At 41.6% G+C, this 69,107-nt stretch overlaps 7 protein-coding genes across 10 annotated transcripts in view; 4 read left to right on the plus strand and 3 right to left on the minus strand.

Moving 5' to 3' along the window:
- Positions 1-2,167: 2,167 nt before the first annotated feature.
- Positions 2,168-6,374, plus strand: kcnj12b (potassium inwardly rectifying channel subfamily J member 12b). The gene is made up of 2 exons (XM_015945891.3): positions 2,168-2,401; positions 4,784-6,374. Exon 2 carries the CDS (start codon positions 4,889-4,891, stop codon positions 6,143-6,145), a length of 1,257 nt encoding a protein of 418 aa, XP_015801377.3. The 5' UTR covers positions 2,168-2,401; positions 4,784-4,888; the 3' UTR covers positions 6,146-6,374.
- Positions 6,375-21,055: 14,681 nt separating this feature from the next.
- Positions 21,056-31,856, minus strand: tufm (Tu translation elongation factor, mitochondrial). The gene is made up of 10 exons (XM_015945890.3): positions 31,773-31,856; positions 30,954-31,000; positions 30,730-30,868; positions 30,481-30,647; positions 30,134-30,403; positions 29,884-30,016; positions 29,695-29,799; positions 21,918-22,069; positions 21,558-21,677; positions 21,056-21,456 (listed from the first exon to the last, which is right to left on the minus strand). Exons 1-10 carry the CDS (start codon positions 31,807-31,809, stop codon positions 21,286-21,288), a joined length of 1,341 nt encoding a protein of 446 aa, XP_015801376.3. The 5' UTR covers positions 31,810-31,856; the 3' UTR covers positions 21,056-21,285.
- A 582-nt stretch (positions 31,857-32,438) lies between these two features.
- On the plus strand, positions 32,439-35,402 carry hspbp1 (HSPA (heat shock 70kDa) binding protein, cytoplasmic cochaperone 1). Of its 2 annotated transcripts, none has more exons than XM_015945888.3 (8): positions 32,439-32,584; positions 32,844-32,974; positions 33,320-33,521; positions 33,615-33,839; positions 33,945-34,100; positions 34,526-34,622; positions 34,702-34,813; positions 34,973-35,402. In XM_015945888.3, exons 2-8 carry the CDS (start codon positions 32,855-32,857, stop codon positions 35,051-35,053), a joined length of 993 nt encoding a protein of 330 aa, XP_015801374.1. In that variant the 5' UTR covers positions 32,439-32,584; positions 32,844-32,854; the 3' UTR covers positions 35,054-35,402. The 2 variants fall into 2 exon arrangements, with proteins under 2 accessions (XP_015801374.1, XP_054606464.1); XM_054750489.2 differs by having other exon boundaries at positions 32,497-32,584; positions 32,852-32,974.
- A 4-nt stretch (positions 35,403-35,406) lies between these two features.
- tmem86b (transmembrane protein 86B) lies at positions 35,407-36,858 on the minus strand. Its single transcript, XM_015945889.3, has 3 exons — positions 36,655-36,858; positions 36,274-36,517; positions 35,407-36,162 (listed from the first exon to the last, which is right to left on the minus strand). Exons 1-3 carry the CDS (start codon positions 36,703-36,705, stop codon positions 35,711-35,713), a joined length of 747 nt encoding a protein of 248 aa, XP_015801375.1. The 5' UTR covers positions 36,706-36,858; the 3' UTR covers positions 35,407-35,710.
- A 699-nt stretch (positions 36,859-37,557) lies between these two features.
- On the plus strand, positions 37,558-40,516 carry aspdh (aspartate dehydrogenase domain containing). 2 transcript variants are annotated; one of them, XM_015945887.3, is made up of 8 exons: positions 37,558-37,666; positions 37,752-37,809; positions 37,887-38,031; positions 38,139-38,223; positions 39,463-39,612; positions 39,749-39,966; positions 40,052-40,191; positions 40,336-40,516. In XM_015945887.3, the coding sequence occupies exons 2-8, from the start codon at positions 37,755-37,757 to the stop codon at positions 40,371-40,373; spliced, it is 831 nt and encodes a 276-aa protein (XP_015801373.1). In that variant the 5' UTR covers positions 37,558-37,666; positions 37,752-37,754; the 3' UTR covers positions 40,374-40,516. The 2 variants fall into 2 exon arrangements, with proteins under 2 accessions (XP_015801373.1, XP_070398766.1); XM_070542665.1 differs by lacking the exon at positions 37,558-37,666 and having other exon boundaries at positions 37,675-37,809.
- A 211-nt stretch (positions 40,517-40,727) lies between these two features.
- gys1 (glycogen synthase 1 (muscle)) lies at positions 40,728-54,260 on the minus strand. 2 transcript variants are annotated; one of them, XM_015945883.3, is made up of 16 exons: positions 54,049-54,260; positions 52,545-52,663; positions 52,263-52,444; positions 50,743-50,934; positions 50,342-50,527; positions 50,069-50,213; positions 47,414-47,531; positions 47,200-47,320; positions 47,010-47,116; positions 46,858-46,917; positions 46,453-46,645; positions 46,190-46,316; positions 46,021-46,116; positions 43,528-43,691; positions 43,370-43,450; positions 40,728-41,804 (listed from the first exon to the last, which is right to left on the minus strand). In XM_015945883.3, exons 2-16 carry the CDS (start codon positions 52,660-52,662, stop codon positions 41,523-41,525), a joined length of 2,172 nt encoding a protein of 723 aa, XP_015801369.1. In that variant the 5' UTR covers position 52,663; positions 54,049-54,260; the 3' UTR covers positions 40,728-41,522. The 2 variants fall into 2 exon arrangements, with proteins under 2 accessions (XP_015801369.1, XP_015801370.1); XM_015945884.3 differs by lacking the exon at positions 54,049-54,260 and adding an exon at positions 53,896-54,017.
- Positions 54,261-66,305: 12,045 nt separating this feature from the next.
- The window catches only part of pold1 (polymerase (DNA directed), delta 1, catalytic subunit), a 14,315-nt gene continuing 11,513 nt past the window's right edge, over positions 66,306-69,107 (plus strand). The window contains exons 1-6 of the mRNA XM_015945878.3: positions 66,306-66,429; positions 67,187-67,375; positions 67,541-67,654; positions 67,784-67,924; positions 68,378-68,503; positions 68,737-68,905. Coding sequence (XP_015801364.3) covers positions 66,321-66,429; positions 67,187-67,375; positions 67,541-67,654; positions 67,784-67,924; positions 68,378-68,503; positions 68,737-68,905 — 848 coding nt within the window. The 5' untranslated portion in view covers positions 66,306-66,320. The remainder of the gene's footprint in view (positions 66,430-67,186; positions 67,376-67,540; positions 67,655-67,783; positions 67,925-68,377; positions 68,504-68,736; positions 68,906-69,107) is intronic.

The raw sequence follows: 69,107 nt of genomic DNA on the forward strand, positions 1-69,107 counted from the left end.
GAGCCTTTTACTTTTAAAATTGTGTATATATTTGTTAAATTAAAAATGTAAGCGAGTCACCACCTGCTAGCCAGCGAAGCTGCAACTACTAAGCAACTAACCAACCATAACTTCTTTGCATCTGAAAAAATATTTCATGTCAACCCGATAGCTAATTAGTTGACTTATATTTAAACTTGAAATTTGCCCTCGAAGTAGCTGCCAGCTTCTGATCCGCCATCCTTTTGAAAATACCGCAGTGTATTCTGGGAAATTTTTGACCAAGGCTAGGCTACAAGACACCTCCCGTGTATCCTTGTTCAGCTAGCTAAACGGCTAGCAAACGGAGACACCTTGGTAGAACATGAACATTGGAATGCGCCTTGGAGGTTCCTGATGACGTATCTCCTAGGCAACCGAGGCGGGGCCAAGACATCAAGGCAAGGTTCCTTGGCATTGAGAAGCACCCGCCAAGTCTCTGGGCAATGCCATGTTTCCTTCTACGGGAGCCTGTGAGAACAAAAAGCATTTACTGATTTGTAACAAATGGTAACAAAACATTTGCCATTCATAAATGTTGTTATTCCACAGTAATTCTTCGCTCATTTCTGGTGATGAAAGTGAGTCTGATGTGCTTTCCTCCTGCTGGAGGCTGCGCTTCCAGGGATTTTTGACCCTAATGGGCATCTGTTGGTAAGGTTTTACTCAAACACAAATATACCGCTTGCTTGCAATGATTATATACTGCCCTCTATCAACAGGAAAAATACATATCCACTTTAACATGAGTCTTTTTTTTATTTTGGATCTGGTTTCATTCTTTAGACAAGACTGATATAAGTAACACAATATGTCCATTTATATGTTTATGTTTACCTAAAAGGTCTAAGTCATATATAGGCAATTTGAGCAAAACAAACAGCTTTAATTAAAAGAAATTTAATTAAACCTGCTCAATGTGGTGGAATAAAGCCAGAAAATAAATTTAAAATGTTATTTTCCAGACAGGTTTGGAAAATGTCTCAAGCTTTTCTTTCACACATGCCATTCAGAGCAAGTTTCAAATTAAATGTTAAAAACACAAAATTTCCCCCAATTTTTATTAATCGAACTGCCCAAATAATTAAGTAACAAAAACCTTAAATAAACACCATCAGGCAACCAGAATGTATCAGCAAACATTGATTCATGCGCCCGATAAATCAAAATTTAAGTGATAAATTAATGCTTTTAAAGACATTAATTTAGCATAGATTCAACGTGCATTCATGGTTTTCACACAAAAACCCTGAAAGAGGATCAGGAAACAAACAGAGCCCCTTCTTTTAATTTTGAATTAATGTTTTCATTTATTTATTTCTTTGTTTGTTGATTGTTTCACGCACATTGTGAAAGAAGAGATGCTCTTTAGGAAACTGTGGGTGAATTTATGTTCAACAGGTTTCCTGAGTGGGTCAAATGGAAAGCAGCATTATGTAAGGATTTAGTTTGAAATAAAAACAGCATCATGGAGAAAGTTTTTAATAAGATCCATAAATGACAAAACATCAAGTAGCTTTTATCAGCCGACAGAAACACATGTTAAAGCATGTATGTGTGCATGAAACTGGCACCTGAATATTTAAAATGATGCTCTCACAGAATAAATAAAATTGTTTTGTGGACACACACACACACACACACACACACACACACACACACACACACACACACACACACACACACACACACACACACACACACACAAAAAAGAAATCCGTATGTTCTGGTCAGGCTGGTCCACATCAATCATGAAAAAACCAGTTGGTCCTTTCAGCGCCGTCGATCACCAGCTAACTATTAACACTTCACAGAGGAAGAGCATGTAGTCTCCAAATGCCAAGTATCTACAGTGACACTGAAGGAGAGAGGGAGAGGGAGGGGGAGGAATGGAGCTGAGCAGTGAGCAATAGTGCGCTGGATGTGGGATATCGAGTGGGTTCTGCAGCAGAACCAGATCAGATGGCAGATTCACTGAGAAGTGAGAGACATGTGGAAGAGGACAGACCAAAGTGAAGATCTACATTTTAGAGGGATCTGGACTGACTGCCTCTGAATTCTCCTAGTTCTGGATGGCTGCCCTCATTTTGTTTTGAGGGCCCAAATTCATCTCCAGAGCTTCACCGAAGTGCTTCTGATCCACTGGACACCAGCTGAGTGATAACGTTTGCAACGTTTGACAGAAGCCAGTGTGAATGAATCAGGCGGAGAGATGAAGATCCTCTCCAGTGGTTTCCTTTCCTGCCTCAGGAGGATAGAGTGGTTCTACCCTTAGCAGGAGAGAAGAAGTGGACCAAGGATCAAGAATAAAAATGCAACAGTTTGGCTAAAAAGGAACAGAAAAGTTGTGAATCTACATTTAATGGGAGCAAATGCACAAACGGTAAGCTGCTTTTGACTTTAGATTACAAGAATAACACTCTGCTTCAATAAATGATAGACCGAGTTATATTTGTACTTTCTACCCAACGCCAGGAGGGATCGGGTCTAATCACTGCTTTTGTGTTAATGTCTCAGCTCAGCAGGCAGAGTGTGACTTGTGTAACAGCAGACGAGCGGTCACACAAAATACTAGATATTATTATCTCCTCCGACACGCAGACGGCTTCCTAGCAACTAGGAAACTGGAGGGAAAGAAATTATGTAAAACAAGCAAACCCGCTCATGTGCTCCAGGAACTCCAGACTTAAAAAAACATACTTCAAATGATCAATTTAGCTAAAATTATTTAATAAATTAATCCTGTTCCTACTTTTGATTGCTGTTAAAAACAGGGATAGTGCATAAGACATTGAAGTTTTATTGAAAAGGAAGGAAAACTGTACTCAGCAAATATTTCTTATGTTGGAAAAGATTTCATCTACATTAATATAAAGCATGATACCTCCCAGTCTTGTTGTTCTTCGTTTACTATTTAAAGGTGTTTAAACACTTAAAGTGAGTAAAGATGTGATTATTGGATGTGCAGGAAGCATGCTGCAAATGTCCTTCTTGTCTCGATTAAAATGGCTGCATAATTCTTGCATAAAATATGAATTATTTTACCTTGTTTTTTATTTCCTCCATAAAATTGTTTTCTAGGCTGGTGCATGAATAAAAAACACGTAAAAGACCAAACCAAATCAACCCCTCGCAGCAGCTGCTGCTAACAGATTAACAGTGGTGCTTTTGTTTTTAAAGAATAAATCTCCTAAAATAACATTTTACCTGAAACCCAGTAATTTACTGATGTTTCATAGAGCTTCGTAATTATAACATCTGAGAAAGATGTAATGCTGAACCCAGATTCTGACAGTGAGTGCATAATAATAAATATAATTATTATATTTAGACTTACAGGAGGTTTCTGCATTTATGCTGATAAAAACTGCTGTAACCAGACAACACCATCAGTTTAGTTTGCCGTAAATTTTAAATAGAAATAAAATATTTAGAAATGCAGAAAAATTCTTGTTTGTATCTTAGTTTGGACAGAATTTATTAAAACTCATCGAGATCCTACAGCTGGAGTTGATTTCTTAGCCTTTGAGCATGACTTTATTGAACTTGATAGTTATTTTTATTAATAATAAAGTCCAGCCATCACATTTTTCTCACATGTAGACGCCCTCTTGAACCATTTCAGACCTTTTTCAATGACGCCTTCAATGATGATGTCATCAACCCGTCTGTATCCAACGCTATCCCCTCTATGAGACCAAGTTTTCTGCCCCATCTGTTTTTTATAGCCCATAATACTTTCCACTTGAGTCCCGCAAGGGGACCTCGCAGCCGCATCACAGCCCTCCAGTGGCTCTCATATTGGTGCCAGCTGGAGGAAAAACAAGATACGTCACAAAAAAAGCGGCAGGACATTAGATTAGCTGGCTATTTATGTGCCTTGTTGATCAGTGAAATGTGATTTCTATAGACCACAGTATTTCCCGCGGTGCCTAAAGTTATAGGAATAGATTGAGACAGACTTGATTTAGGTCTTTTTATCCAGAAAGTGCAAGAGGAAGGTTGGATTAATCAATAAAGAGTGCTGAAACAGGGGGATTTAAAGTGTCAGAATGAATGAGGCCAGCTGTAATCTTGGCAAAAATCTTTAAAACATTATATTTTATCCATTTCAACGTTGAATTTGTTTTTACTCTTCTCAGTGGACTAGTGGTAGAGTGTCCGCCCTGGGACTGGGAGATCGGAGTTCAATTCTCAGTCAGGTCATACCTAATACCTTAAAAATGGGACCTAATGCCTCCCTGCTTGCCAGTCATCTTTGAGAGGTTGGTAGTAGTTATAGATCCCGAGCACAGCCGCCGCTGCAGCTCGTCGGGTCAAATGCTGTAATGAATTTCACCAGTGTGTAATGACTAATCTAGACTTTATAGTTTGTAGAATAAATGCATCAAGTGTTGAAAACAGCTGACCTTTAGGGGGCAGATGTTGGTTGCAGCCATGACGCTGATATTGAAGCTGTTTTGCAACAAGCTTCGGTCATAAGTTTATTTTTGGTTAAGGAGCCTGGTGAGGGTTGATGTGTGGACAGCAGAAGTTGCAGTGAGAAGGAGAAATGGATTCCCCTGTAAATAGTAATGAAGAAATAAAATACTACAGGGCAAAAAGCCATTGTCCTCATAGGCGAGCGTCACTTTTTATGAGGTTAAAATGGCCAAAATGTGCTTAACTGTTGAAAATTCACAAAGTTAATTGTGCTTTTCTTTTGTTTTTTCTCTTCAATCCATATTCTTGGTGATAATGACATCCTTCCCATCTTTATTTCCAGGAGTTGACTGTAAATTCTGGGTTTGAGCTGGACTGAGGGGTAAACTTCAGTGGGCCTGGTCCGTTTGTGGTGGCGAGAAGCCCTGTGGCTGTGTTACACTCAGAGATGAGTGTGGGAAGGGCTCACCAACACAGCTTCTTGTCCTGTGAAGAAGAAGGAGGACTCAGGCTGAGTACCATGCCTGCTGTGGGCAGCTTTGGCAACGGCAAGATCCACACGAGGCGCAAATGCCACAGCCGCTTTGTCAGCAAGGCCGGTCAGTGCAACGTCCACTTCTCAAACATGGACGAGAAGTCCATGAGGTACATATCCGACATTTTCACAACTTGCGTGGACATCCGCTGGCGATACATGTTCCTGCTGTTCAGCCTGGCATTTGTGGTGTCCTGGCTGTCGTTTGGGTTGGCCTTCTGGATCATTGGCCTTCTGCATGGAGACATGGACAGCCAAGGAATGGACAATGACAGTTTTGTTCCGTGTGTCAAGCAGGTCCACACTTTCGTGGCAGCTTTCCTCTTTTCTGTCGAGACCCAGACAACCATAGGGTATGGAGCACGCTATGTGACAGAGGAATGTCCAACAGCTGTCTTCATGGTTGTCTTTCAGTCCATTATGGGCTGCATCATTGACGCCTTTATGATCGGCGCCATCATGGCCAAGATGGCGAGACCTAAGAAGCGAGCTGAGACTCTGTTGTTCAGCCACAACGCGGTGATCGCCATGAGGGACGGGAAGCTGTGCCTCATGTTCAGGGTTGCTAACCTGAGGAAGAGCCACATTGTGGAGGCTCATGTGCGGGCCCAGCTGGTAAAGCCCCGTTACACAGAAGAAGGTGAGTACATCCCCATGGATCAGATCGACATGAATGTGGGATACGACAAAGGCACAGATCGCCTGTTTCTGGTTGCACCCCTCACCATCATCCATGAGATTGACGAAGAGAGCCCATTGTTTGGCATCAGTAAGCAAGACCTGGAAACGTCTGACTTTGAGATCGTGATCATCCTTGAAGGGCTGGTGGAGGCCACGGCCATGACGACCCAAGCACGCAGCTCCTACCTGCCTTCTGAAATCCTGTGGGGTCACCGCTTTGAGCCCGTCATCTTTGAGGAGAGGAACCAGTACCGAGTGGATTATGCCTACTTTCACAAAACATTTGAGGTACCCTCCACCCCCAGGAGCAGCGCCAAGGACATGGAGGAGAGAAAGTTCCCCACATCTGGCGCCAACTCCTTCTGCTATGAGAACGAGCTGGCTTTCATAGGCAGGGACGAGGAGGGAGAAGGAGGAGAGACGGAGCAGTCTGAGCTGACCACCTCTGAACGAAATCAACCGTCCTCCCGACAGGAATCTGCTATTTGACTTTTATCTGCTACAGACACAGGAGGGTGCCTGCAGCAGATGGAAAAGACTATCTCCATCATACTTGGACAAAATCTAAACCTACACTGGAAGTACACTTTTCTTCTCCTGACTTGGATTTTGAGCTTTATTAGACTAGATTATACTGCAGATGATCCTGGTTACAGCGCATGACAACAATGTGGTTTTATACGAGTATTTTGAAAAAATTAAGGCTCCTGTAGATACCCTCACTTATGCAATTTATTATTAAAATACCTACCGTGATTTCCCTCAAAGCAAAGGGGCAGAATTTCCTCAAAGGCACAAATAAAATTAAACAGAAATACAAAGACAATTTTTGAGCACAGAAAATGGTGTTAAACACTCATTCACAAAGAAAAACTGATGTGATGTTGGATTTTAATTTAACCAATAGGACCCTTTTCATTCTGTTGTATGTTTGATTTTTCCAAGGAAAAAAACACAAAAATAAATTTGATCACTAACATCAATTTGTTTTTTTGCAAATATAAAACAGATTACTACATCAATGGAGGCAGATTTCACCAAAAAGTTGGTTAATGGTCTGTTTAACGTCTTTTTTAAAAACAGCTGTTTTTGTAAATAATTGTTCTCATATTTGTTCAATGAAATAGTTTGAAACGCAGAATTCCTGTTAGGCTAAAACTACAGCTAATGTGTATTTTAGAAGAGATTTCCCTGCTAAGTGAGTGATAAATTACCTGGCAATGGCCTGAAAGCAGCATCACACCCTGATGATGTGAAGATCAGTGTAAAAAAAATCTCTCAGAAAGGATCTACAGTATAAAGATTAGCTCTCAAATTCCTAAATAAAAATAGCAAAATCACATCTAGATTCCATTTTTGGTTCTTTTTTAAACACAGATAAGGTTTCTCTTTACCTTGCTGACGTTTCATTTGTGGCTGCAAACATCCTCAGAGCTCACGCTGATGGTGACGTCACTTCCTACTCCGTTTATCCGCGGGCAGCAGAGGACGCTGTCGCCCCCTGCTGCCCGCTCTCCCCTCTCCGATGATGCAGTCCCATGCGCGATCCAATAAGTAAACTCCATCATCTCTGTTCATGGTCCCACATCCATGTCTCCTTATCTCAATAGCTTCCTTTATCGTTCGGTGTTTATGATCCATCTAGATTATTTAATAAAACCAGTCATCAAGCTGCTTTATGTAATTTATCTTTTCTTAAAGAACAGGTTCAAATGGTTAAATATTATTCATTACTGCTGCCTTAAATAAAATAATACGAAATAATTAACATATGCAAACAATAATTAAATACACTTACTAACGATTTAGGCCAAATCAACAAAATTTTAACAGGAATGTAAACAAAAGAAGCAACTTGTGCTTTAGATCCTTCCTCTAATACAGTTGTACATATTTTCAAGAAAATATATATTTATACATTTCATATGGGTTTAATATAAAACAGCATCAAGTATTGTTTTTCTTGTAAAAGCTAGTAAGAGATACCAAAATGTAAAAAATCAGCACAGAGCCAGCAGTTTATATTCACCGTATTTTAAAGAATGAACACACGGATTATGAAAATGAGAGCATGTAAGAAATAAGATAGAAAATAAAACCCAGCCAAAAACAATAAAACACCAGAAGGTTTTATGATAAATGTAAAAAATGCTTTATTAGGATAAATGTGTCAAGTTGTGAAGAAAACAAAGGAGGCAGTTGTTCTTGGGGAAAGCATCAGTGCAAGTGTGTGTTGCATTTGTACGTTGAACTAATTTATTCTGGAATTATTCTGGATTAGAGTTTAAAAACTTTAGCATCTCAGGGTTTAGAGCATCAACATTCTCACAATCGCCCTGATTTTAAATGAGAAGAAAACATTTTTGCGAAATTAAAGGGGTTCTAGAACATGTACCTTGTTGTTGTTGAACATAGGCAGCTTGGGTTGTCTAATGTAGCGTACCAAACATCCATGTTGTCTCCAACCTGTTTTTTATCTAAACTGGTAATGTTGTAATGGCCATAGAGAAACAGTTTGTTCTGAGAAAAGCTGGTTCAAGCCCTGAGCTACTGCTAACGTTAGCCAGAGTTACTGCTAACATCCTTGTTGGACAAGAGGAAATAACACAGGAGAATGCTAGAGCTAGCATGTAACGTTCCAGGATGTACGGGGAATACCAAGCTTGCCTATTGAGTAAGCCAAATACTCTACACAGCTGTACACAAAGTAACTAGCTTCAGTCTTAGAGCCATCAGGGTAAACTGGTCAATCAGCATGCAGCTCATTTATTATTCATGTATCCTCCCAGTGGGCGGGGCAAACAAGTCTTATTATTATTATTATTATTATTATTATTATGGGTTTGAGTTTTGCCATTCCTCAGGGCTCCTGGGACATTTTGCCATAGAGGCTGAAACAGCAGTTTATTTTGTAATTAAACAACTCATATGTTAGGAATTCATCTCAACTTCCCAAACATCAAAGAAAAACACAAAACTAATCAAGATTATTATAACCAATTTCACTATAACTCCTCCTGAACCAGACTAGTCAGGGTGTCGGTGAAGTACTCGCTCCAGCATGACCTGTCTGACATGGTCCCTCTTCTTCACCTTCCTGTCACATCTCCGTTGTTAAATCAAATCTACCCAGTACACCATAGAGATACCTAAATCAACATCTGATTGCTCAAAACCACTTTTTTTTTTCAAATTATTTATAACCCTTGAACGATTCAAAAGGTTTTGGAAATTGTACAGAGAGATTTTATTCCAAATGAAACATGGATCTGAAGATCAAAACTCTCATTGTTTAGAAAACCCGTCACGTCTACTTGGAAATACGTCTACATAAATTGAACTTTACAATAAAAACAAAAAAGGTCAAATTTTGAGAATTAAAATCTGACTCATATAGACTTCGAGGTTCTGTGTAGTTTCACTCTGATCCAGTAGTTGTTGCTAAATGCTGATTTGTTTGTGAGTCACACACCAGCTAAAGTCTTAAATTCCAGGTTTAATGAAAGCAATGAGGTTTTGTCCCACGGGCGGGACACTGGAATGCTAAGGGGTTAAACCACCCAATGAAAGCACCTTAAGATGGCTTTGGCTCTAATACCGAACATCTCACTGTTGTTTAAACGTTCCTGTACTTTTCCACCCTCCTGCTGTAGTATGAATGTGTTTTTCTCACTGACAAGTCCTACAGATGTAGGTCAGAATGGGTACTAATGGTATTTCTCTCCAAGCTGAGATAAATGACATGTTCCTCCACGTTAGTCAAACTTAAAGCTCTATGTGGGTTAACTTAGTACACCTGACGACCGTTTCAGCAGCGTTCAACGCGTTTGTTTTTATTTTTTGCTGACCTGTGCTGAAAAGAACAGAACCAGCTCGCTCCAGAGGCCTAAACGATGGTTCTGATGAAAGCTCCTGTGGCTGATGGGTCTCACGATGTAAACTGGTTTGGATTTTTACCCGAGTGAAGAATTACCAATCACCGTACTTTTTTCAACTTTACTGAAATCAAACAGAGATGTGTGACTCTGATCTTTTCCTGCTGTCTTCCACCTGATCCTGATGCATTTAAAGCCATTCTAAATCTAATTTGCACCTTTTCTTTTTCCTTTGAGTTTGTTGTGTGATGCAACATTTTAAATAATACAAACAAACTAAAAAAAAACCTGCTGATGACTGCAATAAAATATGACAAAGCCAAAAGTCTTCCTTTCATTTCTTTATTGTAGTCAAATGCTGTAGGGATAGACACATGGCACTTAAAGTAGTTTCCCTGGTGATAGGGAGCACTTTGTAACTAAATCATTGCAAGCAAGTGAGTCGTTTTGTGTTTGAGTAAAACCTAATCAACGGAAGACCATTAGGGTCAAATTTTCGAACAAATACTTTGTGAGAGTGAGAGTTGGACTCTGCCAAGGCTGCCCTTTGTCACCGATTCTGTTCATAACCTTTATGGACAAGATTTCTAGGCGCAGCCAAGGTGTGGAGGGCATCCGTTTTGGTGGCCTGAGGATCAGGTCTCTGCTTTTTGCAGATGATGTGGTCCTGCTGGCTTCATCAGAACGTGATCTTCAGCTTTCGCTGGAGCAGTTCGCAGCCCAGTGTGAAGCAGCTGGGATGAGAATCAGCTCCTCTAAATCAGAGACCATGGTCTTGATTCGGAAAAGGGTAGAATGCCTTCTCCAGGTCAGGGACGAGGTCCTGCCCCAAGGGGAGGAGTTTAAGTATCTTGGGGTCTTGTTTACGAGTGAGGAAAAACTGCAGCGTGAGATAGATAGGCGGATTGGTGCTGTGTCTGCAGTGATGCGGGTGTTGTACCGGTCTGTCGTGGTGAAGAGAGAGCTGAGCTGGAAGGTGAAGTTCTCGATTTACCGGTTGATCTACGTTCCTACTCTCACCTATGGTCATGAGCTTTGGGTAGTGACCGAAAGAACGAGATTGCGGATACAAGTGGCCAAAATGAGTTTTCTCGAAAGAGTGGCTGGGCTTTCCCTTAGAGATAGGATGAGAAGCTCGGTCATTCGGGAGGGGCTCAGAGTAGACCCGCTGCCCCTCCACATCGAGAGGAGCCAGTTGAGGTGGCTCGGGCATCTGGTCAGGATGCCTCCTAGACGCCTCCCTGGTGAGGTTTTCCGGGCACGTCCAACCAGGAGGAGGTCTAAAGGTAGACCCAGGACACGGTGGAGGGACTATGTCTCTCACCTGGCCAGGGAACACCTTGGGATTTCCCTGGAGGAGCTGGCCCAAGTGGCTGGGGAGAGGGAAGTCTGGGTCTCTCGCCTTAGGCTACTGCCCCCGCGACCTGACTCCGGATAAGCGGATGAACATGGATGGATGGATGGATGGATGGATGGATGGATGGATGGATGGATGGATGGATGGATACTTTGTCAGATCGTTCAACCTCCAGCAAAATGAGAGTGACGTGCACATCAGACTCCCTTTCATCACTGGCAACGAGCAAAGAGGTAAATGTGTAAAACAACGTTTATGAGTGGCAAAAGTTCTGTAACCGTCTGTTACGAATCAGCAAATGCATTTTGTCCTCACGGGCTCCTGTAGAAGGAAACATTGTGTCTAATATGCCGTCGCCCAGAGACTCAGACCCGCTCTCGTGTTTTAGACCCGATTTGGTTATATGTTACGAAACCGCCAATATTTTTCAACAACTGGGCACCTTTTAATTGATTTTCAACAATGTTTCTATGGATATTTCCAGAGATTAAAACTAAACATTGTTAATTTAAAGTTGCAGCAAAATAAATAAGTTTTAACTTCTGGGTGACCATTTCATCAATGGAAACTAGTGATGCACCGATACGAAATTTTTGGGCCGTTGTCAATATCCAATATTAATATCACTGTTGTGGCCGATAACCGATATTTGCCGATACCTATATACTGACATTAATGCTTCTAAAATCAGCAATTTTGTACAAAATGAAAATTATTGAAGCCAAATTTACATTATTATGTGCATACCACACACATTTACGCTTCTGAGATGATTACAATCACTGTTCACATGGCTAAACAAATACACATCACCCCCTCACCCTCTGAAACAGGCAAACAAATGGAAACAAAATGGAAAAAAATATCGGTTGATAATATCAGCCCGGTTTTATTTATCGGATCGATACCGATATGTTAAAAAATTACTAACATCGGCCGATACCGAAATTGATGCAGATGTATTGTCCATCCCTAATGGAAAGCTAAAGAGAGCTTGTTATATTCCCTTATCCAACATCTGTGAGGCTAAATATTCATTAAACTCCTGCTAAGAGACAGATACTTTTAACTTTGCAGCCAAATGAAAGTATAATTTGTTACTTTTGTGTTACTCTGAGATGTGCTGTGGGATGGAAGGTGCACTGAGAACAAACTCAAGATGCTTCCCACCCACTCGGAGCTGGAGGAGGAGGAGTCCTGTAGGGTCAGGAACTGAGCATGCAGAGTGGGCTGCTGAGAGGAGCTTTCGCCTTTATTGCTGCAGCCCTTCAGCTGTATGAAAAGAGGCAGAGGGTGAAAAGACGAAGCACAAGGCTACAGATTCATTCGCTTCAGTAAAAAGTCTCTTGATGTTTCAGGCTCAGTAATTTTCACAAAGCTTTCTTTAATTCTAACTGAGAGTTGATCAGTTTGTCTGGTTTTGTCACAGGCTTTCAGATCACTGGTCTGAAAAATAAAAGTTGTATTTCAAAATATATTTTACCAGTAAAAACTACAGTTGCTAATGTTATATTTAGATTTTTTTCAAAATAACAGAAAAAATGTGAAGTGATGCTTCAGATGTTTCAAAGGGAGTTTCAATGAACTAGCGGACTGCTGATCTGAGCGAGGCTGGGAGGAACATAGAAACGTCCAATATCACTTCCTGTTTAGTTTTTCTGGGTTTATTTCTTCAAATTTTTGACAAAGAAATGTAAACATTTGTTGTGGCAACATTTCCAGCCCAACTCAGACTGGTTTATTTCTTTATTGAGCACATTTAAGTAAAATTTGACCACAGTGTTGAACAGATAAAAGTAAAAAGTTCAACCAAAAACACCACAGACAGCTAGTTCTGCTAGTTTCTGCTGCAAATGACAAAGAATGAACTGTGTGCTCAATTAATTGTTGAGTATCTTGGTCATATCACAATTTTTAGACATGTATCATCTCCAAGCTGTATAAACTGCTAATTTGATTGTATAGTGAGGGTGTACTAGGGTGTGCATAATCTCAGGCATCTTCATTTTTCTTGGCAAAATTGGGTCAAAAAAGATTGAACTGACTCTCAAAAGTCAAAATTACAAACAGTCTTTCCGAGTCTGTATCACTAACAGGCACAGAGCATCACTGCCACACCAGCACGGTGGAGGTGGGGTACTGGTATGGGCTAATTGGGGTTGAAGGTGGACTCAAACTCAACTCCCAAACCTACATTCAGTTTTTAGAAGTGTTTTGTCAAGCAGTGCTACCGGAAAAAGACAGATTTTTTTTTATCCTGGAAAACACTCCATCACATGCATCAGGGTACACCGCTGCATGGCTAGCCAGGAAAGTGACCCCCATCCTCACCTGACCTAAACCCAAGTGAGAACATGTAGGTCCATCTCAAACAGGAGATTTACAGGGAAGGATGTCAGCCATTTTTAATTAGAAATGATTGCATTGCCTGTTTCTTATTCTCAGTGTAACAGATCCAGTTTGGTTTAGCTGGGTGATAATTCTGCAGACCAACAATTTCCTCCATGACGATGTTCACGGCACGCTCACATTTCTTTTGCGTAACGTTCAAGTTTCTGTCACGAACAGAACTCAGAAGACCCGTGAAGACGCCAAACACAGTAATAAGTAGATAAAGTCTTTTATTTGGTGGAGTTACAGAGGTGGGCGAGGCTGAGGCAGGGTCAGGAGGAAGCATGGGTCAAAACCAGAGAGATCCGTGAATGCTACAAGGGCCAGGCAGGACGCAGAATCCAGGGAATGGTCCGAAGGTCGAAAATCCAGGGGGTCAGAAGCAGAGAAACAATCCAGGCAGGGAGCAGGCACGTGGGCAGGTAGAGATACAGGAACAAGGTCAGGATCAATGATTCAGGCAGAGGTTAGGAGTGCTGGAGAATTTACTGGCGTGAGCTTTCAATAATCTGGCAGTGAACTGGCGGCTGGCTGGTGAATATAAAGCAGGAGGAACAGGTGTAGTGAATGAGGCTGATGACAGGAACAGGTGAAGTGGATGAAGCTGATTGCGGTTGGCAGGGAAACAGGGCTTGTCAGGAGCTTGATGAGGGAACCAGGTGTGCTGCATAAAGGCTGAAGGCTAGATGAGGAGGCAGAGGAGCGTGAAGGATTGGGAGTCATGACGGTTTCAGGTTTATTCAAATTTTAGGCCTAGTCCACATGTAGCCGGTTTTTTTTTTAAACGAATATCCGCCCCTCCAAAAACTTGCATCCACACCACCTCGTTTTAAAAAAAAACTCTGTCCACACGTACCCGGATAAATACGTTGCTAAGGACATGCCAGACCTGTAGGCGGCAGTACTTCCCCCGTTCTGAACCTCGTCCTTCGCCTGTGGTCTTCCACAAGGAGCAGTAATTCCGCTTGCAAAAACAAACAAGCAAAAAGCGCTCGGACAATTGATAAAGTGAGCGCAGCTCTGAGGGCATCCATGCTGTCGGCTAGTGTAAACACAGGTCGCACACGTGATGTCAGCATTTTTTTGTCACGGAAAGTGACGTTGCGGACCTTAAAACTCCGGTTTTGTCCGTCCACACGCAGACACCCAAAACGGAGAAAACGCAGATCTTCACTTTGGCCGGAGTTTTTAAAAAGATCCGTTTTCGTGTGAAAAAACTCCGTTTTCGTGTGGATGACAGGCCAAAACGTAGAAAAATATCTACGTTTTGGCAGATCCCCGGCTACGTGTGGACAGGGCCTTAGATTGACTGATGGTAATTTACTTGTTTCAGTGTTACATAATCCCCCAAAATAATTGAGCACATAATAATTATGGAAAACTCGGCCTGGTAAAGGCAATGACGATTTGATCCTTCTTTTTGAGTTATGTTTACCCACACAACCAAGTAACCCTGCTAAGCTCATGTCTTTAATGTTATGTAATGATTTCTTTAAATGAAACAAGATATTGAAGCCCTTCTTGTCATGACGACATCATATAATCCAGACGTGTCAGGATATCAACAAGTTCTTGATATTTAATTCCAACTTCTTTTTCCAATAACAGCAAAATCAGATGGCTGAGACAGTCTGGTGTTATTCTTCAGAGGGTGTGAGCAGCTCAGAGGTTAGAGGAGTGAGCCTGAGGATGGGCGTGGACTCCACCCTACGCGGGAAACACCCAGACAGGAAACCGGTTGCTGGGTGGATGACACTTAAATTAAACTGCGTTCCAATTCAAGCGCTTGGAAATAATTTGAACTTTATGAAACATGTGCACATACTTTTATCTAAAAATGGTACAAATTACTATAAATCTGGTCTGAACGTGAATTTATAATTAAATTGTTTAACTATTCAAGTCTCATTATGGTTGAACATATATTTTATTGACACTCATGCTGAGGCTGTTTCCGTCTTTGAACCAAATTCCAAGTTTTAAGCTGGACTGGTCTTTACCATCACGTCTCTGCAGCTGTTGACAAAACGAAGCAGAAAATCACATTGAGTGAAGCGATGCTGTTGCTGGTGAGTATCACAGAAACACGGCAGAGTTTACAGTCTGATGGAAAGATTCCTCCTCCAGCTGGGCACATCACTCAGTGGTGCTCGCTGCTGCTGCTGCTGCTGCAGACAGACGGGGTTTAGTTACAGCAACAGGAGGATTGGGTTACAGGAGACTCTGACTCAAATGCTGACAGCAAACCCCAAGGAACTTCCCAGAGAACACACCAGCTCTGCAGACTGAGACTAAAGACAGGGGCTTTAAAGGGATTCTATGCAAATTTTTCATATTTTTAAATCATTTTCTTGAGCCATATGTGCAAAAATGACCCTTGTCCCTCCTGCTGGTGGTCGGAGGGACCGGTGACGCCAGTGTTCAGCATTCTCGCTTCCGTCAGTGCGCTTCGGGGCAGCTGCAGCCACATTGTAGCTCATCATCACCAGTGTGTCAATGTGTGTGAAACGGTGGATGACTTCTTGTGATGTGAAGTGCCTTGGGGGGTTGTAGAACCCTATGTAGGCACTATACAAATACAGGCCATTTACCATAACTATAATTTTATGAACGAAGCTCTAACTTGTCTTAACTAGTCCTTAATAAAGATAAAAAAAATTAATTTGTCACAATATTTTTTTAGTACCTAGATTCTCCACTGGAGGGCAGAATGCCTAATATGATGCAGCAGGTTTTCAGAAGGAAGGCGAGGCATGCCAGCTTTATTTGTGTAGCACATTTCAAACACAAAGGCAATTCAAAGTGAAATAATGTCAAACACAGTAAATCAAACAAAGAAATGTAGATATTAATTTCTGATTTAACAAACTGATAAAAGGCATAGTCAGAAGAGGAGCAGTTACAGTGCTGAAAGTGCGGCATAAGAAACAATGTTAGTAAACACTACTTAGACAAGGCTGAAGAATACATGAAGGTTTTTCATTTTGATTTAAAAAGTTACTAGAGTTGGGGCACATTTGAGGTCACGAGGAAGCTGATCCCATCTGTGTGCAGCATAGTGACTAAAAGCAGCTTCACCCTGTTTGGTTCTGACCTGAGGTACCACCAGCTGACTGTTTCACAAGGATCTGAGAGCCCTGCTGGGTGTATATACTGGAAGGAGATCCAAGATGTACTTTGGCCCCATGCCATTGAGAGATTTATAGACTAGTAGAAGCACTCTGAAGTCAATTCTATGGTAACCAATGAAGAGATTTAAGAACAAGGGTGATGTGCTTGGTTCTTTTGGTTCTTGTTAAAGGCTGATTCAGGCTTCTCCGTCTGCGTCAGTGCGGAGACTCGCAACGCCATCATCACTGGAGGAGTGAAAAGATACGCAGCAAGCATTTTATTTGTGGACGGAAATGACACGAAACGTGGGTTTGGAGGAGGTGAGCGCATGAAGAGGTGGAGGAGAATGAGAGACAAATTTGTCCGTGTTAAAAAGTCTCATATACAAAAAACACAATATAAACACACTGTCTTGGACCGGATACATGACAGGATACCACAGAACAGTGCTACGCCCTCTGTTGTCCTGCCGGGGAATTGCTTTACATCACTCCCCAGGAAACGGAGAAGTATGAGAGCAAAATGCTTCCGTTAATCCGATCGTGTCTGTCCCTTGCGGAGCTGACGGAGAAGCATGAATCAGGCTTCCGACTCTAGCAGCAGCATTCTGAATAAGCTGCATTTGTTTTACAGCTGTTTTTGGGAAGACCAGTTAGAAGACCATTGCAATAATCCAGCCTGCTGGAGATGAAACCACAAATTAGTTCCTCTAGGTCTTGTTTTGACATGAGACCTCTGAGTCTTGCTGACTGATGGAGATGATAAAACACTTAACTATAGCTTTATTGTGACCAGTGAAGCTCACGTCTGAATCAGTGATAACACCAAGATATCTAGCCTGAGTCTTCGTCTTTATTCCTTTGGAGCTAAGTTGAGAAATAGCTTTCGTCCCATCCTTCTTGTTTCCAAAGACAATAACTTCAGTCTTGTCTTTGTTTAACTGAAGGAAACTCGACTGCATCCGGTCATTAACTTGCTCTAGGCACTGACAGAGTGAGTCTAGATTCATTAGACCTATTAATCAATTCCTTTTTCAATATAATTTGTAACTTTCACTAATGCAGTTTCAGGGCTGTATTACTCTCTAAACTTCCACTGTTATGCTGACGATACTCAGTTAAATCAGACATTGTTGTCTCAGATAATGGACCGCAGTATACGTCCGGTGAGTTTCTGAGATTTAGTCGACTGTGGGATTTTCAGCACAAAACATCTTCGCCAGGTTACCCTCAGAGTAATGGGAAGGCCAAATCAGCGGTGAAGACAGCAAAAAGGCTGCTGCTAAAGGCAAAACTGGCGGGGCAGGACCAGTATCTGGCGATTCTGGACCATCGCAACACACCATCACAAGGCCTGGAGACCAGCCCAGCTCAGAGGCTGCTCAGCAGGGGAACACGGACGCTTTTGCCAACTAGGACGACCCTGCTAAGGCCAAAAGTCATTCCTGCCCAGCGGGAGTTGCAAATGAAACAGAAGCGCCAAAAAGAGTGCTATGATCGGTCAGCACGTGACATGGGCTCTTTGACGCTTGGCGACAGTGTCAGAGTTCAGCCTTTGGACCGCCACTCCACTTGGAGCAGGGGAGTGGTTGTTGGGACTGTTGACCCGAGGTCCTATGAGGTTCAGTTGGATTCTGGGAGTGTCCTGAGGAGGAATCGGAGGCACCTGAGACATGCAGGCGTGATGGATCCAGACAATGCCATGACAGACACTGGGGCACTGAGCAGCTCAGTGACGGATCCGTCGGAAAGTCGTGAGCAGCGGATCGAGTCTGACGTGGTAACAGGGGGTATCAGGACACGGTCAGGCCGCAAAGTGGTTCCACCACTTCGGTACAAGGACTATGTTCCATAATTAGGACTTGACAGTCTTTATTGGTTGAGGGGAGAAGTTATGTGTTCTATGGACACACACATGTCCACTACCGTTGCAGACATGTATATGTTCGAATAGTGGAATGTTTTTGTGTTCTGTTAGTGTTTCATATTGTTTCTCCCTTAGTAAGAAGAAGGACAAATCAAAAAGAAAAAAAAGAGAAGGGATGTAATGATGTGCATTGTTGTTTGGCTTGGTTGGTTCCGCAGTGTGTTGTGTTGCTGCACGGGCGTTTTTTAGAGGACACACCGGTATGGGGTGTCAGCGGAGACTGTATGGTATGTTGGTGTAGTCTTGTTAATAAACCTTACTACCCCGTTGGGTGGGAAATAGATATTCTGGAGTTTGTCGTGAATGAGACCAGAATATAACATGAGTGTTGATGTTTTTATTGTTTATGACCTGGCCCAGTGGGAGCATGTAGAAATTGAAAAGCAGTTGTCCAAGAATCGAGCCTTGGGGGACACCACATGTCAGGGCGATTTGTGTTCACCAATGGAAACAACAAAATGTTTTTTGGGAAAGCATTCTTATTTAAAAAAAGTTTTTTAACAAATAGGAAAAGCTCAGTGGGCTCTGCTGGGTGGATGTACTGCTTTAAAATGCAACATAGCCTTTTCCCTCTCCAATGCTGTGAAAGTCCCAGGTTTTCAGTGGCCTCTGATAATCACATTTACCAACACTGTTTCCCTCTACTTGAAACTTTGCTTTTTTTTCTGATGACACCTCTTTCACTGTGACTGCTGGACATTGGCAATATTTGCTTTTTCATTTTGCGCAAGGCCAAACAAAATGAAAGTTTTGTCTTGTATAAAATATTGTCATAACATGACATTTGTTTTATGTCACTAGCATGTGTGGAATATTTCTCTCAAGGTTTATGGAAGGCTTGAAGACTCTTGGATTGCTCGATGAGCTCCAGAATTACCCTGATGTATTTAGTGACACGTTTGCATGTCAAGAAAAGCCACTCACAGCCAGGGGCAGTCCTTCCACAGTGGAGTTCTCCAGACAGGGCAGCAGTCGACAAGCTCTGGAGAACCAAACGTGCTTCTGGAAAGACTGGCTGATTGATGTGGAAGGTTTGTCTTATCCCTTCTTAAATGTAGTATTCTCTTAGTCAGGGGTGGGGAATCGTGGTCCTAAAGGGATGCTATCCAGCATGTTTTGGTTGTTTCTTTGCTCCAACACACCTGATTCAGTGTTTGAATCACCTGTTCAGCAGCTCATCAAGTTATGCAAATAATCACCTGCTGATTAAAACTAGGTGTGTTTGAGCAGGGAAATCTTTAAAACCTGTTGGATAGCAGCTCTTGGTAAATGGCCTGTATTTGATATAGCACCTTCTAGAGTTCTTGAAACCCCCCAAGGCGCTTTACAACACAATCAGTCATTCACCCATTCACACACACATTCACATACTGGTGGGGATGAGCTACAATGTAGCCACAGCTGCCCTGGGGCGCACTGACAGAGGCGAGGCTGCCGAGCACTGGCGCCACCAGTCCCTCCGACCACCACCAGCAGGCAATGTGGGTTAAGTGTCTTGCCCAAGGACACGAGAGCGACAGACTGAGCGGGGCTCGAACCTGCAACCTTCCGATTACGGGGCGAGCACTTAACTCCTGTGCCACCGTCCTCTTGGGGTCCAATATTCTAAACCCCAGCTCTGAAGTAACATTAAATATGTATCTGTTGTATATAATCTATTTTGTGTCAAACAGAAGGAGATGGTGGTCCCATCACCCTTAAAGCTATCTTGGAGTTTGCATCTGGAGCATTAGATGCCCCTCCACTTGGATTTCCACACCAGCCACTAATCTGTTTCCTTCATGAGCACAGCAAAATCTTTCTAGAAGCAAATACTTGTCTGCTTATTCTCTCTGCCCATGCACCCTTCCTATGATATGTTTTAAAAAAACATGACAGAAGGGATTTCGCAAGCTCCAACCTTTGGAGTTGCATAAGTTATGTGACATTCAAGATTTCAAACCAGAAAAAATGTCACATTTAGTTGCATTGATCATTACTGGTTTTATCCCAAAACATTTTCTAGAAACTTAGATTGTTTTCTGACATTTCTCATTCAGATTTTCATCCTTTGAGATTTTTTTTTATTAAAAAGTAAAGTTGGTTCTAAGAAATGTGACCTAATCAAATATTCAGTGTGTTCAAGCATTTTCATTCAGTAAAGCATTTAAAGACGTTTAAAAAAAATGATGCTGTGGGTAATAATTTAAACACCACATTTATCCTGTTACTAAGTTTATTGATTAATAACTTTTCATTAATTAGTTGAATGAACTGTTTCTGACCATGTTATTTCATCTCCTTTTTAACTCAGAGTAAATAATGCACTGACCATAAAACATGTAGCAGGTTGAATCTTCCAATTGTGTTACAGCAAAGAGAAAAATACTATATAAAGAAAATGGAAAAATTATGTATTCGAACTGTTTTTAGTTAATTCATAAAAAAAATCCTATTCTATTGAGGGAATTTTTAAATTGTATAATTAATTTAAATAGTAAAACTATTAATCCAAATAATTTTTGTTTCTTAAATGGCGTAGAAATGCTCAGCGTTCATCAGTGTGAACTGTTCCTTTATCAATAGAACATATTTGATTTCTTATTCAGAGTGGCATGTCTAAATGCAGATATATGTGGATTTTCTAGGAGTTTAAAAATAAAAATACTTTTGTGAATTTAAAATGTGTTCATTTCTCTGTAATTTCATCAGTTTTGGCATAAAAACAGTAGCTGGCGAACAAAAACTAAAGAAAACAAATACAAAGAAGGGGCGTTTATTATTAGATACATTTAATTACATAAACGACGTAATTTTTACTGACAGTTTTTACTGAATGTTGCAGGTTTTGGTTGCGTGGAACAGATCACCAAACCCTCGCATGTCTTTTAGGCCTCTCCTGTTTTCGGTTTGGTTCTAGAATAAATGTATCTGAGCAGATAAACACCCAGACAACACAAGCACTGCCTCACACAAGCCACAGTTTCCCTTCAGCCCCAGTTGACTAGGTCTTCATCTGTCATGGTGAGGATGTCCGTGACCAGGCCAGTGCCGATGGTTTTGTTTCCGTCTCTCAGAGTGAACCTCTGGCCTTTCTCCAGAACCATCGGCTGGCGGAGCGTGAGCGACAACGACGTGTCCTCACCGGGCATCACCATTTCCTTAAAGAGAACACAAACACCACCGATGCCAGTCCAGTTGTAGGAATAACGCACACGAGAGTGATGGGAGATGCAAATGTACACCAGAATTACACACACACCTTATCTGCAGGTAGAGTGACGCTGCAGGCCATGTCCCAGGTGAGAGAGAACATGACGGGCATGAATTTGGTAACAAAGGGTTTGTGTCGACCTCCTTCCTCCTTACTGAGAATATAAACCTGCAGAACATCCAGAGTTTCATTTAACTGATTAGATGTGTGATAAATCAAGAATAATACAACAGAAAATACATTCACTTGGTTTTTTTATAAGGCAAAAAGCTAAATGTATGTAGGATACCATTAAAACAACAGTTAAAACACATAATACCTCTGAGAACCCTTGTAATGCAGGACACTATCAAAAGTTTTGAGTCATAAATGATGTGAAACTATGAGGGTAGCTTTGTGCTGTCAGACCTGAGCCTGGACTTTCTGGTGAGGCATGATGGATCCAGGTTTACACATCACCATCCCTCTCCTCACATCTTCCCTCTTCAGGCCTCGGACCAGAGCTCCCAGGTTATCCCCCGCCTCTGCCCGGTCCAGAGACTTGTGGAACATCTCTACGCCTGAAAACAAAGATTAAATAAACTAAACATTCCAGAAGGGTTTTCTATTATGTCACAGTTTTAAACCAATGGTACTTTTCTACCATTACATTGATTTTAAATATTGATTCAGTATCCAAACATGATATTTCAGTGTATTGGTATTTACTTAAATCCCTCGAGGACATAGCAGCAAATGCGATGTTTAAGAAGAAGAAGAAAGTATAATTTCTATAGCGCCTCTCAAGATAAAAATCACGAGGCGCTTCACAAAAACAAAAAATGTAAAAATATAAAAAAGCATTAAGAAAATGTTGAAAATATATTTAAAATGAGCAAAAATAGACAATTGTGATTAAAAAAATGTTAAGAAAGAGAGAGGGAGTGAATAGGAAAGAGAAATAAGTGGATCCTGAGGAAGGTGGAATAGGTGGGGAGAGCAGAATAAAGAGAGTGGTGTAACGTGAGGAAGTGTGGGTTTTCTGTCACAAAGGTGGTGTTGGACTCAGCTGGGTCAAAGCTGGGTCGCTGAGAACTTTCACCCACAGATTAAGACCTGAACGCCAGCGAGTCTGGGAGGAAACCATAACATCTGCCACCTGCAGCTTTGTGCCAGAAGATGTTGTCCCCACAGAAGATGTTGTTCCCATAAATGTAGTCATAACAAGTCTTAAAACTTTCTTTTCTTGATTTTAATGTTAAAGAATAATTATTATCATTTTGCTCAATATAAATGTGTTTTAATCAAATGAATGATTCTTATGCTTTGGGTAATTATAATGGATTAATGAATCCATACTTAAATAATGTTTGAGGATGTTTGTTATCGACCTTCACACACACACTCAAACACACCCACACACAGATTCTCACAGTAAACTCCAAAACACATTTGCTGACGCACACGTTTGCTTTGAGAAGAGAAAGGTTTTTGGTAAGTTTCAGTCTTAGGATTTCAGTTCGTGCTTGACAACGAAAGAGAGAGGACCTGAAGAAACCGAAGGGGGGAGCCGGTTGGCTCGTTTCTTTCCCCCCCCTCTCACGCTGTTCCTGCCAAGCCAGACAGAATAGCTGAATCGCAACTTCTAACGCAGACTCATACAGAGTCTTTGATTTCTGAGTGAATTAACTTAAGAAAGCGCATCGACAAAACGCTTTACCATCAACGTGTACCGAGGACAACTCTGGACCGGTTCGCGGCGCATCTTTGTCTTCTTTGCCAGCCAAGGTGTCCTGGATGAAACATCATCCTAAGGTGACGTCCCGGGTCCAACAGGGGGTCCGATTTTCGATGAGGCAGAACACGACAGATAGCGTTTTGATGCATCTTTTCCAACTAAACCTAAGTTTATTCAAATCATCACTTTTCACTCAGACACCTGTTTCTTCCTGAAGCAAAATCAGACGCACACCCGCACTCAGCTCACCTCACCACATCACTCTCAATCTTCATTCACCAACAGAAGGTCTATTTGAGCAAGAACAGCATATCAACTGTTAAAGAATGTCCCACAAAGTTGCCAATGTTGATTGTTATTTCCTGTTTGTCAATTTCAAAATCATTAGTTTATTTGAAGAATTAAAACTTTTAATTGTAAACGTGTTTCTTCATTGAACTGAAACACAGACACACAGATATTATCGTCAGTTTATCGATGAAAACAACCTTTGAGTCTTCTTAAAACTATACAATTTGGTTATTAATTTAATAAAATTAATATCACAAATTATCATGTTGAATGGTTCCTCTTTCATAAAAGAGCATAAACCACAACGCTACAGTGGTGAAGAAGGTCATACAAAAGCCAGCTTGAACAAGTGAGTCTTCAGCTGCTTTTTAAAGGAGACCACTGAGTCCACTGATCTCAGGCTCAGGGGGAGAGAGTTCCAGAGTCTGGGGGCCACAGCAGCAAATGATCTGTCACCTTTGGTCTTTAGCCTGGTGCGCTACACAACCAGTAGGCTTTGATCACTGGACCCCAGGGACCTGCTGGTGGTGTAGGGACTAAGAAGATCACCAGTGTAAGATGGTGCTTGTCCATGTAAGACCCTATAGACCAGAACCAGGATCTTGAAATGAACGCTGAAGTTGACTGGCAGCCAGTGAAGCTGGAGGAGAAGCGGGGTGATGTGGGTGTGTTTGGAGGACTTGGTCAGAAGCTGAGCACAGGCATTCTGAACCACCTGTAGACGGTTCAGGGAGGTTCTGCTCAGACACGTGAAAAGAGAGTTACAGTAGTCTAAGCGTGAGGAGATGAAGGTGTGGAGAACTGTCTCAAGTTCAGAGCGGGACAGAATGGGACTCAGCTTAGCAATGTTCCTGAGATGGAAGAAGAAGCGAACAAGAGAACTGACATGAGAATCCAGGGTGAGAGCTGGGTCAAAGGTCACGCCAAGATTCCTGACAGAAGGTTTGGTGTGAGAAGCAAGCTGACCAAGAGTCTCTGACTTTGGGAACCAGCTTGTCTGGGGCACAGATGAGGATCTCAGTCTTATCTTCATTCAGCTGAAGAAAGCTCCCAGCCATCCAGGTTTTGATAGAGTCTAAGCCAGGGATTCCCAAAGTGTGGTGCGCACACCGAGGTGAAAAGTGTAATGGCTGCGGAGCTCAGAGAAGTCTGTCATATGTCACCATTAGTGTAGCCAGAAACTCATTTGTGGGTGGGCCTAAGAAAATGTACGTGGGCACAATAAATGTAATTGAAAACAAGTATATATTTGCGCGTGCGTGTCCTCCACATGTGCCCTAGCTTCATAATAACAATGTGCCGAGCTTCAGCACTCTGGCCTGCGCACGCCGATGTGTTCCATATTTGATCATTTTTAACGGTGTTGGAGAAATCTGAAGGTGGTGAGTCATTCTGGCAGATTGTAATTAACACCCTGTCTCATGCAGGTGTTCTGACATTGTAAACCTCACACACAGAACATTGTGGATGCAACTAAATAAATCAAGAAAGGATTCCCATTCAGGCTATTAACAGCGCGCTGAAGATCTGAAGTTCAGAGTGCGTCTGTCAGAGGTCAGACGCGTTCCAGCGGAACCACGGCTCACGGGTGCACATGTGAGCACATCTGGGCTGGGCAGAAGTAATTTTACAACATTGGTTTAAATAGCGCCGATAACGAGACGCGGTGACTGGAGCGGCTCATGGAGCTGTGCCGCACACACACACAAACACACACACACACACAAACACACACACAGATTCAATAAGCGCGCACGCTGCGCAAACTCCGGTGCTGCATCGCGCCGTCAGACTGAAAGCAGAAATGAGCGCTGCCTCCTCTGTGATAAAAACTTTTAAGAGGTTTTATAACATTTTTCATTCCAGGTCAAATTAAGATATTAGCTTCTATTTTGGGATGACGTATTAAAGTCGGGTCCGCTCCAGCCAGTGACTCCTCATGAACCTGACCACAACTCATGTTACTGCAGCATTTGTTATTCCAGTCCGTGTGGCAGCGGATCGCAGATTCAGCCACACCATAAAACAGCAATATGTCGGTCTGAGGCAAAAGTGAACCTCATGGCTTTTCCATCTTTTCCCCTATAGACATTTGATTACGCTCAAGTAGGTGATCAGTTCAGGTTTACGCAGAGCAGAAGGAAGGAGAGAGCTCTGGCCGCACAGGTTAAGCGTTCCTACTTTAAGAAAACCGTTAAATTGCATTGTTGATGTGCTACCTGGGCACTCTAAATATTTATTTAAAATTAAATGAAAGAAAATTGTAATGGTATCAAATGTGTATTAATTACTATTTAAAAAATGAAAGTGATGGGGAAAAAGGTCGATCATATTTTTTTTAACCCTGTCTGTTTAGCTTGACGTCTGAGATTATATATATAATATATATATATATATATATATATATATATATATATATATATATATACACAGTTGTGGTCAGAAGTTTACATACACTTGTAAAAAATATAATATAATGGCTCTACTGAGTGTCCCGTTATTTCTAAAACTCTGATTTTTCTCTGATAGAGTGATTGGAACAGATACTTCTTTGTCACAAAAACATTCATGAAGTTTGGTTCTTTAATGTCTTTATTATGGGTTAACAGAGAAAAGTGATCACATTTGCTGGGTCACAAATATACATTCAGCAACATGAACTAGCAATTTTGGTGACTTAGAAACGTGTCAGTGAACTGAGCTTCATAGCATGGCCTCTTAACTTCTTGTGAGTGATTATGAGTGACTACAGCTGGTGACTTCTCTTAGGCCAGGTAAATAGGGCTCATTGGATACAAACGCCCACAAAAGCTACAATGGGAAAGTCAAAGGAGCTCAGCATGGATCTGAAAAAGCGAATTATTGACTTGAACAAGTCAGGAAAGTCACTTGGGGCCATTTCAAAGCAGCTGCAGGTCCCAAGAGCAACAGTGCAAACAATTGTTTGTAAGTATAAGGTGCATGGCACTGTTTCATCACTGCCAAGATCAGGAAGAAAACGCAAGCTATCACCTGCTGCTGAGAGAAATTTGGTCAGGAGGGTAAAGAGTGAACCAAGAATCACAAAAAGCAGATCTGCCAAGAATTAGAAGCTGCTGGAACACAGGTGTCATTGTCCACAGTCAAACGTGTTTTGCATCTCCATGGACTGAGAGGCTGCCGTGCAAGAAGGAAGCCCTTGCTCCAAAAGCGGCACCTTAAGGCTCAACTGAAGTTTGCTGCTGATCACATGGACAAAGATAAGACCTTCTGGAGGAAAGTTCTGTGGTCAGACGAAACAAAAATCGAGCTTTTTGGCCACAATGCCCAGCAATATGTTTGGAGGAGAAAAGGTGAGGCCTTTAACCCCAAGAACACCATGCCTACAGTCAAGCATGGTGGTGGGAATATTATGCTGTGGGGCTGTTTTGCTGCCAATGGAACTGGTGCTTTACAGAGAGTAAATGGGATAATGAAGAAGGAGGATTACCTTCACATTCTTCAACATAACCTAAAATCATCAACACGAAGGTTGGGTCTTGGGCGCAGTTGGGTGTTCCAACAGGACAATGACCCCAAACACACATCAAAAGTGGTAAAGGAATGGCTAAATCAGGCTAGAATAAGGGTTTTAGAATGGCCTTCCCAAAGTCCTGACTTAAACCCCAACATGTGGACAGTGCTGAAGAAACAAGTCCATGTCAGAAAGCCATCAAATTTAACTGAACTTCACCAATTCTGTCAAGAGGAGTGGTCAAAGATTCAACCAGAAGCTTGCCAGAAGCTTGTGGATGGCTACCAAAAGCGCCTGATTGAAGTGAAAATGGCTAAGGGACATGTAACCAAATATTAGCACTGCTGTATGTATATTTGTGACCCAGCAAATGTGATCACTTTTCTCTGTTAACCCATAATAAAGACATTAAAGAACCGAACTTCATGAATGTTTTTGTGACAAAGAAGTATCTGTTCCAATCACTCTATCAGAGAAAAATCAGAGTTTTAGAAATAACGGGACACTCAGTAGAGCCATTATATTATATTTTTTACAAGTGTATGTAAACTTCTGACCACAACTGTATATATGGATCTATTGGCCCTTTCCCACCAGTAGCTGCTCTGCTCGGGGGGACCGTGCGTTCTCTGTGTTGGCACCTGCACTTTGGAACCAGTTGCCTTTGGTGGTGCGTCAGTCACCCTCATTGGGGGTTTCTAAGACTCGCCTTAAGACCCATTCTTTTGTCAAGGCATTTCAGGATTAGCAAATTTTACCCGGTTTCGATGCCCCGGCCTCTTAAATCTTCTTCAGGATTTTATTTTTTGCTTTTACTCTCCTCTTTTAATTGATTTTATGTTGATTTTACGATTGTTATATTTTATTTCTGCTGGTTTTATGTTTTTATTGTGTTGTGTTCAGCACCTTGGGCGTCTGCATTGGTCGCAGAAGGGGCTTTATAAATAAATGAAATGAAAATTGAAATGAACACCAGTGATGTTCTGCTGCTAAATGCATACAGGTGCTGGCCAGTAAATTAGAATATCATCAAAAGGTTGAAAATATTTCAGTAATTCCATTCAAAACGTGAAACTTGTACATTATATTCATGCAATGCACACAGACCAATGTATTTCCGATGTTTATTACGTTTAATTTTGATATTTATAGGTGACAACCAATGAAAACATCAAATCTGGTATCTCAGAAAATTAGAATATTCTAAAGGCCAATGAAAAAATGTTTGTTTCTCTAATGTTGGCCAACTGAAAAGAATGAACATGAAAAGAATGTGCATGTATAGCACTCAATACTTAGTCGGGGCTCCTTTTGCCTCAATAACTGCAGTAATGCGGCGTGGCATGGACTCGATCAGTCTGTGGCACTGCTCAGGTGTTATGAGAGCCCAGGTTGCTCTGATAGTCGTCTTCAGCTCCTCTGCATTGTTGGGTCTAGCGTATTGCATCCTCCGCTTCACAATACCCCATAGATTTTCTATGGGGTTAAGGTCAGGCGAGTTTGCTGGCCAATCAAGGACAGGGATACCATGGTCCTTGAACCAGGTGCTGGTGGTTTTGGCACTGTGTGCAGGTGCCAAGTCCTGTTGAAAGGTGAAGTCTGCATCCCCATAAAGTTGGTCAGCAGCAGGAAGCATGAAGTGCTCTAAAACTTCCTGGTAGACGGCTGCATTGACCCTGGACCTCAGGAAACAGAGTGGGCCAACACCGGCAGATGACATGGCACCCCACACCATCACTGACGGTGGAAACTTTACACTGGACCTCATGCAACGTGGATTCTGTGCTTCTCCGCTCTTCCTCCAGACTCTGGGTCCTTGATTTCCAAAGGAAATGCAGAACTTGCTTTCATCAGAAAACATAACTTTGGACCACTCAGCATCAGTCCAGTCCTTTTTGTCCTTGGCCCAGGCGAGACGCTTCTTGCGCTGTTTCTTGTTCAAGAGTGGCTTGACACACGGAATGCGACACCTGAATCCCATGTCTTTCATGAGTCTCCTCGTGGTGGTTCTTGAAGCGCTGACTCCAGCTGCAGTCCACTCTTTGTGGATCTCCCCCACATTTTTGAATGGGTTTGTCGTCACAATTCTCTGCAGGGTGCGGTTATCCCTAGAGCTTGTACACTTTTTTCTACCACATTTTTTCCGTCCCTTCGCCTGTCTGTTAATGTGCTTGGACACAGAGCTCTGCGAACAGCCAGCTTCTTTAGCAATCACCTTTTGTGTCTTGCCCTCCTTGTGCAAGGTGTCAATGATTGTCTTTTGGACAGCTGTTAAGTCAGAAGTCTTCCCCATGATTGTGGTGCCTTCAAAACAAGACTGAGGGACCTTTTAAAGGCCTTTGCAGGTGTTTTGAGTAAATCAGCTGATTAGAGTGGCAGCAGGTGTCTTCTATATTCAGCCTTTTCAGAATATTCTAATTTTTTGAGATACCAAATTTGGAGTTTTCATTAGTTGTCACTTATGAATATCAAATTTAAATGTAATGAACATTGGAAATACATTGGTCTGTGTGCATTGCATGAATATAATGTACAAGTTTCACGTTTTGAATGGAATTACTGAAATATTTTCAACCTTTTGATGATATTCTAATTTACTGGCCAGCACCTGTAAGTGCGTAATGAGTGGAGGACCCAGGTAAATGCAGAAGTGTGCTGGTCCAGTGAGACAACCAGCCACTCACCTGTAACCACAGATTTGAAGTGGCGATTGAAACCCACAAATTCACAGTCATCTCCTTTCTTTATGACACCCCTCTCCAGAGTGCCGCTCACGACTGTCCCTCTGCCTTCAAGACAAAAACAAAAGGTATGCTGCTAATGAAACCTGAGAGGTCAGAAGCTTGAGAAGCTCTTTCTGAGTTTTCTCCTACCTGGGATTGAAAAAACACCCTCGATGGGGAGAAGGAAGGGTTTTTCCAGCTCTCGTTTTGGTAGAGGAACGTATGAATCCACCATCTCCAGCAGCTTCATGACAGCATTCATGCCCAGTTCAGGATCTCTGCCCTGAAACGTCACACAGAAATCCTCACAACTGACTTATAAAGGCTTTGTTTCAGGAAGATTTTTATGAATTTTAAATGCATTTGGCCGGGAAATTTCGAGCATCATGAGGACTTCTACCTCCAAGGCACACAGGGCGGAGCCTATCACCACAGGTGTGTTCTCGCCGTCGTAACCAAACTCTGTGAGCAGCTCGCGAATCTCAATCTCCACCAGATCCAGCATCTCTTTGTCGTCCACGGCATCCGCCTTGTTGATGAAAACCACCATGTGCTCGACACCGATCTGCCTGGCCAGCAGGAGGTGCTCACGCGTCTGTGGCATCTGGCCATCAGTGGCCGCCACCACCAGGATGCAGCCATCCATCTGGGCCGTCCCTGTGATCATGTTCTAAAGAGGGACAGAAGAACATGTCTCAGCAACATCACCCAGGCTGCATCACCTTCAGATATAGAGAAGTAAATTACCTTGACGTAGTCGGCATGGCCGGGGCAGTCAGTGTGGGCATAATGTCTGTTAGCTGTGGTGTACTCAACGTGAGACGCATTGATAGTAATTCCTCGAGCCTTTTCCTCTGGGGCATTGTCAATTTCCTCATATTTTTTGTAGTGAGCACCCCCAGCATCAGCAAGCACTGGGAAAAGTAGAGAAAGACCCAGACTGGGTTAGTAAAAGTAGTCTATTTTACCCGATGGAAGCACAGACCTGAACTCTACCTTTTGTGATGGCTGCAGTCAGCGTGGTCTTTCCATGATCCACATGGCCAATCGTTCCGATGTTCACGTGAGGTTTCTCTCTGCTGTAGGTCTTCTTCGCCTCAACAGCAAACGTTCGCCGACTCAAAGGCACAGCACACTACAAACCAAAGAGAATCCAACACCTAAAAACTCTGAAATCCAAACATCGAACATGTTAGGGAGAGCAGCGTATGGATACAGACCAGTCTGAATGAGCTGTGCAGGAGGCTTGGCGAAGAAAGCTGAAAGGCTGCGAAGAAATGATGACGTGATTAAAATGGCAACAATCATTCAGGAAATATTTTAGAAGAACATCTCTAGCTTTTATTTTGACACAGCTGTTTCACTCTTGTAATAAACATACAACCAGGTTGGAGACACTTTTTTAACCTAATGAGCCCTACACACCTTTACTTTCAGACACTAATAAATAATAATCTGCTGATTAGAATCAGGTGCACTGGAACAGAGAAACCTCTACTACATGTTGGCCCCTGATGACCAGTACTGGACATCTTTTTTTTTTTCAATTTACACAATAGCATGTCTTCATGTTTGTTCCTACGTGATAAACTTCCTAAACATGTACATAAAGCTATCTTAACCTTCTCTATCAGGCTCGTCTATGCTCATTTCAACTATAATAACGTTTCTGCCTGCAGCAGCTAACATTTAACTCAGGCTAATGGGAACAACTACATGTGATAACTATAGCAAGGTGTTTTTCCCGGCACAATGTAGAGATTAGTTTAGTATAATGTTGATTATCAGGATATAATCAGGGTTAACCATAAAGTCGTCTTTTGTCAAGTCTTCATCCGCATTAGCTGTCGTTAGCTAAACCTCACTGGTAACGTGACCTTGCTCTGCTATCAGACGCGAGAGCATCATCTCCATTGTTCCATTTCTTCAAGCCTTAATAGCTTAATATACAATTCACAAATGAATGATGATACTGAGGCTCCATGAGCGCGCACAGAGGCATAAATAATCACTTAGAAGCAAGACATGAAGTGTTTTACCAGAGAAACATGCACGCAGTCCCATAAGCGCCGCCATCTTGGATGATAAGACAAACCAAGATGATAAAAGTATCAAGAGAGTTCCCTGACTAGCACAAAAAAATTGTCGTCAGCCCCTAATCACATAAATAATAATTATTGTATATTTGTTTTTAAAATCATACTTGTTATTTACGAATATACATTACATGACAGTAATCAGTGAATGAAAAATATTGGAACATATTACAAATACGCTTGTTGGATTAGTTTTCATTTGGTATGCAGAAAATGTTTAAATGTTATAATTTTACAACATGTTTAATATAAAACAAGTGCTTTGGACGTTTTATCTATTTATTCATTCATTTTAGAAATTCATGTAAGAATGAAAACTACTTTTCTTCTCTTGAAAGCTAGGAAATTCCTTTTTAATTATGACTGATACTCTTTGTCAGAAACGTAGCAAGGCGTTGCTATTTTACCGTAATCACTTTAATAGAATGAAGCTTTCGAAAATAAAAAAATCTCCATTTCATCTTTTGAGTTGAACTGTTGCATGAATATAAAACTCTAATAATCTGAGTTAAATGTTGAAATTTATGTAAAGATGAGACCACTAAAATAACTGAAGAGAATTTTAAACACATTTCTACTGCTCGTTGCGTACATGTTTTATGATTAAGATGGCGGTTGACTCATGTTGCTCGAGAGATCAACTACTAGCCAGAATGTTCTAGCCCTTTCGTGGTTAATAGTTATAATCGGCTGTGGGCTCTCAGAGAAACATTGTAGGTTTAAATACTCTCACGGAATCTGAGGACACTTCAACAGTAAGTAATTTTATTCAGAAAAATATCCGTTTTGAGTCTGTAGACAGTTGTACTCAGATAATGCGTGTAGTCCACCATCCCTACACAGCTAAAAGCTACAGTCTCATGGAATAGCCTGATAATTTTAATAAAAAGAGCTCAACAGTAATGGGGTTGAGCTGCTTCTGGGTTACTGCTTACTAGTTATACAGGGAATGTCTAATATTAACGTCACAGCTTGTATAATCTTGTCTTTCTGACATTTCTTTTATGTGTCCAGTTGTTTAGGTCATGTCAGATAACAGACAGAACAGGAGGTACCCCCAGAGCCTTCAGGGGGTTCTGCAACTGGCAGTAGATGCTGGATCAGCTGCAGAGGGTCCTGCTCCTTTAGAGCCCATGTCAGAGGAGGTAAGAGCCTGTGGATTAGGGCACCTCAATCCTGGTCCGCAAGGGTCCATATACAGCAGGTGTTGGCTATTTTTCAGCTCCAACACACCTGATCCATTGATTGAATCACCTGTTCATCATATCTTCAAGTTCATCAGAAGCCATTTTATTCAAACGGGTGTGTTGTTGGAGAGATGCAGTTAAGTGGTCCTCGAGGACCAGGATTGAACAGCACTGTCATAGGGCCATTAGGTTTTATTCTGGTGTCCTTAAGTGGGTGTGTTTATAAACACAATCGTACTGAATGTAGCTTTTGACACAAAAAAATTGAGTTGGAACAAGTTAACCCACCTGTCTTTGTTACAGAGAAAAACCTGGCTGAGAGAAGCTCTTTCAGAGATGTGCAAAGGCCAGCTGGATGAAGTGGAGCAGGTTAAACAGTGCTTGGTTGTCCTACACAGAGAGGAGCCAGATGAAAAGGAGCGAGATGAAGAAGATGATGACGATGAGCGGGAAGCAGCCTTTGAGATGTTGTCTGAGTTGTGTGAGAATTTGGACAATGCTAGAGGTTTGTTATGAGGAGTTGATTAATAGTGCTCAGATCTGAACAATATTCATGCTGATTTATTTCCAAGGATCTCTTTTTTTCTGCACTTCACAGACCTGATGGTTCTCGGAGGACTGGACTTGTGCGTCTCCAGGTATCTGTCTCATGTCCAGAGTGGGCTGAGGTGGCGGGCTGCCCAGCTCATTGCTTCCTGTGCTCAGAACATGCCGCAGGTGCAGGACCACTTACTTAAGATTGAAGTTCTGCCCAAGCTGCTCCAGTTGACAGATGCAGACCCAAACCCCACCGTCAGAGTAAAAGCTCTTTATGCTGTCTCCTGTGAGTTTAGAGACACAACTTCAAGAATAAATCTTCACTGATGCTCGGTGTGTTTGCTTTTTCCTCAGATCACACAGAACTAACATTTTCTGTGTTTCTCTGTAGGTCTGGTACGAGAGCAGGAGGCTGGTCTCCAGGAGTTTGCAGCTCATGATGGCTTCTCAGTTTTGATGAGAGGCATGCAGTCAGAAAACGAGAAGCTCAGGACCAAGTCTGCTTTCCTTCTGCTAAGCCTGTTGACCTCACATCCCGAACATAAAGGTATGAAGGCAAGAGAAGAAAATAATTTGTTCAGAACCACGCCATTTGTGAGCATCATGATTAATTACTGCGATCCGTGATATAAGAATGACATAAATGAGCTAAATCAACACCTGGTAAAAAGAAGAAACTGAGGTGCACTTGTTAGAGGGAGTGTTTGTTTTCATAGAGCAGGACTTAAAATCTATACAGGAACCAGCCACTAGGGGGCTGTCATCCCATTTTTAGCTTATTTTCCATGGTTCTGTTCTTATGTCATATGTTTGTAATATTGAGACCCCTCTTTATGACGATTTAAAGTAAAAAATATATGTTCTGAGTATATTTTAAACAGTAAATGATCTTGTTCCAGATGTTTCTTTCTCTATTTCCATTTTTGTGTGTTCCACCTGGGATTTTCTGAATCATGTTTGGTCTTTTACCAGAAACGGTTGTGTGTATGGGGATGGTGCAGCAGCTGGTGTCTGTTCTCCGCTCACCACACTCATCCTTTCATGAACATGTGCTGGGAGCTCTTTGCTGGTGAGAACCCTCTTCAGCAGCAGCTGTAGTGTTCTATCGTGGTTCTTGTTTTAATGTCCAGCCTTGTTTTTGTGTCTAGTTTGGTGCAAGATTTTCCACAAGGCCTCAAAGAGTGCAGAAATCCCACTCTGGCTCTAGAGGAATTACTCAAGCAGCGTGCCGAAGAACTCCAGGGAAAAGAAGAGAGTCAGGTAAATCAAGTGTTTTTTACCTGGGTTAAAGGTGGTAAAAATATTTGAATACTGTCATTTAGACCAAAGCAGGATGTAGTCTTTTACATACTAAAATATAATAACGACGGAAATTGTTTCATTTGCTGCACTCTGATGTCACACTTTTCTTCTCAACAGGAAGCGCTTGATTTCTGCGATCAGCTGAGAGTTTTGTGTTTCAGCGGGCAGCAATCGGACGATAATGGGATGGATCGCTAAAACAAATGTTATTTTTTTATTTTCACTCATGTTAGCATCAGAACAAAAAAGGTATCAGATCATTCATGAGCCAAATCATGAAAAAGGAGCAACATGTTTGTCTGTTTTGGGACTATTTTCTGTTTATTTTTTGCATGTAATCCAGGAGCTGCATTACACTGTAAATACTGTATAAAGTTACATTTCAAGACTTCCATGTTTGCTCTTTTAAAAGTTTCTTGTAAAAAGAAACATATTCTACATTAACCAGTATGGAGTTTGTACTTTTATTTTCCTGTTAACAGACATCCAGATGTTTATGTGTATAAATGTATCTAAATGTTGGGATAAAAGTCTGAAATATTAAATACTCATAGACTCCAGATTCATTTATTTAAATATTTAAAATAAAACAATAAAACAATAAATCAGAGAACATAAATAGTATAAACTCATGCTCTGAATGTTTTCAGCCATGTTAATGCATCTGTGATATATTCTAATATGTGTGATTCTGGACACTGAATTACATATATTTTAATTGTTTTGTCTCATTAAAGTAGCATTTATCAGCTGTTTGTAAATTATGAATGTAAATAAAAAGTCCCATGTTTAGGGAAATGCACCCAGAATGTAGGGAAGGTATTAAAGATGCTTGGGATACCTCAAGGATCCTAATTAGGACCTCTTCCATTTTGAAAGGTCATCCTTGTTTTCCACAGCTTTTACATCACCCACAGCAATCAGTAGCTGTGCCAGATAATATGTTACCATGACAACAATCTGACCATGCTGCATTGGTGGCAACACCTTGAAAACCTGCAGTGCCAGTGATGCGTCAGACACCATAAAGATCAAACTTCCCAGGAGCGTCGTCATGTGGTGGGTTTTTGCTGCCAACGCAGCCATAACAGTGATCAGGACAGTGTAGACCCCCACACCTGGAGTCAATAGATCAGACTCTGGTGCCTTCTGGAGGAATGGGTACAGGTAGACATAGAAAGCTCCTCCGATCATTAGCAGGATCAGATAGAAGAGGCGGATCCAGGAGGACGAGGAGAAGGTTGCATAACGACTGGATAGGAAGGAGAGTGAGTACAGCAGGTGAGCCACAGCGAAGGCTCCCATCCCTGAAACAGAATATTGAGCAAAAAGCAATAGTAAATTTTAAAGCTTTCCACCTATATTTCATAATTATCTCATAAGTACAATAATGGATTTAGCATGTATCTAGTTGTTACCATGAATGAACATCTCAGGCCAGATCAAGCAGCAGTCCCCAACAGCAGAGAAGATCAGTCCTCCAGCTACGCCTAAGATGCTCTGACCTCCGTTCCAGCTCAGCACCACCACAGCCAGCAGCAGCGTCGGAGCTGATTTGACTCCTGCAGCCACGACTGATGGGGCAGAATCAGGAGTAAGAAGGTAGAAATACAGAGCTGAGGACAAAAAGAAAGGCAGGAGCGAGAAAAGAAGAGCACAGGACTGGTGGAAATAGATGGTAAAAGAAGAAGACTTGTCACAGTTTTTTACTAAATACTCAGCTTGATTGTAGATTAAAAAAACCTCATAAGCACTAATATGATTTGACAAGAAAATTATTAACTAGGAGTAAACCATACCATGTTTCTCCTCTTTCTCCTGTCATAAGCATCCGTTTCAAGGATATCCATCTTCCTCTCAGCTTACTCAGAGCTCCTGCAGGTGCCTTGGTTAGTTTTAAATGTTCCTGTTCTTGTTTCTTTGCCTTCACCGCCTTGATTTCGCACACATGTGGTCCTCAGGCTTGTAGTCTGCTGGATCTCCACCACACTGAACTTTAGACTAATCTCCGCTGCCTGATTGCGCTCTGATAATCAATGTCGTCCAAGATTCACGTTCTCATGCACGAACCATGGCTGACCTTTGACCTCTCCACCGCTAATAGGTTGATGACAGCACATCAGGTTCAAAGTCAAATGGGTGCATATGGTACAAGCTGGTTTGGACTTGACTCATGAACTTCATAGCTGCTGTATATTTTATGAATGGCATGATTAGAGTTGTAATTAAGGTGGAGTGGGTTAAATGTTCCGAACATTATTAGATTTTTAAGCCTTTAATGTTCACACAAGAAAACAAGGGGGAAAATATGAATTTGGCATTTTTGGTGATTTGCTGAAAACAAGGTTGTGATCCAACGAAGGCAACCGTGGTGTAAAACAAGAATCATGTTAATTATCCCCGTATTTTTCTGGGACTCAGACCAGGCACTATTGTTTAAAGAGGTAATATTAGTGACATATACAACACATATGACTTTTATTAGGGGTGTGTGAAAAAAACAATAAACCAAATCTAATTCCTTAAATGATAACACAACATTCTTCAAAATAATATGACCAAGTCCGCTCATATAAAAGAGACATTCACAAATTCAGCTAAAAGCTCTGTTAAAGCCTAGAACAGTGATGCTGTCGATGGATTGGAAGCTCATTTTCTTTCGTCTTCTTACACTGTCCAAGTAATAATTAACTGGCCTCTCTGAGTCAAACTTTGCCCTCTGCTTTCCCATAATTCCTAGAGCAGTGGTTGTTTGCTTCACGGTGGGAGACGTAAATCCAGAGGATTGTACGACAGAAGGCAATAAAAACGGTAACTGCTAAGGCGAGATAATAGAGATCTAAAGCAGCCGGGTGCATGTGTTTTGTTCCGGTTCATGTTTCTTTCCTTCCAACAGAATATGGCGTCCAGTTCTCCCACTCTGACGATTGGAGTTGTAGGATTTGGGCATTTAGGTCTGAACCCATCTAAACCCCAAACACACACTCTTTGATTAATTGACTATTAACATGTGGATGGATGTGTGATTCAGGACAGTACCTGGTGGACAGGCTCCTTAAAGATGGACCCAGCCTCGGTCTGACTCTGGGTTTTGTCTGGAACAGGAATTCTGACAAACTCAAGGGTCTGGTTTCACCCGAGCTCGTTCTGGATGACCTCTCATCTTTTGCTAACAGGTTAAAGCCACATTTACAGTTAGGGAGTTTTGAATCCATTTTTAATGGTTTATAGCATTCGTAAAGGCACAGTGGGCTATAATAAAATGTTTTCCTGTGATTTACAGGCAGTGTGATGTGATTGTAGAAGTTTGCCATCCTCAGATTGTGATTGAATATGGAGTCCGTTTTCTGTCCAAGAGTCACTTCATGGTGAGATCATCCTACTGCAATTGTTCTGATGGCTTTTATTTTATATATCATTGATGATACACGAGCCAGTAATGGATCTTTGGAGAATATCTGGGTCAATAGAAATGTAAAAAAGCTAAGAGCTTCAACAAAACATAATGGAGACATGCAGCTTTTTCTGCATCAGCATTAGGAAAAATTCTCATTAAAAATATGTAAATAATCATTATTATCTGGAGTTTGTAGTTCTCTACAACAAGCATGTCTGAAAGTTGTCAAAAGTACAGAATAGAGTCCTTCAAATGTGACAAAACTCCATACTTGGGCATGCATTATGTAGGAAACAGGCAATTCTAACAAAAAAAATCAACACATCTGGGCTGCATGGTGGTGCAGTGGTTAGCACTGCTGCCTCGCAGCACGAAGGTTGCAGGTTCGAAACTCGGCTGCGGCCTTTCCGCGTGGAGTTGCGTGTTCTCCCCATGCATGCGTGGGTTTCCTCCGGGTACTCCGATTTCCCCCACAGATCACAACATGCCCTATAGGTTATAAATTGTAAGTCGTTTTGGATAAAAGCGTCTGCTAAGTGAATAAACATAAACATAAAAGTGCCTTTATGTAGAAAGAGGAGAAAAGGAATGAGGAAGTTTAGGGAAAGAAAAAGATGTTCATAGTCAAGGTTAGAAAACGTCGTCCGACACTTGAAGTTTGCCAAGGGGGTCAAATTGGTAAGCTGCTGGGAAATTTTTATAATGAAAACACGAGAAAATATGAATTTATTTTGTTTGGATTATAAGCGTTAAGAAAAAGTTTAACGTGGCACAAGAACTTCAACTAAGAGGCACGGTGGTGGTTGCGTCATGGTTTGGAGAGGTGTTCTCTCTGCAAGAAGTGGCTCCTTGTAACTTGGAAGAATACAAACCTGATTGTTTTATCCCATAATAGGATAAAGGAGTTTTAGCCTCTTTCCTGTCCAGATGTTTCATATTATGTGGATGAGATTTCCTCGGCAGGGACATGTGATAACAGAAGCTGGGCTGACGATGTACACTCAGTTTTAGTTGATCTATAGCAAGATTTTCAACACGATAGAGGAAAAGGCAGATGTTTTGCACATCTTTAGGAAACTCCTGGGGCTCAGTGCATCTAAAAACATTTTTTTATTTTATTTATGTGTTTTTTTTTACAAAAACCACAAGATTGCCATTACCCATGTAAGAGCCACCGTTTCTATCTAAAACATTAATAATGTCCCTTTAGGTGGGATCTCCCTCCGCCCTTTCTGATGCTGATCTGAACCAAAATCTGCGTCAAGCGTCTGAACAACATGGCAGGACGCTTTATGTCCCCAGTGGTGCATTATGGGGAGGCCAGGACATCCAGAGGCTGAACGATAGCGGGACTTTGAAGGTATCATAAAGGGAAATTATCCTTTCCTTCTCTGCACCAAGTGCAAATTAATAAAAATAATTAACGAATATTTAAAATATAATTTTATAGAATGTTAAATAATTGAGAAATAAAGAGAAATTATGATTCTTCTCAGGCTCTGTTCATAAGAATGTCTAAACATCCGTCCTGCTTCCGACTGAAAGGAGACATCCCCGCCGACTTGAAGGAAGGAAGGAGAGTTTTATTCCGAGGCTCGGTGGCAGAGCTGTGCCCACTCGCTCCCAACAACGTGAACACCATGGCGGCAGCAGCAGTGGCAGCGGGAATGCTGGGATTCACTGGTGTTCAGGGAGAAATCGTATCAGACACAGAGTGAGTCTTTCATTCATCACAAATCAGACCCACTACAGCTGCTTTTGCCCTGAACGATTGGGTTTCGTGTTTCTCTGTACGTCAGGTTACAAGACCATCATGTGGTGGAGGTGGAGGTGACTGGGTCTGATGGTTTCTCGGTACGGACAGTCAGGAGGAATCCAGCCAAACTCGGAGCGGTCACTGGGAAGGCTACATACCAGTCATTCTGGAGCAGTTTACTCAGTGAGTCTGGAGTTATTTCTCAACACGTCTAACAGAGCAACGTGGGACAAAAACACATAGATTTAAATAATTTTGACTTTTTGAATAATTGTGATAAGTTTGTCAATAAGAAAGACTCTAATTTGAATTTCTTGTTCCTTAAAGTTTGCAAAGGCCACGGAGGCAGAGTTTACCTGTGCTGAGGAGGATGATGAACATGGGAGGAAGATCCCTTTTCCAAATCCCGTATAAATTACAAGGATCATGCTGGATATGTAGGGTGGTACGGAGCTTCTACGAACCCCCTGACCTCAGCGTATGGGCTTCAATAAACTGAATAAGCAGAGCCAGGCGTCGCTTGTAAAACACTAACAGGTGTATTCGTATATTTTAGCTTTTATTAGAAGTTCATCTGATACAGCATTGGAACAAACAACTCTTACAGTGGGGTGACAGCAATTCACCTGGTAAAACCAGTTAGTCTATTCCAACACAACTCATTCATGACGAACCCTAACTCGCTTCTAAATCTCTTCCATCTTCTGTTGGAAAATTCAACCAACATCATAAATCTCTGTTCTGTTATTCCATTTTTTCCCTCACACTCATCTTTCCATCTTCCACTAATAAATACTTCCTGAAAATGGGAAAATGGAGGATAAGCCAAACAAGCGTGCAAATCGACAGGTGAAAGGTGTTTCAAGTTGCTCAGCGTCGAAGAAACTGATACAATAAGGCAAAGAAATGAAATGGAAAACACACAACTTCAAAGTAAAAGCTTTTAACAAGACTTTTTGAGCTGCTCCTTAATGTGCATGCGCGTCACCCGCATTTCATTTCCATTCTAGGGCGTTTTGAAGTAAACGAGGCATTTGAGACAAAGCCACGAGGTTTTTTCTGAGAACATGTGATGTAGGTAAAATGAAGGAAAGGTTTTCCCTGCTTGGACTAATGTCTGAATCACGTACAAAACCTTTCTCGGCTGTTTTCTCTCAACATTTTAGACATAAATTATTCAGTATTGGTACACTAACAAAACCAGCAACACAACACTGAGCTGTCCTAGTTCTCTGCACTGTGCCTTTTTCTGCTGGTGTAGAAATGAAACGATACCAAAACTGATCAAACTGGCTGATGGTTTTAGAGGTTCTGAGGTACAAACTGGGCAGGAAGACGCTGACAGTGATGCAATTTCCTTTCCCCACAAAAAGCCACAGCTAAATTCATCACACACACTTAAACACTACCACAGCTGCACTCATTTATAACGTTTGTAGTGCGAGGATGACTAACGACTGCAACAAACAATGTTTCACTAGTGTGGTTCAGCATGTATCCTACATGTACGCTCCTCAGTTTTTCTCGCTGGTCACTTCGTCACCATCTCCGTTCTCATCTCCGTTCACATCTCCCTCTCCATCTCCGTTGGCTCCCAGGACAGCTGACACTTTGTTTTTCACTGGCATCGTGTAGGGCTGGCGGATGTTCACTCGATCCTTTTCGGCCTCCAGTTCCTCGTCGTAACGCTCGTCCTCCTCGTTGTCTTCGGCCTCACTGTGGTGCGGGGAGGAGTGACGGGACAGGGCTGGAGATGGCGGCACAGAGGCAGGTCGGGGGTAACGGAAACCTGCAGTCTGACAACGACATGCAAGATCTCAAATGGAGGCGGAAAATGTGCAACTTTGGTAAAACCATAGGGGCTCAAGCTAAGAAAAACCGTTTTAATGTACAAATGGTGTAAGAAGTCGTTTCAAGAGTCTTGATAAGGATCGCCATGGTAACCACACACCCCTGTGTATCTAAACTCAGACTAAAACAGGCAGTCAGAAACACAAAGTAAGCCTCAAACAACTATAAAGTATTTTTTTTTTATCTTTGACAAACAACAAAAATACACTTTTATGCTTCTAGCGTCTGTCGGATATGACATGAAAACTCGAGAATGGCCGTGTGAACTCAGGGCTTTCTGATGGTTTGACACAAAACATCCTACAGCAGGGAGGGACAGCCTGAGTGAAAGAGGACAAAATACCTACAGTTTTGTATATTTCCTGTATAAAAGCTATCGAGTTGAATAAAAACGAGAATTTCAGCAGGTTTTGATGAGCCAAAACTTAATGTTCACAACTTCATCACACTCAAAGAAATCTCCAAAAATCAGAACATTTAAAGTGACCGTGTGTATTTTTCCTGGCGATAGGGAGGCAGTAGATGCCTAAATCGTTGCAAGCAAGCAATATTTTTGTGTTGGAGTAAGACCTTATCAATGGAGGCCCATAAGGGTCAAAAAGCCCTGGGGAGTGCAAACTTCAGCTAAATAACAAGAACAGCAGACTCCCTTTCATCACTGGCAGCAAACGCAAGTACATGTGTAAAACAACAACCTTTAACTCATTCGCTGCCAGCCGTTTCCTGATCGGTAAAGCCCTTCGCTGCCAGCGTTTGTTGCAGTTTTTACTGTTTTTTTAAAAGTCACAGAACGTTGCGCGCTAGGATGATGTCGCTAGGATGATGATGTCGACGCCAAAACAAAGCGGAGACTCACCTCTTACATCAGGAAGAATCTGTGCGTTTCGAGCGTTACCCGTTCTTTCATAATCCGTTGTTGAATTGTGATCGGCAGAAGCTTTTCCAGTTCGCGCCTCACTTTTTTTTACAGCAGCGGCCCAAAACGATCTCCTAGCACATGGATTTTCAACTTCCTGATCACGTGACGTGTGACGTGTGCAGATGAAGATCGGCTTTAGAGCTGAGGTGTTTGTTCTCACAGTGCGGGGGCTTGTTCCGATGCCCACACAGTAAATTGGCAGTGAATGAGTTAAGAATGGCTAAAGTTTGTAACAGTTTGTTACAAATAAGTAAATGCGTTTTGTGCTCATGGGCTCCAGTAAAAGGAAACATGGCCTCTAATACGGTGTCGCCCGGAGACTTAGACCCGCTCCCGTGTAGCGTAGATGGGATTTTTATGGTTATATGCTACGAAGTCGCCAATATTTTTCAAAAACCAGGCTTCATTTCATTCACTTTAAACAACATTTTGATAGATATTTCCAGAAATTAATGGTAAAAACTACACATTGTCTCTTTAAAACTGGGAATGTTCAAAATCCATTTAAGGAATTGAAATACAAGTAAGGACACATTTAAATCAATGGGTAATAAGTTAAAAGGCTGCTCCATTTGAGGTTGAGTAACTCACCGAGGCGGTCTCTTCGGGCTCATATATGAAGGTGTCAGGGAAGGCTTTAGCCAGGGCCATGTGACGAGCAGCTATGTAAAACTAAAAAACAGAGAAAGACCCTTCAAATAGACGTTTCTGCATCGATTAAAGATCATGTCTGGGATTGGTAATCTTACCCTGCCAAGGTATCTCCAATCCAGGAGGTCACTGAGGCGCTCCGTGCGATTTCTCTGGATGATCCGCTGGCGCCGGCTCTGCTTGCAGAACTGGAACAGGAAGGAGGTGAGCTGGTTGCATGACTCATCAACCCCCTTGTAACGGCGATCAAGGATGTAAATACCTAACAAGAGAAAGGGCATTTTAATTCCCCAGAGAAAACATCATAGCCCGGTAAGCCATCCGATGTGTGTAAACATGCCACGACCCATAAAGACTGCTCAGTCTTGGGGCGGAATCTACGGCTGTCTTTCAAAACCGTCTCTGCACACAATTGGACAGCACTAGGACCAATCAGCGCAACGAACATGATGCATTCATCGATTCATGAATCAGTCAATGGGTCAGTCCGCCATGCACCGAAGGAGAAAGAAGAAAAATAATTTTTCTAAATGAATGACTTAAGTATCGATCTGCTCATGACTCAAAAGAAGCTCAAGTCTAACTCGTCCAAAGTCATTTCAAACGAGTGCTGTTCCTGAGCTGATGCCATCTTTGTAGATTTTCTCCATCGCAGCTCGAGAAGGGAGTCGCTGCAGACCCAGACTGCAGATTCAGACCGACTTTACATTCAGGCTTCTGTTTTTGAGACAGCGCTGCCCACTGTTTGACAGCAATTGATCCCAATAGAAAATGAATGTCTGGCAGCTCCTCCAGCACTGGCAGAAGATTTAAAATCCTGACTGCTGCAAAAATGAAGAATGTGCCGACATATCCGTCCTCCACCACTGTGTTTTTGTCCATCAAGGTGTTACGAAGTTGTTAATCTAAAGATGGGCTTTACTAAAGTATTGTGTGAGTGTGTGTAAAGTAACACGAAAAACATATTTCATTTAGATGGAACAAGACTGGTCAATTAGTTATTATTTTGATTTAATAAGGTTAATGCTTCACCAGCAATAAATCATTTTACGTTGGTTTAATACAATTGGACTTCTAATAATTTTTTTATTAATAACATGACCTAAAGGTATGTTTTGAGTCTACAATTGCAGTTAAAGTGACAGCGTGTAGTTTCCGTGGCGATAGAGGGCAGTACATACCTAAATCACTGCAAGCAAGCATTATTTTTGTGTTCAAATAAGACCTTACCAACAGATGACCATTAGGGTGAAAAATCCCCGGGAGTGCAACCTCCAGCAAAATAACAAGAACATCAGATTCCCTTTCATCACTGGCAACGAGTGAAGAGGTAAATGTGTAAAGCAACAATGCTTATTAACGCTGAAAGATTTTGTAACCATTTGTTACAAATCAGTAAATGTATTTTGCCCTCACAGACTTCCGTAGAAGTAAACATGGCATCCAATATGGCGTCACTCAGAGACTTAGGGTGTCTCTCAATATCAAGGCGTCTGGCCTTGCGGGGCGACATCTTGGGAGGCCAGGCGCCTTGCTTACGAGGACACTGTTCTTCCTTGGAAAAAGAAAACTGTTAAATGGAACAGACTTGCATCACGTGACCGCGGCCACGTAACGTCACATGACACGGAAGATAACTTTATATTTTATACGTATACGTTTCAATATGAATATATAACGAGACTTTTACTTTTTAAATTGTGTATATGTTTGTTAAATTAAATATATAAGTGAGTTACTACCCGCTAGCCACCGAAGCTGCAACTACTAAGCAACTAACCAACCTTAGATAACTTCTTTGGATCTAAAAGAACATTTTAAAGTAGTTGACTTACTTTTAACCTTGAAATTTACCCCCCGAAGTAGCTGCTGGCTTCTGATCCACCGTCCTTTTGAAAATACAGCGGGGTATTCTGGGAAATTTTTGACCAAGGCTAGGCTACAAAACACCTCCCATGTATCCTTGCTCAGCTAGCTAAACGGCTAACAAACGGGGAACACACGCCTCGGTAGAACATGAACATTGGAACACGTCTTGGCGGTTCCTGGTGACGTATCCCCTAGGCAACCGGGGTGGGGCCAAGACATCAAGGTGAGATTCCTTGCCATTGAGAAACACCCTTAGACCCGCTCCATGTATTTTAGACCTGATTTTTATGGTAATATGTTAAAAAAAACTGCCAATATTTTTCAATAACTGGGCATCTTTTAAGTCATTTACAACAATATTTCAATGGATATTTCCACAGATTAATGGTAAAAACTACACATTGTCACTTTAAACACTAATCCTTTAGGGGGAGCCGTCTCAGAAACAACAGAAGCCTGAATCTGCAGTCGGCCTTATTCTGCGGTGTCCGGGTCTGCAGCCATACACTATTGCGCAGCTCTGGTGCTACGCCCACCCAAACAGAGAGCTGTGATTGGTCCATCCTAAAATTGTTCAGGCCAATGGTAGACCAGCTGAGACTACAATAGAGCGTGGCTTGACCGACCTGCATAACTACATATTTTTCTAGTGCTACAGCCTGTCTATAGATTTCTAGGCTAAAATGGTTTTTAAAACTTGAGAAGTGAATAAAGATACACACCATATGCCGAAGGGTCTGCTATGTGTTCCTCCATGAAACATCCAAAACCTGAGAGGTTGGTGGAGATTGAAGGAATTCCCATGACTGTGCACTCAGCTGGTGGCGACACAAACATGGAGGATTATTCACATGATAAACCCATGTGTGCTTCAGTGCTCATGATTACTACCTGGTGTATAGCCCCAAGGCTCATAGTAAGAAGGGAAGACGCCAAGGTGGCAACCTCGGACAAACTCCTCATAATCCATGGGAAGCAGAGGAGAGGTAGATGAAAGGAACTCTGGATGGAAGATAATCTGAGGAAGGAGAAGCGAGGCTGTAATCCAGCAAGACGTAAAACATAACATTGTACTGAAAAAGAAATCCTGCAGGCTTTATGCAAACGTCCCCAACAAGCGCCACGTTTATTTTTGCTCCCGTCAGATGTGGTACCTTGACTCGGTCAGAGGAGCTGTTGAAAAGGCCGATGCGGCGGACACAGCTGAGGATGGGGTCGCTGCTGTCCTCCAGCATGTTGTGGGTACAAACTGGAGGCTGGGACTGCCTCTGAGTCGCAAAGATGGCACGCTTCATTATGGTGAAGTCCTCTTTGTCCAGCATCTTGGAGACATCTGGCAACTGCCCACTAAAGAACAAACATTTTAAACCTAAATCAAGAGCTTTGGTTTCCTGGTCTCAGCTTGTATTTTAGTCATTCTGCCAAAAGACAGAGAACACATTGAAGAGAATTTCAACATTTCAGGTTAAGAAAATACCTCAAAAGGGCACCATCTTTGCATTTCTAGAGCTAAAAGATAAAAAAAGAAGTCTTTTTTGATCTTTACGTGGACAACTCACACTAGAAGTGACTCATAAAGCTTCTTTCCAAAGCGTTCCTTCACAGTCTGAGCTGTATCCCTGTCACAGACAGCAAAACAAACACAAGTGGGCTGTCAGCCTATGAAAGAACATCCTCAGTTTAGAAACATCTGGATTCACAGCATCCTCACCAGAGCTGCTTTCGGACAGCTTGGCCCTTCAAGGTCTCCACGTTGAAGTTGTTTGTGCGAGCTGGCATGATGAAGAACGCTATAACAGTCACGTCGCTGTGGTTGACCTGTGCAACACAAATACCTGTTGGAGCATCAAACTACACCTGAGCACTCGGTGAAACCACGTCACACACACACACACACTTACTCTCAGGAGATAGTTGAGTCTGGCTAAAGCCTCCAAGAAGACGTCGGCTCCTTTGTTGGAGAACTCGTACCTCCCAGCTATGAAGAGGAACAAACACTTGTCCAAGTTGAAGTCGAGGTGCCTGATGGCGAAGACAAGCTGCAGTGAGCCAAACGCCTCCACTGAACACATGACACCACGCTTCTTTTAAGACCGGGTTAATGTGAGTTCTGACCCATAGAAGTGTCCCCTGACAAACTCCTGGATGCGGCTCTTGCTCTGGGCGTGGAGGTTTTGAAACTCGTGCATAGCAGAGAACTTCTTCACATTGAGTCCATTGGGAGTGATGATGTCTGTAAATTTAATATAGCTCATCAAATCATGACATAAAAAACCGTTTTGGTGAAGTAATAAGTTGGCTGAGAAAAAAAACCTCTTGAATTATAATTAGGCTAAAAACATAAAACCATGTGCTGCTGGCCAAAGTGACAACATTATCTAAGGTTGTGACCAAATTCAGGGATTGCTTCCCTCCGAGGCCGACTATAAAGGCTGATCATGTCATAGTGATGAAACGAAGGTCGCCTAAATTCGAAAATCCACTAATCTGTGTTTATTTTCCCCAGAATTGAAGGTCAGGTATGTAGTCTCTTTCGTGGCCCATCCAAGCCCAAGAGTCATTGTCAGCCAAACCAGTTTTTCTTCTTGTAACAAAGGCAGACGAAGCGGGGGAGGATTACAGATTTAAATGTTAGTATTTTAATATCTGGCAACACAAAAGTTAAAACCTTCAGTCTTGATAGGCTTTTGTTGTTTTAGAATTGTCAAAAATAATAATAAAAATCTTTGTAAACAAAGTTGTACGATGGGGCCTGCTGCAGTTCTTCATGTATTGTCGCCAAGTTTAGTTTAATTTTTTGTTTAGCACAGTCAGATGAAAGGATGACACTGAGGTAAGGGTGGTAATAAATCTGAAGGCCGCCGGCGCCAGCTGGCTGGCAGCGCTGCTCAGCGGTAGCCGGGATCTGCGCGGTACGCTGAAGATTCACTGGTGTATGATGCAAGTGTGGCAAGGTGGAGAAACGAGGGATTTGACCCCCAGACTCCCGGGTGAGAGTCACGAGCGCTAACCAGTCAGCCTAAGGGACATCCCTGTGACCAAGTAGCCAGGAAGCATGAATAATCTGGATACGGTGACGCTCACCCTGTCACACAAGGATACAAGGACCTCAGGTAGAGACAAGAAAGAATAAATGACTGAGCTCTCACGATTCAGAAAACTCCCGATGTTGCCTCCTGTTTGATACGTATTGTGGTCAGACGTTCTTTTTCTTCCTCTTTTTTTATTCTTTAAGAAAAAAGGTTTTCTTTGTCTGTTCTGAGGCTCTGCTACGATGAATACGTTACAGTAAATGCTAACCAGGTGAAGCTCGTCTGTTCTGAGGTGTAAACATGGATTGCTGTAAAGCGTTACTCTTTCACACGAGACACATGACTTTGAGAGACGTAAGGGTGGCGGTCCAGAGAGGCTCAAGTGTGGTATTCTGGCTACAAGGGGCAGAGCGACTTTCATTAACCCTGTAATTGTGTCATTTTAGCACCAACAGGCTCAAGAAAATAATTTAAAAACATAAAAAATGTACTTCCTTTAAATGAAAAGTATGAAGAAGCAATGGCCAGCTACAGGCTAAACTCTCCCACGGTTACCACATTTGGTGTGCCACCCCAAACCTTTCACTGGCCCCAATACATGTTTAATAATCTACAGTAAACTACCCAGATTATGATGTATGAGTGTGAAAAGAAAAGGAGTCACCATGGTAACCACCTGCAGCTTATTAAAGACCAAGTCATCCCCATCAGTTTTACTCCACTCAGGGTATCTGCAGGTTTAAGGGAGCCAAATTTAAGACTTTTTAAGACCTTTTTTAAGGCCACTTTGACCAAATTTAAGATATTTAAGCAGGGCAGCAGTAGCTCAACAGGTTGAGCGGGTTGTCCAGTAATCGGAAGGTTGCAGGTTCGATCCCGGCTCCGGACACTTAACCCACCTTGCCTGCTGGTGGTGGTCGGAGGGACCGGTGTTCTCGGCAGCCTCGCCTCTGTCAGTGCGCCCCAGGGCAGCTGTGGCAACATCATGGCTCATCCCCACCATTGTGTGGATGTGTGTGAATGGATGAATGATACACTGTAGTGTAAAGCGCTTTGGAGTCCTGACTCTGAGGGGCGCTATACAAGTGCGGGTCATTTATCATTTAAGCTATAATTTCCAGCTGTTGCCTGGAACCGGTGCTAACCAAGCCACGATCGTGGGATTAGCCATCCAGTTACCATTAAACTTGCACTTCCCCATGGCGCAAGCGCCCACTAGCTTAACCAGCTAACGTGCTCATCTAAAAATAGCTCCCTTTCACAACCAACTGAATGTGTACGGTTCCGCTTATGCCAACAACGTACACAAAAAACGCTGAACACCAACTAGAAATTCACAAAAATTTTATAGAAATAAAAGAATCTTGTTTGTTGGGTCTTTTAAGACCTCTGGAAACTGTATTTAAGGATTATTTGTAATTTTTAAGGATTTTTAAGGCCTTAAATTTGGAAAAGCTAATTTAAGGCTTTTTAAGACTTTTTAAGGACCCGCAGATACCCTGTCCACTCCCACTTCCTTGAAAAATGCAACAAATGCCGTTGCCTGGTAAACCAAGAGGGCGGAGCCGCAACCGCACGCACGCACACGCCATCAACAACATTGTGACATCATGATGTACCAACTAATGTCATAGTGTACCTCTTAAAGGTCACTTTGGCAAAGACACACCTTGTGTAGACTAAAAAAGTAAGCCCCAGAATACCAAGTGTGGTGATGGTTGGGAGAACAGAATAGTACCTGGTTTCCTCTTGAGCAGGTGCTCCGCCTCAATAGCTGTAATCTGTGACACTGTGGTGAAAACGTGAGTGCAGTGAGCAGCCGCCCGTTCCAAACAGTACCGATGGTAGATCTGTCGATCACCAGCTTCCTTGTCCACGTTGAACTGAGTGAGATATAACACGCAGAGTAAAATGTCAATATCACAAATATTTTTAAATTCACCATCGGAATAAAAAAGGCCAATAACTGGAGATTCGGGGTTTAATTTCTGGAATTAGCAACCATTCACACCTGAGCAAGGTTGTTGTAAAAGTCCACGCTTCCAGCACAAAGGTAGCGTCCCAGCAGCGTAGCATGAGTGGTGAATATAGTAGCAATGGGGAGCTGTCTCTGTCGACACAGTACCAGGCCGAGTCCAGCCAGCCACTCGTGGAAATGGGCCACGATGTGTGGAGACTCTTCGCTCTGAGCTGCGTACTAGAAATAACAGCATTTGTATTAAAAATGTTAGTAGAGCACAAACCAACATTTCTGCACTGAAAGATAGAAAGGCAGTTTTAATCAAAAACATACAAAACAGACGAATAAGCTACACACTCAAACCTGATGCAGGTAACTGGTTATTTTCCATAATAAATGACGACTAAGAGCGAGAAGATCTTTGATAAACACGCTGACATCATCCAGCTAACCTCTCCCAGAAGCCACGCAGTCAGGAAGCCAAACAGCACAGCATCGTTGGCCTCACGGTCGAACCACGGCACGCCGATGCCACAGTGCTCCCACAGCTCCCTCTTCCAGCGGTCCAGAGACCAGGCGGTGAAGCCGACGTCGATCAGAACCACATAAGGACTCCCTTCAATGAGCCAGCGGCCAAAGTAAATCTATGAAGTTGTAGCGAGACAAGATGAGTTTTAAAAATGTTGCTTAACTAAACTAAATCATATTTAAAATTTAAGATTATTTTCTGTGAAAGGGAATATACGGGCAAGTTCTAACTGCAAGTATTGTTTTGCATTTTGTTTATTATTGTGTTTTCAAATTGCATCAGAACAGTTTAACTACATAGGCCCACACAGAGACTATAGAAGCCTACGTTTGTATCCGGGTAGTTTTACAAGTGTTCTTTTTTCCTGTATGCCTTTTGGTTTTTGCTGGCTGAAAAACAAAAAGTTCCCCTAGGGAAAAAAAAGTTTAAAGTGAATATTGCCTTTTAACAAACATAATCAAAGCACAAAATCTCAACTATTTTAAATTCATAATCACATTTTTGACAAGGAGGTTATACATTTTACGGAAGAGGATAAGGGCCAAAGGAAAAAAAAGATAATTCAGACTTTTTTCTGGAATCAAATTCCGACTTTAGTCTCATAAATCCAACTTAAATCTCAGAATTCCGACTTAAATCTCAGAATTCCGACTTGTCTCAGGATTATTATAGTTAGAACTCCGAGATTAAAGTCAGATTTCTGAGAAAAAAATCTGTATTCCGTGAAAAAAAGTCAGCATTCCAGGAAAAAAAGAGATTTCTGAGAGAAAAGTCAGCATTCCAAGGGAAAAAAGTCAGCATTCCGAGGGGAAAAAGTAAGCATTCCGAGGAAAAAAAGTCAGCATTCTTAGGAAAAAAGTCATCATTCCAAGGAAAAAAGTCAGCATTCCAGGAAAAAAGTCAGATTTCTGAGAGAAAAATCAAAATTCTGAGAAAAAAGTCCGAATTGCGATAAAAAAAAGTCAGAATTCTGGGAGAAAAAACTCAGAATTCCGAGAAATAAGTCAGAATTCTGAGAATTAAGTCAGAATTCCGAGAAATAATTCCAAGAATCGGCCCTAATCCTGCTGTAAAATTTGACTAGATCAAACTAAAACAAAACGGAAATAAGAAAGAGCGTCTGAGTCTTGGCAATAGCCTCTTCTATGACACAAGATGCACGGTTCCTTTAAATGCAGCACCACTTCCAGCCTTGACACATAAAACCACAGCGATCCTCCAGTGACACAGCACAAAACCCCACATGTATCAAGCCCACTCGTCTATTTCTGGACAGAGTCTGTGTGAGACAGCTCAAAACACGGAGACACCGATGCAACCTCTAACCTTTGTGTGGAACTTCTCCATCCACATGATCACTGATCTCACCCTATTTATTCTAGTGTTAAGCAGCCAGAACGACCGCCCTTTAGAGGAGAATGTGTGTGTTTACGGTTTATATACCTTACACCCACTGGCGTTCATTTGGTCAATGGTGCGTTTTAGCACCGGGTTGGTGGGTTCGATCAGCTCCACCTGAGTGCGCACGTTGCTCTCCACATAGGGCCCCACGAGGAAATAGTTCTCCCCCCATTCCTCCGCGGTCAGACGGGCTTTGGTCTGGATGACGGTGTAGATTCCTCCAACTTCAAACAAGAACACAAAGTCCAAGCAGATGGAAATACATTTTTCCCAAAGTAAGGATTTTTGAAAATTTTAAGCAAATACAACAATTATAATATTTGCCTTTATTTGCGACCTCCCAAGCTATTTCGAAAAGAACAGCATCCTCCAAATCAAACTCTTCGTCCCACTCTTCAAGTCCTGACAGGGACGTGACGGACAGGCTGCGGGCCAACGGCATGCTGGGTAAAAATAGAACATACCCTGCTAAGAAGGGACACACACCTTACATCTATGTATAAACCGACTGAAATATCCCATCGCAACATTTAAAAAAAATAGCACATTGCTTTATTTTTTCATAGTTATTTCCAAATAAACTCAAATCAAATCTTTTTTAACCACAATTCAGACCTAAAGCCAAACATTTGAATGAGCACTGCCAGGATAACCTGAAACGCAACTTCCTCTTGAGCAACTATACTAAGTATTAGACTATTTCACTGTGATGTGAAGCCAGAGGTTTTCTGAATTATTTTATCTTTCTCTAATTATTTGTAGATTAAACAATAGTTTCATGCGTGTAAACTTTATGAAGAGATTTGTCAGCATTTACTTTCAGAAACACAAATGATACCAGTTAAGATTTGGACATAAATCCTAATATTTATTCCTAATAATGACTATTTTTAGGAGTCCATCTCATCCTAACCACTACAATAAAGAGCTTTCTGAAAATTATTCTAATCTTATATTATTAGCAGTTTGCCACTGCCAATCTCAAGAACAGATGTAACATTTAAAACGCATACGTTTTTTCTCAGTTCCTGCTTGTAGAAATGATGAAACCTAATGAACAAATGAAGGGATGGTGAGAGACAGGATGCCACTTCAACTGCTTCAAGTTCAGACTTGATTCAGCACCTTTCATTCATCCATGAGGTGATGTTGTGTGATATTTGGTAATCACATGAATTTGAGGTGCATGGAAAACTAAAAAGTTGCGTCAGAGTAAAATCCAATGTGATGGGGGAGGGTCCTGTCCACTTAAACTTAGGCACAGACTAGATTTTGGATCAAATCAATAAAAAAACACCCAGATAAATTAAGAGTTTTGCACACTGGTGATCTTCATTAATCTGTATGTAGTGACTGCTTTTACTTTTTAACAGATTTAATCAAAAGAGAATGAAATTAAAGAGAATTCATCGAATGAATAAACCACCATCCCCCCACTTTTTCATGAACTTTTTAAGAGGACCCTCCGGCTTTCCGTACTTCAGTCCCATCCTTACGATTTACAATTTAAACATCCTGCAGAATTATGTTTTATGACCTTGCTCACACTCACGGACATTGAGCTTATTTCCACAAGGCCCTCAGTTTTTAAAACGAACAGAAGCCAACCCTGGTGACTTTAACCCGACGTGTCTGCAGAGAGACACCAAGAGCGTTTCTGAAATAATTCACAGACCTGACGATGTGAGTGAATGTTTGTGCTTCCTATCAGAGTGGAGAGGTGGACGTGCCATCAAGCACCTATTCCGAAAAGCTATCGAGAGGCCGCGTGCCCGCGCGCGCTCCCAGAGCAACCATTCAAGCGTTTTGTAACATAAAATAGACTCACCCTTCGGTTTTGTCCCAACGTCCACAAGATTAGCTAAACATTGGCAGCTGTCGCAGTCACTCCAAAAAAGATGGGAAACGGTAAAGACCGAGAGGAGAAAAGGGGGCGGCGGCTTTGGTTAAATGTCAGCGGCTCACATTGGTTTGCTGTGAGCCGCTGTGGCGCTAACGGGAACGCCCTTTACTTTACGATGCAGGTGGAGGAGTCCATGCTGTCACATTATTCACGAGCTTCACAACCATTGGTCGTTTTGTCCTCCTTGGCTCTGCCTGCTGCCACAATGTGAAGGTGATTGGTTGTCTTCAGCAGCGGAGAGACGCTATTGGCTAGATAGGAATTAAAGGGACTAATAGTGGGTCAACACCTTCTGAACACCGGCGTGTGTGGAGGCGCGCTGGGTGTGCGGGGTTTGTTCGTAAAACGGCGGATCTGCCATAAATCAGCTGTTGTTATTTTTATATGTCGATGTTTTTTTCCCTGTAGAACATGGCTCCAGACCTCCCCTTTTTTCAGCAGCTTCACTTACTTTTTTCTTTAACCTCCGTTGTTCTGGAAGCAGCAGGGTAACATGCTGAATTTAGTCAGTGTGTTCCGGAAGCTGTTTTTCTAAGTAGCCTTGACAGACTTCAATTCCATTCAGTTTATTTTTATAGCGCCAAATTACGACAAGAGTCGTATCAGGGCACTTCACAAAGTAAACATTCCAATGAGGTTCAGTGTATTATCAGTTAAAAGTTTCCAAATAAGGAACCCAACAGACTGCATGGACTGCCAGAGAATTACAGCAAGCAAGGAAAACTCCCTTTTAACAGGAAGAAACCTCCAGAGGATCCTGGTTCAGTAGCCCCCTATGCCATCTCCAAGACCCACTGGGTGGGGGTGGGTGGCGGGCATGTTCTTTTCTCAGGCACAGTTTTGACATAATTGTGTAGTTCTTTGGTTAACTGAACTTAATGTTTTTGTTTTTGACAAAGTCTTCAAAGGAGTTCACTTGCAAATAGTCTGTCCCTATAATATGTAAACCTGACACTCCTTAACAGCTTGAGGTGAGCCGCGTAACGACTGTAATATTTCCATTTGATTATGTACAGGTTTGTTTAAAAATGGGAAAGAATTGAACAAGTGCTGTGTCAAAATTGCACAGATCTGGATTTCTTCAAGTCTTCTGCAAGCAACCCACTTAGTGTGAAGTTGGGTGAACAGAAATTGGGGAACACAGACAGATGAACACATGGTTTATAAAAACTATTGTCTGTCCTAAATGTTCTGATATGCAGTCTCAAATGATCTAATAAAGTCACAAAATCTGCAGAAAAATCCCAAATAACACTTTGTGCATTAGCCAGTGGGTGATTTACATATATATATATATATATATATATATATATATATATATATATATATATATATATATATATATATATATATATATATATATATATATATATATATTATTTGCTCATTTGAGCTGACAGCTGTCAAGGCCGAAATTCCACCTTGACTAGTTCTTTTTGTTGGGTGGTCCCTAAGTTTGGAGACATTTGCAATATTATCTTAGACCAATGGGTAGCTGGTATGCTCAGAATAACAACCATCATGAAAGTAAATTTAAAAAAATCAAGAACCAGAGGAAGAAATATAAACAAGAGAGCTGCACTGTCACAATGAAGGTAGTTCTTATAGAATGTCACTAGAGACATTAAATTGCTATATTATTTAATCTAGAAAATCTCTAAAAATATAAATCCAATTCTCCCTTTTATCTGCATGTGTGGCTTTCCAGCTAAACTCATAAATTCTACATAGATTGATGGACCAATTTGGAATTGAATACCTAATTTTATATTTTCAAAACTTAGTGGTCTTAAAAGTATTGTGTTGTGCAGCTATAATATTGATATAATCCATGTTAAACTGTCACATTTTTCTAAGTAAATGCTTCTCTCTTGGTCCCAACTTTACAAACGCAACTTCTCCCCACACAGGTAACACAAGTCTTTATGTTTAAGCAATTGGTTTGTTCGTGGCTTTTATCTTGTTATGCAACTCAGAAGGTAATTTACTCTCTTACACAGACTTCCTGAATCTATGTGGTTTTCCTGCTTCACCATACGCTGCAGTATTTGATATTCCTGCTGGTGTATTAACGGTCCTCAAAGGTTCAGTGGTCAGGGACATGGGGTAGGGGCAGGATCTGTTTTTCAAGTATAATGAAAAAAAAAACAACCGTGATAAGAGATCTTTGTTTCTGAATGATAAGACTCATATTCCAAATGCTTATTGTATACTGGAACAACTTATTTTGTGAGCTGGACTGTGAAAGGATTTGGGCTCCACCATCAAAGATTCTATTGACAAACATGTTTGTTTCAAGATTATTCACCAGTTCTATCCTACAAAATCTTTCCCTAGAAGATATAAAAAGTAAATTGTTCATTGTGTAACCTCCAAGCTCAAGCTGAAGATTTTTTTATAACTCTTTTGGTCTTGCCCATTCTCTAATGGCTCTAATGGCAACAATTTACTATTTTTTAAATATTTTCTTCAAGATTTTTCATTCACTTTTGAAAAGTTAATTGGTTTCTACAACTACCCGGTGAATAAAGCAGACCAATTTTATATAACTGATTTATTAAAATTGTTATCTAAAGTTCACATTCATAAAACAAAATTTTCTAATGTAAAACCTTGTTATCAGGATTTTGTTTGTGAAACTAAATAATATCTGTTACAACCAATATTCCCACAATGCAAAAGCAACAAAAACGGTGAATATACTCCTCTTATTGGATTCTATGGTTAATCTTCAGCTGGTGGCTTGTGTTATCAACCACTGATAATGTGTATTTCAAAATTATTGTTCTTTTTATTTTTGTCATGTTCTAATTGCAAACATGTTGAAGAAAAAAAAGATGGACAAATGCTTTTTTTTTCTTGAATACGCTTTATTGACAAACCACAAAATACAACTACAAAGAAATAACAAGCACAATGTCAGGGGGTTTCTATGGGAAAACAAAATAGTAAAAGATGGACACATTTTCTCTTCCTGAGAGCGGCAGGGAACTCTTTTTAAGCCGTCCTGCACTAATCCCAGTGAACTTGTTTGGACCTCTACTTTTGAATACCAAATAGGTTGCTGTTTTTGCCTATAAATTTTAAGTACTAGATTCACCTCTTAAAATCTTTTGAACGGACCCAATCTGCCATTTAAAGGAGAAGACGATGACGCGGGAAAAAGCAGAAACTTCAGCTAAGTCAGCGGTAGCCTCCAAGAGCTCCACATCCTCTGACCACGAATACGCAATGGAGACTGCAACACCGTCAGTCAAAAGAAAAACTCCACCTACGCCCACCAAAGCACCCCTACCACCTAGCAAAGGTACTGTATCCCAAACAGTACATGTATATGTCAATGATCCCAAAGCATGGAAACCAGCAGCTCCATAATAGAAGCCATTAACAAGCTAACAAACAAGATCGATGACTTCGGTGTGCAGCTAAATAACAACGTGATAATGGTGGCTAACAACTTTTTTGGTTCCGGCGCCGTCTCGGATGGCAGCCTGTCAAGCATGCTCTCTGCAGTTGAAAAACTACTTTCCCCTTTCTTTCTTTTTTGTGTTTATTTAGTTACTTCTTGTGTAGTCGAGAAGTTTTTCTTTTTGTGCCATGTTTGGATGCGAAACTCGGCGCAAAACAACTGAGATGACCGCGACGTCACGCTGCCCCTTTGTCTATAGCCGGGACCAGCTGCTGGGGCTAAGACAGCACAGCCATGCCGGCGTTCAGCATGAGATTCCCACGGTGATCAAGAGGAACTACCGTGGCTGCAGAGCGGGGAAAACACGAAGACTGAGGAGGAAAAGATTGCGTCCTGCTCTCCCGTCTGTGGTTACTGGCAATGTCAGATCGCTGGTTAATAAGATGGAGGAGATTGCAACGCTAACAATGACTGAGAAAGTTTTCCGAGAATGCAGTGTTATGTGTTACACGGAGACATGGCTGCACCAAAACATCCCGGACCAGGTGGTGGATATAAACGGATTTACGTGTGTGAGAGCGGACAGGGAGGTGGACTCACTCTTTATGTTAACAACCACTGGTGTTCCCCCGGTCACGTTAAGGTGAGGATGGCTGTGTGTAACAAACACATAGAACTGTTGGCGGTCGGTCTCCGACCATATTATCTACCGCGTGAGTTTTCCCTCGCCATTATCATCATTGTTTACATCGCTCCTGATGCCAACGCGGCGCAGGCGTATGATGTTATCAGCTCCGTGACAGCGGACGTACTAAATCGTAGTCCCTCTGCGTTTGTGGCTATAACGGGCGATTTTAACCACACGAACCTCTCCACTGTTCTACCTACATTCAAGCAGTATGTGGACTGCAAAACAAGAAACAATAAAACACTGGACCTGTTTTATGCCAATGCTGTTGAGGCATACACCTCCAGCCTTCTCCCTCCCCTGGGCAGGGCTGATCACAACCTGGTCTCCCTCCAGCCCCTTTACAGACCTGCCGTCCAGAGACAACCTGCAGCCACAAAAACGGTCACAACATGGACAAGGGAGTTGGAAGAGACTCTGCAGGGATGCTTTGAGTCAACGGACTGGGATGTTCTTTGTGATTCCAATCAGGACAATATTGACAATCTGACAGGCTGTGTTACAGACCATATCAACTTCTGTGTTGACACGGTAGTCCCCCCAAAAAACATACTGTGCTTCTCCAACAATAAGCCCTGGGTTTCTAAAGACATAAAAGCAACCCTGAACAAGAGAGCTTTCAGAAATGGTGACAGAGATCAGCTGAAACTGGTGCAGAGGGAGCTGAAAGCCAAGATTGCTGAGGGGAAAGAGTCCTACAGACGGAGGCTGGAAAACAAACTGCAGGAAAACAACACCAGGGAGGTGTGGAATGGAATGCGGGCTATCACTGGCCTGAGACAAAAGAGAGGTGTTGGGATGGAGGGGGATGTCGAAAGGGCTAACAACCTAAATCTACACTTCAATAGGTTCGACTGCCCTGCGTCTCCTGTCTCCACAGCCAGCTCTTCCCATCTTCTCCTTCCACCCCCACCCCCCCACCCCCCTCTCCTGCCTCCATAGGCGACTGTCTCGCCTATGGTCTCACCCTGTCCCTCTCAGCAGATGACATTAAAAAAGAATTGGGCAGACTCCACTCCAGCAAAGCTGCTGGTCCTGATGGTGTCAGTCCAAGGGCCCTTAGGTGTTGTGCTTCCCAGCTGTCTGGAGTTTTACAATGGATCTTCAACATGAGCCTGGAGATGCAGAGCGTTCCATCACTCTGGAAGACATTGAGTGCGTTTACATGCAGCCAGTAACCCTTTTAAAACCCAAATATTCACAATAACCCGGTTCCGCACGGCCATGTAAACACCGCCAAAAACCCGGATATGCTCATAACCGGGTTTTAAAAAACCCGGTTACTACACCTGGGGTAACCCTTTTCTAACCCGAATGTTTGGTCGTGTGAACGGATATCGGGATATCCCCATCAAAGCGTGTGTTCTGCGCATGCTCTGTTCGCAAGGAATCTTGATCTTTTGAGTAGCGAGACGTCTTGTATGCGCCAGAACACCGGAAGTAAACAACAAGTTGGGAGCAAAATGGCGAGTCGCGGCACAGCACCACACTTTTGGAGTGACGAGGAAACTAAAGCACAAACAAACGCGGTCGCTATCTCTTCCGAACTGGGGAACATGTTGTTGTTTTCACGGATACCGGAACAAGAAGAACAGAAAATTAGGCATATTGCGTCTGGACGTAGTCCATGCGTCTTGACGCTACCCCAACGTCCGCATTTAAATCGGGTTATGCAAGTTAGGGGTAACTCTTTCTATTTATGCTTGTAAACGGGTTATTCTGATCAACTCAGAAACCCGAATACCGACCTTAACCCGATCATAACCCGGATATTGGCTGCATGTAAACGTAGTCAGTCTGCCTAGTTCCTGTCCCTAAAAAGATCAACCCATCGACCCCCAGTGACTACAGGCCAGTGGCTCTGACCTCACATGTCATGAAGACGTTGGAGAGACTCGTCCTAAAACATCTGCGGCTGCTTGTGGAGCCTTGGCTGGATCCCCTGCAGTTTGCTTATCAACCTCGTATCGGTGTGGAGGATGCCCTCATCTTCCTGCTGGACCAGGCATATTCTCACCTGGACATTGTTGGGAGCACTGTGAGGGTCATGTTTTTCGACTTCTCTAGTGCCTTTAACACAATCAGGCCATCACTGCTGGGGAACAAGCTCACGGAAATGCAGGTGGACGCCCCACTTGTAGGTTGGATTACGGACTATTTAACAAGTAGACCACAGCATGTCCGACTGATGAGCTGCCACTCAGATAACATCCTGAGCAGCACGGGGGCGCCGCAGGGAACAGTCCTATCACCCTTCCTCTTCACCCTTTACACATCTGACTTCAGGTACAAGTCTCAGTCTTGCCATCTGCAGAAATTCTCTGATGACTCTGCCACCGTGGGCTGTATCAGGGATGATCAGGAGGTGGAGTATAGGAGTGTGGTGGACAGCTTTGTGGAGTGGTGTGAGCTAAACCACCTACAACTTAACATCACAAAGACTAAGGAACTGATTATGGACTTTAGGAAGCAGGCCCCACCTCCTACTCCTGTCACCATAAGAGGGGCTGACGTTGAGATCGTTGAGGACTACCGGTACCTGGGGGTTCACTTGGACTGTAAACTGGACTGGACTAAGAACACCAATGCTATCTTCAAAAAAGGGCAGAGTCGGCTTTTTCTTCTGAGGCGGCTCAGGTCCTTCAATGTTGGGAGGAAATTGCTGACCATGTTCTACCACTCGGTGTTGGAGAGCGTTGTGTTCTTTGCAGCTGTGTGCTGGGGCAGTGGGGTGAAGATGGCTGATGCCAACCGGCTGAACAAGCTGATTAGAAAGGCTGGGTCTGTCCTGGGTGTCAGACTTGAGACCCTGGAGAAGGTGTCTGAGAGGAGAATGCTAAAAAAGCTTCTCTCTATCATGGACAACCCCTCCCACCCCATGCACGCCCACATGATGGACCATCGAAGCAAACGCTGCAAAAGACTCATTGCCCCGAAATGCAGAACTGACCGCCACAGGAAATCCTTTGTACCGGTGGCAATAGGATTGTTTAACTCTTCCTCACCCTGTAGGTTATTCTCCTAATACCTTTACCTAGGTTATTCTGTTCCCTCCCAGACTGTGCATGTTACTCAAGAGTTCTTATTGTAAATATGTTTTTATCCCCCCATCATATCATATGCTGCTACAAACCCTTATTCTATCACACAATACTTTAATCACTTTTGTGAATCGCCTGCACCGACGACTTAATTACTTATTCACCAGGATACAGTCATGTATTTATTTGTTGAGTTATCCGATTGTTTGTTTTGCACTATCCTACTGGGTACTACTGTACATTATTTTTTACTGTATATATTGTATATCTTATTTCTATTTCACCTGTTCCTTTGTCTCTCCTACTGCTTTGAGCATGTACATGACACAAGAATTTCCCTCGGGATAAATAAAGTTGTTCTTATCTTATCTTAACATTGCCAAGCTAGCTGAAATGAACGCAGCCGATATAAAAGACTGTAAGACTAAACTGTCTGGGTTGGAAAAAAACATTCCTGCTCTTAACAAAGAAAACGCAGAGATGAAAGAGAGAATGTTGGAGCTGGAACGATATATGCGTCGCTGGAACTTGAAAATCCAAGGCTGGAAAGAAAAAAATGACGAAGATACCCGCAAAGAAGTTATTGACATCTTGGCTAAGATCGCGCCACATTGGGCCTCCTCTCTGGGCAACGCTGTGGGTACCATCCATCGTCTAGGGAAAAAAGAAGCGGGTAGACATCGACAAATAATAGTTCAGTTCACCATGAGGCACTACCGAGACGCTTTCTGGAAACTGACCAAGGATTCCCAGGTGTGCAGTCTACTTCAAGCAAGATTTCTGCAAAATAGACCGGGAGGCAAGAGCTGCAGTTTGGCCCAAAATGGAGCGAGCCAGAGCTGAAGGGAAGAACATCTACTACCGAGGGCACACCGGTTACATCAACGGAGTTCGGGTATTCCCTGGGTGACTGTCGAACTATTCAAAATAACCAGTCAGTATATCACTCTATGAGTACATTATGTTTTGCTAACAATCCTATTTAGGCCATGTTCCTTATCCAAATTATAAGATTGCCAAAAGTTTAAATAGGCAGGTTCAATACTTACTGTTTATATGACCTATTTGGTAAGTTACAACAATGATTTTTCATAGAGGTCGTTTGCACATTGTGAATTCAGTTTTAAGGGATTAAGTGCTCCTAATTTTATAGAGTTCTACTTTTATCTGGGTACTGGAAGTACAGTCAACCTTTCTATTTTGCTTTCTCACTTCCCTTTTATGTCATTCCTTAGTTCAAATTTTAACTGTGTCTTTAAATACCAGGGGCGTAAGAGACAGTGTTAAAAGAAAATCAATATTTTTGTTCTGTAAAAATGTAAATGTGAGCTGTATACTGCTACAAGAAACACACTCTGTGGAGGCAGATGAAAATTTTTGGTCTAGTCAGTGGGGGGAAAGAATAATTCTTTGTCATGGTACTAACAAATCAGCTGGGTTAATGCTATAAATAGTCTACAAATTGATAGTCGGCTGTGCACTGACTCTCAATTAATATCTAAAGAAATATTTACCTTTTACAGTAATTTGTACTCCTCTTCATACTCTAGACCAGAGGTGTCAAACATGCGGCCCGCGGGCCGCATCCGGCCCGGAAACGGGTTAAATCCGACTCGCGAAATGGTTGTGTAAACTTTATTTTCATACTTTACAATGTAGAGTGAAAATAAACTCATCTTTGTGAGCAAGTTACCTCTGTAATGAGTATAAATGCAACAAAGCTGCGCTCAAGGCCCACACAAGAACTTGAATCACATCCTGAAGTTGGCCGCAACTCAGGATGTGACTTCTGATATTGATGTGCCGGTGAAAGCTAAAAGATGTAAAATTAGTCAAATATACTTTAAATGCTGCATGAAACTGATCTAGCCATGTGATCTGTAAGCTCTTTGAATCACTAAGGAATGTTTATTTATTTATTTATTTATTTATTTATTCAAATTTTCAAGTACACTTCAGGTGTTGTACTTGTACTATTTTGGATACACTGTCCTCAGGCTCCAGCTTTGTTTTATATTGATTGTATTAAAACAAAGAAAACAATCTGAAGTTGTTTTTAATTTACCGGTCCGGCCCACTTGGGACTAGATTTCCCTCAATGTGGCTCTTGAACTAAAATGAGTTTGACACCCCTGCTCTAGACCATTGGCTGAGACATTCTTTCAATCTATCAAACACCTGATTCCTAAAATTGATGAAAAATTTAAAAAGACCTGTGAGGGCAAAATTTCCATTGAAGAGTTAGATAGAGCTTTAAATGCTTTACTCAAAGATAAAGCACCAGGTTGTGATGGTTTGACCAGCAACTTTTACAAACACTTTTGGATTCATATTAGAACCCTTGGGTTTGGAATGCTCACAGAAATTTTAGAAAATGGGTCTCTCACACACACTATGAAACAAGGGGTAATTACACTCAAACCAAAACCTGGGAAAGATCCGACTTTTCTTGATAATTTAAGACCAATTACTCTATTAAATAATGATTATAAACTTCTAACACATATTTTTGCAAACAGGTTAAAATCGGGCATAACTCAAATTATTTCTGACACTCCGTCTGGATTTATGAAAGGCCGCTCAATCCATAATAATATCCGCCTTATTTTGGACTTGATTGACTACAACTACCTAATTGAAAACCAGGGTTTTGTCCTTTTTTTTTAGATTTTTACAAAGCCTTCGACATGATAGAACATGAATTTATGTTTCAGGCCCTTGATTTGTTCAGTTTTGGAGGTAACTTCATTAATTTAATCAAATTACTGTATAGAGATACTAACAGTTCAGTGTGTCTTCCACGTGGCACCTCACAAAGATTTAGGATTTGCAGAGGAATAAAACAAGGTTGTCCAATCTCGCCATTGTTGTTTATCGCAGCAACAGAAATGCTTTCCATACTGATTAAAAATGCTGAGTTTGGTAAGCTATCTATCCTGGGTAAAGAGCTCTCTATCAGCCAGTTAGCCGATGATACAACTATTTTCCTAAATAACCTGAATGAAATCCCCAAAATCCTGCAGATTATTGAAACTTTCTCGAAAGCTTCAGGGTTAAAGCTGAATTTAAACAAATGTGAGATCTTACCCTTAAATGATTGTACTATTTCTAACACTTTTAATATACCTTTTAAATCCAATGTCAAATATTTGGGTGTGTAAATAACCAAGAATAAGAATGATTTAGATAACCTTAATATTTGGGAGAAAATTCTAACCTGTAGAACTCATTTAAATAACTGGGCTCAGAGAGACCTATCGATTCTAGGTAGAATTTTTCTTACCAAAATGGAAAGTATCTCCAGGCTAGTATACCCTGCATATGCGATAGGAGTGCCTAAATCAGCAATCAAAGCTATCAACCAGCTAAACTTTGATTTTATATGGAAACGCAAAACCCACTACAGTAGGCAAGGTAATTTAGTCAAACGTTTTGAAGATGGAGGTTTGCAAGCTATTGAATTTGACAGCTTAAACAGCACCCTAAAAATAAATTGGCTTAGGTCATTTTTAAGAAGTCAAAATAGCCTTTGGTTTCACATTCCAAGCAAAATATTCTCAGACCTAGGCGGATTTAATCTCTTACTTAGATGTGACTTTGACATTAAAAAACTCCCCATAAAGCTCTCTTCCTTTCACCAGCAAGTTTTATTATACTGGAAATTAATATACAAACATAACTATAGCTCACACAACACTCCCCTATGGAACTGTCGTTACATAACAGTTGGAAACAAATCAATCTTTATGGGAAAAAGGTACGATAAGGGCATCTGGTCAATAATGCACTTGTTAAATGATAGAGGTAAAATTTTATTAGAAGATTTTACCGCCAATTATGATCTGCAAATAAATAACAAAGAATTTCAAAAAATTACTAAGGTTATCCCTCAAAACATTCTATGTACAGCATATAATCTTTTTCAAAACCCTGACTATAGATCCCCTGATCTCCCCTGAACTGTTTGGTAAATGGGCATAACATAACAGCTAACAGTCTAAAAAACTCCCACATTAGGGAATTATTTACTAATGTTTTTTTCCCTTATATATCCAATCCAAATTCCATCTCACATCTGTTCTCCGGTGATCAAAAGAAAGAGATCAGAAGAAACTACCTAAAACTTCCCATTCCTCCCAAAGCTAAGGAGGTCCACTACAAAATCCTCTCTGGTGTTTACCCTTCCAAAGAATTTCTCAGACGTCGCTTCGCTACTGATGATAATTGTTGCTCTTTTTGTAATGGGGATATTGAATCAACAGAACATTTATTTTATGACTGTATATTCTGTAAAGCCCTGTGGAACGATGTGCACTACTGGCTCTTCCCTAAGATCCCAAACTTACTTGAATTTTCTAAAAATGATATTATGTTTGGTTCTCTAAGAAAAGAAAAGAAGCTTGAAAATGTTTTAAATGTAATAATTATTATGGGCAAATTCTTCATTCACAAATGTCATTTTCTGAAAACAAAGCCGTCTTTTTTTCCTTTTCACAAAGAACTCTGCCTCTTTTTCTCATCTGTTAAATTTGTGGTCAAAAAACAAGCTCTGGATTTGAATCATATGATTGTTGAACTAGATCTGTTAAAGCCCCTAAGGTATGACTTTTTTATGTTTTTTTAATTATCTGTCTTTTTGTTCATTTGCTTGCTTATTTGTTTACTTTGATTCTGTTTGGGGTTTGTTTTTATTTTATTTATTTATTTATTTGTTGTTGTTTGTACTTCCTGTTCATTATCCTTCTTCTATATGTTGGAATTCAGCCTGTTCTGATACTATCTCATGTTGGTAAAGCTGAATCGTTGTAGAGATTGCCATAATTGTTCTACATTATGTTTTGTGCAAATAAAAAAATGTTCTGCCATGGCAAAAAAAAAAAACTCTCTTCCTCTGCGTATACTCTGACGTCTTTTTGCCGGGAACACACGGTTATTTTCTTGTACTAGGTTTAGTCAGATTCAACTAAATTTCCTCCTTGCCACCGATAGATTTTACAGCACTTCCGGCATTTATTCTTACGTCATTGTCCAATCCTTTACTGTTGCGTCTAGCAACCGGATGGAAAACATTTTTTTCCGCGCTTTCGGCGGCGAAAGTTCACAAATTAAAGAAGAGTGGCGGGAGCTGTTGTCGGTCGGAGTGAGTAGTGGAGGACAATATTTTAGAGGTATTTATAGCTTCATTACAGACGTAGCTGCTTTAATGTTTGTCCTAGGGGCTTTAATAGAGTTAGCGCCGTGGCGCGAGACCGTTTAATGTTTACTTCCGCGTTTGCTAGCTTTACTTTTCAGTCCCCTTAGCAAAGAAAGCTTTCACCATGGTAATCACGTGCCACAAACTTTATCGCTGGATTATTATGCCGGACATTATCGTACCTGTAAAAGCAAAACACCACCACGTGGGATAAAAGTTCCCTCTGGTATTGAAAAAGTCTGTTACTTGATAAATCATCCGTTGCTACGGAAGGAGCTGTGCTGTGATGCTAGTTGTGTTGGTTGAAACTAGCAGGAGTCCTGCAGCACTCATTTGGTCTTGGATGCTTACTCTTCCAACTTTTCTAAAAGTAAATCTTTTATTTTTACTCAAGCAGGTAACTACTTCTTTTGTCCCTGTATTCAATTAGTATAACTTGTACAGCATTTATTCTTTAAAAAACCCATTTATACCATACTAAATCTACCATTAAGTAGTGTACTTTAAAAAATATATTTTTTATGAGATCAAGAAGGATATCTGCCTAAAATAAACTTTACTTGATGACTGGAGAAAGTTCTTAGAGAAGTAAACAGTTGTTTAGTAATGTAGCATTTACTTCTATGACATCACAAGTATCAGCTTAATTAAATTAATGTTTTTCTTTTCCATCTCCAAAACACGTCTAACAAAACACCTGGCTCTATTGTTTTCCTTTGATTGATTTGTAGGAATGGACTTTAAACGGCGTAATGGCGGCCCCGTCATGGGTGGTGCATCCCAGGCCAAAAGAGGAAAAACAACAGATGACTGGGAGGACAACCCATCACAGTTTGAGGAAGAGTTATCCATGTTTGATGATATGGAAATGGATATGGAGGAGATGGAGGGGCAGGCAGGACATGATGTCATTCCTGTGGGTTAGTGTTGCTTGCACCATCACACGTTTCAAACATCATTTGGATCAGTTTATGTAGAAAAGTTCCAGTCCCACATTGCATCCCACTATTGTAAAAGTGTAAACATCATTCATAATATCTGTTTACTTTGACCCCCTTTGGTTGCAACCCCCCTTTTTTTGTCAGGTGATCTTTTCTCAGCAGACCTAAACCCTCGCTGGAAGAGGCCTCATGCCCCCATGCTGAACTCATCATCTGATACTTTGGTGTTCCAGCAGATCGATCTCGACTATTATTTAGGTAATGACCAACACAAAATCTGCACCCGGACTTTCACCGCCTACCCTGTTGGACGTAAAACATTTTAGAAGCAGAGGAGACTGCTGGTTAGATGAGGAAATTAAATAAAAGATTTTAAACATTTTTCAGGTCCATCTGTTGCCGGCATGCCCGGTCAGTCACAAGCAAACGTGCCAATCATCAGGATGTTTGGTGTAACGGACAGTGGCAACAGTGTGTGCTGTCATGTTCATGGCTTTGCACCTTACTTTTATGTTCCTGCACCAAATGGTAAGCACTTCAGTCTTCTAACATGATTAAACAATAAAATCTTATTGTAGTGAGTGTTTTTGTTTGCAAGTTAATTGTGGTAGAAAGGGGGGACGACGGCGGCAGATGAGTTAGGTGTCTGCCCTGTAATCCAAAGGTTGTGTCCTCGGGCAAGACCCACCTTGCTTGCTGGTGATGGCGCCAGTCAATACACCCCCAGGTCTGCTGTGGCTACATTGTAGTTCCTTACCACCAGGGTGTGAATGTGTGTGTGCATCATGGGTGTGCATGGGTGAATGTTGTACAGTGCTTTGGGGGGTTGTAGGACTCTAGAAGGCGCTATATCAAATAATCAGACAGCCGGTAGATTTTTTCTTATTCACACTGATGTGTAGTTTTATCTTTTTAGAAAAAACACATAAATTAATGTTTGATCATCAAACTCAAAATGGTTTTGTTTTTTATTTTTAAAAGGGTTCAAGCCAGATTATTTGGGTGAATTTAAAAGAGAGCTGAACTCTGTTGTGCTGAAGGACATGCGCTCCAATAAGGACAACATCTCCATCACAGTGCTGGCTGTGGACATCACACGTAAAGAGAGTGAGTTCAAAAAAGAAGGAGCTAATCCTTTTTTTTTGTTGTTGTTGTTCATTTAGTTTACATTTGGCTAGATTATTTGCTTTATTTGAGCTCCCAAATGTTCATTAGAAATTATTAGTAAAGTGATGAAAGTGTTCTTACATTTTGTACAACCATTTTGCCATTGAAACAAAGTGTTTGAACAGATTATAAAGGGAAGAATGAATGCAAATATCTTGTTTGTTTTCCTAAAGGCATGTATGGCTACCACGGACAACGCTCTCTGGACTTCTTGCGGATAACCATGGCGATGCCTCGTCTGATTGCACCCGCAAAGCGTCTGCTGGAACAAGGTTTTAAGTTTGGACACTACCCCATCCAGAACTACCAAGCCTATGAGGCCAACATAGACTTTGAAATCAGGTGTGTCTTTTAAAACAGAAGAAAGGGTAAAGAGTGTTTATTACAAAACAGACAAAAGATGTTTAAATGATCAGGGTTGTTTGTCTTGTTCTTCTAAAATCAGAGCTGTTTTTAGTTTCCAAAAAAAAAAGCTGTGAAATTTACACTTAGTACAACTTATAGTGTTTTTGTGGATATGAATTGATTAAGGACATATATAAAC

Source organism: Nothobranchius furzeri, chromosome 12 (assembly GCF_043380555.1).
Source record: "Nothobranchius furzeri strain GRZ-AD chromosome 12, NfurGRZ-RIMD1, whole genome shotgun sequence".
Taxonomy (NCBI): Eukaryota; Metazoa; Chordata; class Actinopteri; order Cyprinodontiformes; family Nothobranchiidae; genus Nothobranchius; species Nothobranchius furzeri.

What these genes read in the sequence shown, in the direction of transcription:
- kcnj12b (XM_015945891.3), top strand. Translation starts at nt 4,889, where the DNA reads ATGAGTGTGGGAAGGGCTCACCAACACAGCTTCTTGTCCTGTGAAGAA.
- aspdh (XM_070542665.1), top strand. Translation starts at nt 37,731, where the DNA reads ATGTTTCTTTCCTTCCAACAGAATATGGCGTCCAGTTCTCCCACTCTG. An exon ending in GAAATCGTATCAGACACAGA is followed by an intron (nt 39,967 to 40,051) that starts GTGAGTCTTTCA and finishes TCTGTACGTCAG; the next exon opens with GTTACAAGACCATCATGTGG. An exon ending in ATTCTGGAGCAGTTTACTCA is followed by an intron (nt 40,192 to 40,335) that starts GTGAGTCTGGAG and finishes TGTTCCTTAAAG; the next exon opens with TTTGCAAAGGCCACGGAGGC.
- tufm (XM_015945890.3), bottom strand. Translation starts at nt 31,809, where the DNA reads ATGGCGGCGCTTATGGGACTGCGTGCATGTTTCTCTG. An exon ending in ACTGCGTGCATGTTTCTCTG is followed by an intron (nt 31,001 to 31,772) that starts GTAAAACACTTC and finishes ATTTCTTCGCAG; the next exon opens with CCTTTCAGCTTTCTTCGCCA. An exon ending in GGGTGTTTTTTCAATCCCAG is followed by an intron (nt 29,800 to 29,883) that starts GTAGGAGAAAAC and finishes TTTGTCTTGAAG; the next exon opens with GCAGAGGGACAGTCGTGAGC.
- tmem86b (XM_015945889.3), bottom strand. Translation starts at nt 36,705, where the DNA reads ATGGATATCCTTGAAACGGATGCTTATGACAGGAGAAAGAGGAGAAAC. An exon ending in GGAGAAAGAGGAGAAACATG is followed by an intron (nt 36,518 to 36,654) that starts GTATGGTTTACT and finishes TATTTCCACCAG; the next exon opens with TCCTGTGCTCTTCTTTTCTC. An exon ending in GCCTGAGATGTTCATTCATG is followed by an intron (nt 36,163 to 36,273) that starts GTAACAACTAGA and finishes ATTCTGTTTCAG; the next exon opens with GGATGGGAGCCTTCGCTGTG.
- gys1 (XM_015945883.3), bottom strand. Translation starts at nt 52,662, where the DNA reads ATGCCGTTGGCCCGCAGCCTGTCCGTCACGTCCCTGTCAGGACTTGAA. An exon ending in TTTACAACAACCTTGCTCAG is followed by an intron (nt 50,214 to 50,341) that starts GTGTGAATGGTT and finishes TATCTCACTCAG; the next exon opens with TTCAACGTGGACAAGGAAGC. An exon ending in GACTCAACTATCTCCTGAGA is followed by an intron (nt 47,117 to 47,199) that starts GTAAGTGTGTGT and finishes TGTGTTGCACAG; the next exon opens with GTCAACCACAGCGACGTGAC.
- hspbp1 (XM_015945888.3), top strand. Translation starts at nt 32,855, where the DNA reads ATGTCAGATAACAGACAGAACAGGAGGTACCCCCAGAGCCTTCAGGGG. An exon ending in CTCACATCCCGAACATAAAG is followed by an intron (nt 34,101 to 34,525) that starts GTATGAAGGCAA and finishes GTCTTTTACCAG; the next exon opens with AAACGGTTGTGTGTATGGGG. An exon ending in AGGGAAAAGAAGAGAGTCAG is followed by an intron (nt 34,814 to 34,972) that starts GTAAATCAAGTG and finishes TCTTCTCAACAG; the next exon opens with GAAGCGCTTGATTTCTGCGA.